At 41.5% G+C, this 69,853-nt stretch overlaps 2 protein-coding genes across 2 annotated transcripts; one reads left to right on the top strand and one right to left on the bottom strand.

The window, feature by feature from the left end:
* Positions 1-27,102: 27,102 nt before the first annotated feature.
* On the top strand, positions 27,103-28,206 carry LOC130140104 (uncharacterized). Its single transcript, XM_056318635.1, has 2 exons — positions 27,103-27,801; positions 27,889-28,206. The coding sequence occupies exons 1-2, from the start codon at positions 27,103-27,105 to the stop codon at positions 28,204-28,206; spliced, it is 1,017 nt and encodes a 338-aa protein (XP_056174610.1).
* Positions 28,207-61,289: 33,083 nt separating this feature from the next.
* On the bottom strand, positions 61,290-66,407 carry LOC115683576 (protein NRT1/ PTR FAMILY 5.2-like). Its single transcript, XM_030608110.2, has 4 exons — positions 66,153-66,407; positions 64,028-64,245; positions 62,619-63,184; positions 61,290-62,341 (listed from the first exon to the last, which is right to left on the bottom strand). The coding sequence occupies exons 1-4, from the start codon at positions 66,268-66,270 to the stop codon at positions 61,450-61,452; spliced, it is 1,794 nt and encodes a 597-aa protein (XP_030463970.1). The 5' UTR covers positions 66,271-66,407; the 3' UTR covers positions 61,290-61,449.
* Between the last annotated feature and the right edge of the window lie 3,446 nt (positions 66,408-69,853).

The raw sequence follows: 69,853 nt of genomic DNA, 5'->3' as shown, positions 1-69,853 counted from the left end.
CCGGAGCAGCAAGGGCGACGGCGGCTTGGGGGGGGGGGGAAAGCTGGGATGGCGGCGGCGATGGTGCGGCCGGCGGCGGTGCGGCGGTTGGGCGAACGGCGGTGCAAGGTAGACGGCCGGCGACGGTCGAGCGCCGATGAGCGGCGGTCAGCAGGAGCAGTGGCGCAGGGACGAAGGAAGAAGAGGAAGAGAAAGAAAGGAAAAGAAAAAGGAGGAGGGAGAGAGAGAAGACGTGAGCGTGAAGGGGGGGAGGGGACGTGCATGGGGAAGAGGCGCGGCAGAGGAGAGAGAGAGAGAGAGAGCCAAAAGTCAAACATAATAATCGCGATCCAACGGTCCGATTTCAAACCCAAAAACGATCTAACGGCTCTCAAAATTCCTAATTAATAATATAGGAAAAATGGCCAAAATAAAATAAGCCAAAACACACTACGAGGGAGGTTTACTAGTCCAAATCTGCACTCGGTCAAAAATTCACTTTTCGCATATTCCGGGTAATACCAAAGCTGGTCACAATAATATCGATACCGTCCAATTAAATTCGTCCTGGAACTCCGAGAAATTCGACACCAAAGTTTGGGCTCTAAATAACGGCCAAATTCGATCGAGTGCGATTCTAGCGAAATCTCTGATTTAAAAAGAATAACCCAGGAGTGATCAGTTCCGGGCGAGATTTTATTATAAGCGCACTAACGAAATACCCGTTTAGAAATCCCAAAATGGGTCGAAATTCGGAATGTCACACTTAAACTGGTATCTCATGAAAAAGATAAATAACCTCAAAACCTAGAAGGAAGTTAGCGAAGCATTCCTAAAGCAGTACAGGTTCATAATAGATATCGTTCCTACCCATGAGTATCTCGAACGTGCTCAAATGAAAAAGATGGAGTCGTTCAAAGACTACACTATCAGATAGAGGAATTTAATTGCTCAGGTTGTCCCAAAACCTGTAGACAGTGAGTTGAAGAGGATGTTCATCAAAACCCTCCCGTATGAGTACCGTAATCAAATGGTAGCCATTCCGAATGATAGCTTCAATCAACTTATCCCTATAGGCTAGCAGATCGAGACGGGTGGTTCGTAGAGCCATCTTCCTCAACCAAAAGATTTAGTGCAAGAAAGGAGAAGGAACCGGCAGTTGAAGTGAATGTGACTTATACCTAGCCGGACCGCGAGAATGCTAAGCTTGCCCCAACAATTCAAATGGTAAAGGTGTAACAACCAAATGCAAGGCGCCAAACTTCCCAGAGGAAAAACAACAAGAGGCAGTTCACTCCCCTCCACGGGTCGTTATCTCAAGTGCTGGTGGTCCTCCGGAAGAAAGGTTTGCTTACCACTGAGCCAAAGCAACCCAACCCCAAGCAGTTTTATAACTACGATCCGTCCAAGAAATGTGATTATCGTATGGGTGAAGTCGGGCATTCAACTGACGACTGTATTAGCCTCAAACATTAGTCCAAAATTTGTTTGACACAAATGCCTTCTCTTTTCAACCCACTAAGCCGAACGTTAAGAGCAACCCGCTCCCTTATCATACGGGCAATGTCAATGCCATATTCAGTTTTGATGCTGGCCCAATTAAGAATGTAAAGGTGCACACTGCTAACATTTATAATGAGTTAGTGAAAGCCGGTTATTATCCAAGCAATGAGGTCCTTCCCCTGGTCGTCATGAAGGAAAGAATTTCTAGAATGGTAGAAATCGGGATGATTGTTTATGCTAACCGCATCAGCATCATCTCTACGATTTTCAAAGTGGTCATTGATTGGGAAGAGGAGTTTGCTGCACTAAACACCAGAGAAGACAAGGTCGACCTTCTACTTGAGGACATGCCTCCGCTCGAGGATGTGTCCGATGATGAAGGGATCATAGTAGAGACACCTACAACTGGTAATGGGATAGTGATCGAGATACCTCAATCATATGAGTATAGTGACAATAGAGCGGTCCTTTGGTCCTACAGTCTCGATGTCGATTTGGTTACAAGGCCTGGGCGTACCTATGCCCAAGCTAATGCTCAGCCTGTAAAACCTGTCACCGATGAAGAAGCTAAGGAGTTTATGGTCGTGATCAAGGCTAGCGAATACAACGTAGTTGAACAATTGTGCAAGATGCCCGCGCAAATCTCGCTGCTTGAACTACTCTAGACATCTATCAAGCATCAGAAGGCCTTAATGAAGGTGTTAAGTGAAGTCCACGTGCCTGAGACGATCGATCATGATAAATTGAAGGAATTTGTGGGTTCTATACTCCTCAAGGACCTCATAGCCTTTTTGGATGAAGAGATCCCTCTGGAAAGGGGAGGCCATACCAAGGCACTCTACATTTCTGTCAAATACAAGGCCTCATATGTAGCCTGGGTACTCATTGACAACGGATTAACTTTGAACATCTGTCCTCTAGCAACTTTACACACCCTCAAGATAGATCCTTCTAGGATAAATTCTGTTAAGACCTCCATGCGAGCCTTTGACGGAACGAAGAAAGAAGTGATAGGAGAAATCCACCTTGACATACAGATAGAATCAATAATGTTCAACATCCTATTTCAAGTTATGGACATTCCCACTGCATTCAATTTTCAGTTGGATTGTCCATGGATTCATAATGGTGGAGCTGTGCCATCGAGTCTACATCAGAAGGTGAAGTTCATTGTGTAGAGAAAGTTAGTCACGGTCCACGGTGAAGAAGAGCACCCAATTTACCACACAACGGCTATTCTCTATGTTGAGCCGGATTGCAAAATAGAATCGAGCTATCAGTCGTTCGAGCTCGTATCGACCATACATGCATCTCGGGGTTCAGCACCACCTGTTCTTGAGGTGTCAAATGCTGCAATCATGATTGGAAGAGTTATGGTGTCCCATGATTTTAACCCGGGTGAAGGACTTGGCAGGAATGGTTAAGGTATCCGCCGACCAGTGGAGGTCTCTTAAAGGCCCCACGATACTGGGTTGGGGTATCAAGGTTCGAGCGAGCCAAATAATGGGGGACGAGGACTTAGACGTGGACGTGGAAGTGGACAACATGGCAAAGGACGTAGATGTGGTCGAGGAGACAGGTAGATTAGACAGGGATTAGAGGAAGAGTTGAATGGTGAAGAACGTGGGCGTAAAAGTACACAAAATAATGGAGAGCTTGGGCGTGGTAGGTTGCCTCCACACATCCGCACCACATTCCCTGGCCCTGCAAGAATGATACATGAAGAGAAGGAGATAATCGATACATTGGGACAACCGAGTAGCAAGTTTGACTACTATGTGAAATACTCGGCACCCCGGAGCTTCTATATTGACCCGCGTGCTATTATCCCCGATGGATGGGGAGGTATGGATGATCCAACACCTCCAGTGACAGAAGACCCCGATGATGTGATTGAGGGAATCACTGTCCTGTTCGATGATATGCTTATTGGAGCTATCGTGGAAGAACCATTGAAGGGAATGGGCACTGGCCCGCAAAAGTAACACCTTTACTTTTTCCGCACACTCTCCTGCGTGTGAATTTTTACTGCTTTTTAGGACTTGCCCCGTCTCGGGAGCTGCTTTTTAGGACTTTTCGTTTTTAGGATTTGATTGTCAAAATTTCCATTACAATAAATGTAATTCATTTAGTGATAATCAATGAAATTATAAATTGTTTTCATTTTTTGAGGGCATGTTGAGGTACATCAAACCAATCCGGTGATGATATCCAACCAATAAAAGAAAAATATAATCCAAGGAGAATTCTAAGGCCTGGGCTTCTTCATGCTCCCTCATGTTAAAACCCTTTTGAAAATTATTTTAAAAAAAATCACCCAGAAAAATATATAAACAAAAATTTTCAAAAAAACCCAAAAAAATTGAAAAAAATGCAATGTTTAACCTTGTTTGGCCTTTTGAATCCCTACTTTATGTTTCAGGGGCAATCTTGTCACACGTGAGGGTATGGGAACGGACCCATCTGATGAATTATGTGCCGTCGAGCTTGATCCTGATAACACCGACAAACTCGATGACTCCTTGGACCTTCAGCGTGATCTAGAGCATCATGAAAGACCTAAAGTCCTCACGGCAGACTAAACTATCACTATTAACTCGAGTGATTCTGAAGAGCCCAAAGAAGTGAAAATAGGAGCAATCCTTCCCGAAGGTGAAGCGAAACGCCTGGTTCAACTGCTGAAGGATTACCAGGATGTCTTTGCCTGGTCATATGCCGATATGTTGGGTTTAGACCCTTCTATTGTGGAGTACAGTCTGCCTACTAATTCGGGCATACTGCCCAAGAAACAGAGGCTACAGAGAACCAAGCCTGAACTTTCGAAGAAAATAGAGGAGGAGGTCATGAAGCTCTTGAAAGTAGGATTCATCAAAATCACTCGATACCCCAACTGGATGGCCAAAATCGTGCCGGTCATGAAGAAGGATGGCCAAGTTCGGGTTTGCATCGATTATCGCGACTTGAACAAGGCCAGCCCTAAAGAAAACTTCCCATTGCCACACATAGACGTTCTAATAGATAGTACTGCCGGATTTGAGCTATTTTCCTTCGTGGATGGTTTTTCGAGTTTGTTGACACCTAATTTTTAGCTCATTTTTTTTCATATTTTCAAAAATTTCAAAATTAGGACTAGGGGTCTTGGCCAAGCCTAGAAACCTATTTCTAAACCAAAAAATAATTTTTTTAGCTTTTTTCTGCATTTTTCCTTAATTTCTTTTAGTCAAAATAGGTGAGAAAATCAAGAAAAATAGTAAATGGAATCAGAAAATTCCATAAAAATAGTCATTAGTCTTATTTTAAATCCAATTTCATGAATACATCATCAATTTTGAAAAATATCAATCGGGTATATGTTTTTACCAAAATTGGGTAAAATTAAACCCGAATTGAACCAAAAATGCAATTAAATTTTTTCTAGTCATTTTTAAGTCATAGTGCCTTCACAACAAATGATTCTGGGACCTTGAATTGTATAATAGTCGGTCCAATTGCACAATTTAATATAAAAATCATAAATCCCCAACATTCAATTGAAAATTAAGAATTTTGAACCCAAATTGGGAATCGTGCCCAATATGAAATTGTCAAAACATGAGACCATTATTTCTAGGGTTAATCAAATGTGGATAATTCAATTTTGGTATCAATTTTTCCTAATCAGGTCATTAGACATCAAATTGAACAAAATCCTATTAACCTGAATACAAAAATGTGAAAATCTTGAACACAATTATAACAAATAATGGGGAAAATCATATATTTGGGTTCAGAATGTGATGGGGAATTCAATTTTGGGGTTTAATTTGAAAAAATCGGTTGAAATTGAGTTCAATTTGAGTTTTTAATCAAAATCGGGCCTGCCGGGTTGACCGGGTCAACCCGGCCCGACCCAGTGACCCGTCTTCTTCGCCCGGATCACCTCAGAACGTTCAAAACCCAGAAAATAACTCCCGTGCCCATAACTTTACCAACTTCTCCCGATCAAATTAGCACGTTTTAATCAACTGGACCAGCTGGAAAATATCCAACTGGCACCTGGGAATAATCCTAACCGATTCAAGGTCGGTTCCAACAAACTTTGGGCGGGATTTTTTATCAATGAAAAACTGAAAAAACTTGAACATTGCGAAGGGAAGGTGTTCGACAAAATCGAGAGAGAGAAAGGAGAGAAAAAGAAGCGAAACCAACAAGAAGGATCTAGAGAGAGAGGGTCGAGAGTCCCCTCACGAGTGTTCGGGGCCGCCGTGGACAGCGGAGCACCGGCGAATCGTGATTTGGCCGTGACTCTCCCCTGGTTGTTCCAGTCGACTCGGCTGGTCCTGAAGGCCTGAATCCGAGCCTTTTCCGGCCAATCCAGACCTTTTCCGGCGAGGCCAAGACCACCAGGGTGAAGATCAAGTGTCAAGGAACAACTATTGGGGTGCGGATCAGTTCGGCAATTCCTCCTGGTTATCGAACGAAGCAGGTAAATATTGTTCATAGCCACGGTTTTTCTAGATTTGCAAAATGGTGAACTTGAGTTCAATCTTGCTAATCAGACATTTTCTTCCACGAGTTTGAGTTTTTCAATGCTCAAAACATGTTCTGACCTTATTTTCATTGTTTGTTTGCATTTTGAATGATCGAAAATGCATTAAAACCGAGTCGGCCATGCATTTGACCACCTCGCTGGAGCTCGGAGGTCCTCGCCGGAGTGTCGCCGTGGCCATAAGCCACCCAAGTTAGCCTCCCTTAATCCTTGTTTGATGTTTTGAATCGTTATTTTGATCGATTTAGATGGCTAAGGCGATTAGATTAATCATTTGAGGTCTGAAAATGTTAGCTTATATTAGTGATGATTTAGGTTTTTCCGACTAGATTTTCACCGGCCGGCGAACGTCCGACGGCACAAAGATTAGGCTAGATTGATAATAGGTAATATGGATTTCATCGTGGATCAGTCAGAATGGCCAAAAGGTCGCCGGAGGGTTGTCGGTGACGAGCACAAACCGGCGGCCTCGAAAACATCAAACCCAGACTCATGCACACCACCTGCTCGGAGAAATGCTCCAGTGAAGAAGGCCAGAAACAGTGCCGTTTTAGCACCGTGCCCGCTGGAGAAGACGATCGGCGCCGGCGCCGGTGGTGCCCAGTTCGGCCGAGCCGAACAGGGTTGAACCGGGCCGGTTCGGTTCGTCTCTTGGCGGGAAAATAATAAAAAAATCTAAAAATCTAAAAATTCAAAAAATAATAATAAAAAAATCTAGAAAACAAAAAATAAAAATAAAAAGCAGAAAATTTAAAAATATTTTAAAAATTCGAAATATTCAGAAAAATAGAAAATTCATAAAAAAAAAAATAGAAAAATTCGTAAAAATTCAAAAAATTTCAGAAAATTCATAAAAATTCAAAAAATCCAAAAAATACAAATAAAAAATGTAAAAAAAAATTGGAAAATCAATAAAAAATTTAAAAATTGAAAAATTCATAAAAATTTTCAGAAAATCATAAAAAATTAATTCTCGGTTAATAAAATTTCAGAAAAAAAATTCAAAAATTTTAAAAAATTCACAAAATGGTCCAAAAAACATTGTAACCAACTATAAAAAGTGAGATTTGAATTTTTAGAAGTACCCAAGTGGCATTTTTAAAGAAATCCCAAATTTCAGGGGTTATAACCCCTAAAAAACCCTAAAACCCTAAAAAAATGTAAATCATGAAATGAATAAGCTTCTAAAGCTTCATTAGGGTTTGGATGTTTTGATTGATTTTCGTTTTTAGAGACCACTTAGGATTGATTGATTTGATTGGCTTCGATTGTGCGTTTAATACTTGTTTGGTCTTTCCTACGATTAGAATGGATAGAATAAGCCTCGGAAATTTGCATGATACGTTAGACGTCGTATCGTTCTCAGGTACCGAAAGGGCGTTAGGGATCTCGATTCGGGATCAATAACGTAACCAAGTCCCCGTACTCAGAATCTTTGGTTCGTAGAATCGTGGTATTTCTCCCGTACCTCGATTAGGTTTCTAGTCTACCTACTAATAATGACTAGTGGCGACTCCAAAATCACAAACCTAGAATAAATAGGAAATTACCTTCCACTGTCACGTGAGGTATGGTCTAGAAGAGACCCTTATACGGAAATACCTCCTTAGCGCGCAAATCTCGAAAAGCCCCAAAAAAGAGAAAAGCGGGCGCGATAGGGTTATAATCAGATAAAAATGAAAGATGACGATAAGGAGAAAATGGCATTCATCACTCCTTAGGGGACATTCTACTACAAGGTCATGCCCTTCGACCTCAAAAATGCCGGGGCAACATATCAACAGGCAATGGTGACGCTTTTCCATGACATGATGCATAAGGAGATCGAGGTCTATGTCGATGACATGATCGCCAAGTCTCGATCCAGGAAGAATCACGTCGATACCTTAAAGAAATTATTCGAGAGACTCGGTGAGTTTAAGCTCCGTCTCAACCCAGCGAAGTGAATATTCGGAGCAACCTCGGGCAAATTACTCGGGTTCATAGTGAGCAGTAAGGGCATTGAAGTCGACCCCTTCAAAGTGAAGGCTATATGTGAGTTACAACCCCCATCGATCGTGAAAGAAGTGCGAAGCCACCTGGGTAGATTGAACTATATAGCCCGCTTTATTTCCCAGCTCTCTGAAACTGCCAAGCCATTCTTTAAACTCCTAAATAAGAATGCTCAAGTGGAATGGGACGATGATTATTGAAAAATGTTTAACGAACTGAAGCGGTACCTGATGAAACCATCGGTGCTAGTCCCACCAATGCCGGGGCAGCCCTTAATCCTTTACCTTACAATTCACAGCGAGTCTCTAGGTGCGATGCTAGCCCAAAAAAGGCCTGAAGATGAAAAAGAGCGAACCATTTATTACCTAAGTAAGAAGTTCACCATCTCGGAGTTGAATTATCCTGAAGTCGAGAAGACTTGCGCTGCACCAATATGGGTGCTCCATAGGCTGTGAAAGTATACATTGCATTACCAGACGCTTCTTGTGACTAAGAACGATCCCGTCAAGTATTTACTTGATCAAACAGCTCTGGTAGGGAAGTTAGCCAAGTGGCAGATTTTAATTTTAGAGTTTGATATCCAGACGATGCTACAGAAGTCAATTAAAGGCCGAGTAATTGTTGATATGTTAGCCGAAAATCCTAGAATTCCTGATGATGATAGATATTCTCTAGAAGATCGCATTTTGGTAATAAAGGAAGACATATGGACCATGTTTTTCGATGGAGCCATAAACTTGGCTGGTGCTGGCACTAGGGCAGTTTCAATATCCCCAGATGGGCAACATTATCCAGTAGCAGCAAAGTTGGCGTTCTCCTGTACCAACAACATAGTCGAGTACGAAGCTTACATCCTCGAACTCCAAGCGGTGGTTGAAATGGGGATAATTAAATTGAAGGTATATGGTGATTCTGCTATAATCGTCCTCCAAATGGTGGGAGAATGTAAAATTGAAGATGCTAAGCTTATGCCATACCACGAATACCTTGAAGAAATCATTGAGGAATTCGAGGACATCTCCTTTGAATACTTGTCGAGGTCCCATAATCAGTTCGCCGATGCTCTAGCTACGTTATCATTCATGCTGCAAGTGACTTGTGGATTAGAGGTAGAACCCTTGAAGATCGAAGTCCTGACAAAATCGGCCTACTGTATGGTTATGACCGAAGACCTGACAAAAAGCTGTAGTATTACGATATCATGAGTTATATCCAAAGATAAGAATTTTATGAAGGAAGCACCCCGGCCGATAGGAAATACATAATGAGAATGCCTTCAAAATTCTTTGTTAGTGGTGAAAAGCTATATAAAAGATCCTATAATTTGATCCTGCTGAGGTGTATGGACGCGGCTGAAGCTACCATAATCATGTAAGAAGTACACGAGGGGGTATGTGGTCCACATAAGAATGGCCACATGTGACATCCTGAAAATTGTCCATTTGGGATTTGTGAAATATTTGGTTTTATAAATGTACTCATAGTTAGTTCTCGCCCGGAACTGATCATTCCTGGGACACTATCCTTTGGGGAAAGGCTAATCAGGGATTTAAATTCTTGCGACTAAGAGAAAATTCGATCGTGAATTGATTTTCGACCATAAAATCGCCGAGGTGACATTTTGAGCCACTGTTGGCCGATCCAAGGATAGTTAGGGGTCAGTTCGCCACTGTCATAGTAGTGGATCGCGGGTGATTCCGCCGGACCACGAAATGAATTGACGAATGATCCTGAACCTATACCAAACGATCGTACCCTCGGATCTAGTGATTAATCGTCGCGATTTAAATAACAACCGAAATCGTCACGAACCGAACGAACTTGCACATGACTCGATTTATTATCAGTCACGGGTCGAATATGCGAATTTCCCCAACGAACCGCCAGTTAGTTTGAAAAACGCTCGAGTTGCGTTTAATAAAATTTAAATTATTCGTTTGAGCCCAAATCGGACACCGGAAAAATTAGGAAGTCACAACGGGGCGTTAGGACGACGTTGCAGTTGGAACGTGTAATTTTGGATTGTCCCGAATCCTTCAGAAAAATTCGATTCGATGAGAAATGAAGGAAGTGACCGTTTTGCCCCTAAGGCTTTCTAAAGGGTTAGTTTTATGAGGCAAGGGCGTTTTGGTCATTTTGCTCTAAAATTTGGAAAAGACACTTTTGCCCTTGGACTTTTTGAAGAATTCCAAGATTGCCCTTAGATATTTTGAGCAAGATTCGATCTCAGCCGTTGGTTTTAAGATAAGATCGAATCTGGGCCGTCAATTTTGATTGTTAGAAGGGGGCAAGATTGTAATTTGCCATTTTAATCCAAGCTTCACTATTTAAGTCAAGACCTCTCTCTCTCTCTCCTCATTCTCTCTCTCCTCTCTCACGTTTTTCTCTCCCCCACCGAGAACTCCCTCTCTCTCTTCCTCTCCCTCACGTGAGCTCTCCCTCCCCCTTGGCCGATCACCGCCTCCGCCGTGCCGTGCCGCGCCACCGCCGAGCCACCAGCCCTCAACCGCCGTCTCTCTCTCTCCCTCCCGTGAGTGAGCCGCGGCAAGGAGGTCACCGCCGCCGTTCACCATCGCCGGCACCGTCCACGCCGCCAAGCCGTACCACCGTTCACCGCCGTCCCCGCCGATAGCCGCCGCTTTCCGCTCTAGCCGCGCTAGTCTAGAGCTTGGTAAGTCGCAATCTAACCCTTGCCTAGGACGTCGGGTATTATTGGACTCGTTTAGACGCGGTTTAGGGTAGTTTAGGGGTTGATTATGGTGTTGATCATGGCTGTTGGTGACTGTTGCGTGTTGGATTAGACGTCTCGGAATGAGTTTTGGCGGTTGAAATTCGGTAGAAATCAATTGGGGTTCGAATCCGGGAGGTTTGGTGTGATTCTCGGATTCGCGGTTATTGTACTCGTCCGGTTTGCTATTTTGTGGAGATTTGTGTGGGCTGAATTTGAGGAATTTTTCTTCATGAAAGTTACTCCTAACATCTTGAAGTATGACATAGTTTAATTTGAGAATTTTTGGAAATCATTGGAGGCCATTCGGAAGTCCATCTTTGGACCGAAATTAGTGTGCTGAAAACACTGTTCCTCCGACCTGCGGGTCTGTTCGAATTTTTATAAATTTTTTCAGACCCATTTTCGAAATACTTCCTTCACAAAAATTGTTGGGGACATTTGTGACTATGACATATAAAAATTTCAAGGCTTTCCAAAGTGATTTGGGCACTGGATGAGATGCATTTTTATGGTCAGGTGGCCTGACCGGACGGGTTGATTTTCATCTGATTCCAAGTGACAAAAAGAGGTGTTTACAGTTGGAACTGGGTTTCGAGTTCTTCACGGAAAATGTTTATCAAGATGTTTTACGCAACATATCCAAATTTCAGAAATTTTGGAGTTCGTTTACTATTTATTTGAATGGGATTTCGGTCACTGTGTAAACTGCCCAATTTTACCCCGATTCTTTGAATGTTCGTTTTTATGAGCGGAATGGCGGGGGTGTCGGGGTTGAATAGTTGCTGCCTCGTGACCAGAATTTATGCTTGAATATGTGTTAGATGAGTTGATTTGAGGATGAAATGAGGATGCTTCGAGGCTGGAGTGAGACTGAATAGAGTGTCGGATGTTGTGGGAGGGAATTAGCGAGCTTAGGGCTCGATTTAAGGACAAATGGTGTCGGTTTGGTGTGTGGTAGTATGGCTGGATTGTGATGTTTAACATGCTTGGAAATGTCGAATTTATGCCTATGAACGTGGATGTGTTTGTGGGCCCATGAGTGGCCTTGTGTGTTTATTGAACCGTGATTTGATGGATTGAAATGTGCTTTGTTATGTGCACGCTTGGGCCAGACTGAATTAATTGTTAAATTGGTCATGTCAAATGCTTAGTGAGCATGAATTGTGTGTGAATTGAGTGCACGGGCCACGTGTGATTGGCCAATTGAGTGTGGCAAATGATTGTTGAGCATGTGCATGAATAAGAGAGTGAATGTGGTGTGGCATGTACGATTGTGGGAATTGTGCCGTCCTGAGGCGTGTACTTCAACGCGGGACGATGCCCGGTATTACCGGAAGACTGCCAGCCTGAGGCGTGTACTTCAACGTGGGTTGCGCAGTAGGTGGTAGATGTTGAGCCTGAGGCGTGTACTGTAACACGGGCTAAGGAGTGTTGTGAAAATGAGACGGTTGTTTATGCCGTAGGTGGTAGATGTTGAGCCTGAGGCGTGTACGGTAACGCGGGCAACAGACATGGCCTGAGGCGTGTACTATAACGCGGGCCCTGAAGTGTTGTGATGAGTTGGTCGCAGTGGACCTGAGGCGTGTACTGTAACGCGGGTCACTGGTGAGTGATGTGGAAAGACGTGATGAGAACGGAACGAATGCATGAAATGAGATTTGAACATGCATGTGAGTGGAATAGTGCTATTGTAAGACTAACGTGCAGGTTGCGTATATTGAAAATAAGATAAGTACGATTGTGTGGACGTTGTTTGTGTGTTGCTTGATTCGGTGTCTGGACTTGTCTGGAATACGTGGTAGCCTAGATAAGGTTTAGGTTGTGTACTTATTGAGAAGTGTCTCACGGTTGTATCAACCAAACCATTTCAGATCACCCGCCCGAGCCATGAACCTTTTGCCGCCGCCGCTGCAGCGTATTTGGGATTGTTATGCATACTAATCATGATGTGGTAGAGTTCCCGATCGAGATTGAGGCCGATTTAGAGACGTCGGATGAGCCTGTGCCTGATGAGGATTCGGATGAGGATTCCGAAGAGAGTGAGTCAAAGTGGACGCCATCTAGAGGGCGTAGGGATTAGTTTTGGAACTGAAGAAGAGTCTGGAAGTGTCCCATTTTGGTGTAGCGTTACCCAGGCTACTAATCTTTTGGGATATCGGTGGTTTGCAATTTAGTAGTTTAATGTGTATACTTTGCTTTGTGGTTTGTAAATTGGCGGTTGTGGCATAAGTTTATGTTGTAAATGTATATTGTGCTTAATTCGAGATATAGTATAGAATTTGGTGGTTTGGCAATTTATTCTCCCTAGTACCCCAGGTAAAATACTTGTTGGGGTGTTTGATGTTTTCGCCGCGATTAAACTCTGATGGGTTCGTTTGGGTCGGCGACGTTTCCTGGGATGTCGCACTAATTAGACCGAAGAGGGATGTCGCGTGCTCGATGGGGTTCGGGATATGACAGCATAGTTGAATTGATATCAGAGCGAGGACAGCTCGATCTAGGTCGGTCGAAGCCTGGAGTGATAAGGAGTGGGAACCCTGGGGTAGCCATCTAGGGTAGCCGTAGTTAGCTAGGGAGACCTTAGTGAGCCATAGGTGTGTCTAGCGCTACACGTATTTCGAAACTATTGTGGTTATTGCTTATTGAATTGAGTGTTGTAATGATTGAAGTACAAGTGCGTCCGGACCTGAGGTATGTGCTCGAACCTCATTGATTGTGATTTGGTGTTGTGATGGTAGATTGCCTGCTAAGTGAATTATTGTTGTAAATCACTGCCTAGGTTTAGACTGGTATAGTTGGCCTAGGTTTCTAATTCCTGTATGGAATTATAGCAGGTAGGAGAGTGATATAAATTGGGATAATGAGCAGCGAAGGAAGAGGTGTAGGAAGAGGAACAGGAAAAGATACAGGAAGGGGCGTAAGAAGAGAAGTACGGGGTCGAGGTGGTACTCGAGCTAGAGCTGTAGAGGACCCCAGAGTTGATGTTATAACTGTAGAGGGTCTCGGAGTTAACGCTAGAATTGCAGTAGACCCCAGAGTGGATGGAATTTTAAGGACCCTTGAGGAAGTTGGGACTTTGATGAGCAGGCAGACTCCGGAGCGATATGCCACTATTGCCCAAGCGGTTGAGGCCGCTGTAGCTGTTGCCATTAATGGCAACAATGAAAATCAAGGACAGGGGCAGTTAAATGCGAATCGACTAATGCATTAGCTAGTCAAGCAGTTTCTGAAGTTAAAGCCCCCTAAGTTTGATGGTAGAGATAACCTTGAGGCTGTATCACTTTGGATAGAAGAATTAGAAAAAGCCTTCGAGGTATTGGGATGTACGGATGAGGAGAAAGTAACGTTAGCAGTGTATCAGTTGCAAGGAAATGCAAATGACTGGTGAAAAGCCACCAGAGGAAGAGTGTTCCCGGTTGACACCGCCCAGACTTGAGCGATGTTTGTGGAAACCCTTAATGGTAAGTATTCCTCTGAGAGTGCCCGGGAGCAGAAGTTGGCGGAGTTCATGAGGCTTAGTCAAGGGCAAAGAACAGTGGACCGTGGACCAGTATGGGGCTAAGTTCACTCGGTTATCTAGGTTTGCCTAAAAAATAATGAAGGACTCATTGGATAGAGCCCGGAGGTTCCGTGATAGATTGAAGCCGGACCTCTGTAGTCAGACGATATCACTGAGTCTGAAAGACTATAAGGAGATTTATGAGTGGGCCAAGGCAAATGATTATGAGTTGATAGAAAGGACTGCCACTTCTGTGATCGATGATAGAGAAGAAAGGATAAACCTAGCAGTTCTGGCTATGTATGGCCTAGATGTAATTGCCGACATAAATTGGTTAGTTAATCAAAATGCCGTGATGGATTGTAGTGGCTGGGTGATTCAGTTTAGTCCGGCTGGACACCCTAAACCCGAGTTAATGGGGAGTCGAGGAGGAACCTCGATCTCATTAGTTTTACTAGTAAAAGCAACTAAATGGTTGAATGAGGGTTGTAAAGGTTACCTAGTAAGTGTGGTTGATTTGACGACAGAGGAAGTGCGGTTAGAAGACATAGCAGTGGTGTGCAATTTTTCGATGTCTTTCCTCAGGAATAGCCGGGATTGCCACCAGAAAGAAGAACAAAGTTTGTTATCGAGTTGGCCCTGGGGCTGAGCCAATCTTGAAGCTGCCTTATAGGATGTCGTTGTCAGAATTAGAGGAATTAAAAGTCCAGATTCAGGAACCACTGGACAAGGGTTTCAGTCATCCTAGTGTGTTCCCATGGAGAGTATCGGTCCTGTTTGTAAGGAAGAAGGATGGGACACTGAGGTTGTGTAACGATTCCGGCAGTTGAACCAAGAGACAGTTAAGAATAAGTAACCACTGCTAAGGATTGAGAATTGGTTTGATCAACTGCAAGAAACCCCAGTGTTCTCTAAGATTGATTTACGGATCGGACACCATCAGTTATGGATCGGGGAAGAGAGTATTCCGAGGCTGCTTTTATGACGTGGTACGGGCACTATAAGTTCACAGTGATGCCCTTTGGTCTAACCAATGCCCCTGCTGCCGTTATGGATATAATGGGTAGGGTGTTTAAGGAACTTCGAGACCAGTTCGTCCCCGTTTTCAGTAACGATATACTAGAGTATTCGAAAGAAACCCTGAGGAACATGAAGTACATTTGAGTATTATGCTACGGACCTTAAGAGAACACGCACTCTGCGCCAAGTCGAGTAAGCGTGAGTTTTGGCTTAGCAGGGTAGCGTTCATTGAACTCATAATGTCGGAAAATGAAATTTCTGTGGATCCGTTAAAAGTTGAGGCCGTGACTAAGTGGCTAAGACTGGTATCAGTGATAGAAATTCGAGGTTTCTTAGGCTTGGCCGGTTATTATCGACGTTTGGTAGAAGGATTCTTGTCGATAGCCAGGCCGTTGACGCGACTGTGTATGAAGGAAACTAAGTTTGAGTGGGATGAAAAATGTGAAAGGAGTTGTCAGGAGTTGCAGTATAGGCTGATAATTGCCCCGATCTTGACTATTCCGTCTGGATCAGGAGGATTTGAGGTCTATAGTAACGCGCCATTAAAAAGGATTGGGATGTGTATTAATTTAGCTTGAAACATTAGTTACATATGCGTCGCGCCAGTTGAGGCCGCATGAAATGAAATATCCGACGCATGATTTAGAGTTGGCAGCGCCGATGGATAGAACTTCTTAAGGACTTCGACTGCGATATCCTGTATCATCCTGGGAAAGAGAATCGAGTAGCGGATGCCCTAAGTCGAAAATCGAAGTATAGCGCTCATGATGGTTAAGGAGTAGATCTTGTTGGAAAGGCTAAGAGACTCAGGGTTTGAGTTCGAGGTGAGTCTGATGTCTAATCTAATGACTGCATTGAGAATCGAACCGGAGATCCAAGCAAGGATTAAGACGTTGCAGTCTGCCGACCCTGAGATTCAAACGAGTCTAGAAAGGGATGGCGCAAAAGGGAAAAATGGACTTTCAAGTGTTCGAGGATGAAATTCTGAAGTTTCAAGGATGATTGTGCGTGCCTGATGATATGGTAACATTATCGGTGGAGTGATCTAAAAAGGAATGTGGCCAAGTGTTGACGTGCCAACAAGTGACGGCGCAACGTTGTAAGCCCGGAAGATTATTGCGAACTTTGGGAATCCCAAAATAGAAATGGGAGCATATAAATATGATTTATGTGACGGAACTACCAAGGAACCAGAGAGGACACGATTCTATTTGGGTGATAGTGGATCGATTGTCCAGGTTAACGCATTTCCTGGCAGTGCGAAAGGACTTTTAGTCGGAAAGGTGTACGAAATTATACATGCGACAGATTGTTGGATTGCACGGAGTACTAGTGACGATTACGTCGGACCGTGATCCTAGGTTCACCGCCAATTTTTGGAAAAGTTTGCAGACGGCAGTAGGATCAAAGCTGCAGTTTAGCACAACTTATCATCCGCAAACGGATGGACAGTCTGAGAGGACGATTCAGACTTTAGAGGATATGCTTCGAGCATGTGTGCTTGATTTTTAAGGTAAGTGGGAAGAACAATTGCCCTTAGTAGTATTTGCGTATAATAACAATTTTCAGCAGAGTATTGGGATAGTGTCGTTTGAAGTGCTGTATGGCAGAGCATGTAGAACGCTCATATGTTGGGACGAAGTTAGAGAAAGAAATATGAACCGGACCCAACTCGTGTTAAATTATGAGGAGATAGAAGTCGATGACAAGGTGTCGTAGGTCGAGAAACCAGTAAGGACTGAAGATCGGAAAGAACGGGTTTTAAGGAACAAGACAATCCCGATGGTCAAGGTTATTTGGGAACACCACGGGACAGAAGGCACAACGTGGGAAAGTGAAGAGCAAATGCAACGTCAATACCCCCATTTGTTTGAGTAGTGGTGGGATTTGTAAATTTCGATGACGAAATTTTTGTAAAGGGGGAAAAGTTGTGACATCCTGAAAATTGTCCATTTGGGATTTGTGAAATATTTGGTTTCATAAATGTACTCGTAGTTAGTTCTCGCCCGGAACTGATCATTCCTGGGACACTAACCTTTGGGGAAAGGCTAATCAGAGATTTAAATTCGTGCGACTAAGAGAAAATTCGATCGTGAATTGATTTTCAACCATAAAATCGCCGAGGTGACATTTTGAGCCACTGTTGGCCGATCCAAGGATAGTTAGGGGTTAGTTCGCCATTGTCATAGTGGTGGATCGCGGGTGATTCCGCCGGACCACGAAATGAATTGATGAATGATCCTGAACCTATACCGAACGATCGTATCCCTCGGATCTAGTGATTGATCCTCGCGATTTAAATAACAAACGAAATCGTCACGAACCGAACGAACTTGCACGTGACTCGATTTATTATCAGTCACGGGTCGAATATGCGAATTTCCCCAACGAGCCGCCCGTTAGTTTGAAAAACGCTCGAGTTGCGTTTAATAAAATTTAAATTATTCGTTTGAGCCCAAATCGGACACCGGAAAAATTAGAAAGTCACAACGGGGCGTTAGGACGACGTTGCAGTTGGAACGTGTAATTTTGGATTGTCCCGAATCCTTCAGAAAAATTCGATTTCGATGAGAAATGGAGGAAGTGACCGTTTTGCCCCTAAGGCTTTCTAAAGGTTAGTTTTGTGAGGCAAGGGCGTTTTGGTCATTTTTCCCTAAAATTTGGAAAAGACACTTTTGCCCTTGGACTTTTTGAGGAATTCCAAGATTGCCCTTGGATATTTTGAGCAAGATTCGATCTCAGCCGTTGGTTTTAAGATAAGATTGAATCTGGGCCGTCAATTTGGATTGTTAGAGGGGGGCAAGATTGTAATTTGCCATTTTGATCCAAGCTTCACTAGTCAAGACCTCTCTCTCTCTCCTCATTCTCTCTCTCCTCTCTCACGTTTTTCTCCCCCCAACCGAGAACTCCCTCTCTCTCTTCCTCTCCCTCACGTGAGCTCTCCCTCCCCCTTGGCCGATCACCGCCTCCACCGTGCCGTGCCGCGCCACCGCCGAGCCACCAGCCCTCAACCGCCGTCTCTCTCTCTCCCTCCCGTGAGTGAGCCGCGGCAAGGAGGTCACCGCCGCCGCTCACCATCGCCGGCGCCGTCCACGCCGCCAAGCCGTACCGCCGTTTGTCGCCGTCCCCGCCGATAGCCGCCGCTTTCCGCTCTAGCCGCGCTAGTCTAGAGCTTGGTAAGTCGCAATCTAACCCTTGCCTAGGACGTCGGGTATTATTGGACTCGTTTAGACGCGGTTTAGGGTAGTTTAGGGGTTGATTATGGTGTTGATCATGGCTGCTGGTGACTGTTGCGTGTTGGGTTAGACGTCTCGGAATGAGTTTTAGCGGTTGAAATTCGGTAGAAATCAATTGGGGTTCGAATCCGGGAGGTTTGGTGAGATTCTCGGATTCGCGGTTATTGTACTCGTCCGGTTTGCTATTTTGTGGAGATTTGTGTGGGCTGAATTTGAGGAAGTTTTCTTCATGAAAAATACTCCTAACATCTTGAAGTATGACATAGTTTAATTTGAGAATTTTTGGAAATCATTGGAGGCCATTCGGAAGTCCATCTTTGGACCTAAATTAGTGTGCTGGAAACACTGTTCCTCCGACCTGCGGGTCTGTTCGAATTTTTATAAATTTTTCCAGACCCATTTTCGAAATACTTCCTTCACAAAAATTGTTGGGGACATTTGTGACTATGACATATAAAAATTTCAAGGCTTTCCAAAGTGATTTGGGCACTGGATGAGATGCATTTTTATGGTCAGGTGGCCTGACCGGACGGGTTGATTTTCATCTGATTCCAAGTGACAAAAAGAGGTGTTTACAGTTGGAACTGGGTTTCGAGTTCTCACGGAAAATGTTTATCAAGATGTTTTACGCAACATATCCAAATTTCAGAAATTTTGGAGTTCGTTTACTATTTATTTGAATGGGATTTCGGTCACTGTGTAAACTGCCCAATTTTACCCCGATTCTTTGAATGTTCGTTTTTATGAGCGGAATGGCGGGGGTGTCGGGGTTGAATAGTTGCTGCCTCGTGACCAGAATTTATGCTTGAATATGTGTTAGATGAGTTGATTTGAGGATGAAATGAGGATGCTTCGAGGCTGGAGTGAGACTGAATAGAGTGTCGGATGTTGTGGGAGGGAATTGGCGAGCTTAGGGCTCGATTTAAGGACAAATGGTGTCGGTTTGGTGTGTGGTAGTATGGCTGGATTGTGATGTTTAACATGCTTGGAAATGTCGAATTTATGCCTATGAACGTGGCTGTGTTTGTGGGCCCATGAGTGGCCTTGTGTGTTTATTGAATCGTGATTTGATGGATTGAAATGTGCTTTGTTATGTGCACGCTTGGGCCAGACTGAATTAATTGTTAAATTGGCCATGTCAAATGCTTAGTGAGCATGAATTGTGTATGAATTGATGCGTGCACGGGCCACGTGTGATTGGCCAATTGAGTGTGGTAAATGATTGTTGAGCATGTGCATGAATAAGAGAGTGAATGTGGTGTGGCATGTACGATTATGGGAATTGTGCCGTCCTGAGGCGTGTACTTCAACGCGGGACGATGCCCGGTATTACCGGAAGACTACTAGCCTAAGGCGTGTATTTCAACGCGGGTTGCGCAGTAGGTGGTAGATGTTGGGCCTGAGGCGTGTACTGTAACGCGAGCAAGAGACATGGCCTGAGGCGTGTACTGTAACATGGGCGACGGAGTGTTGTGAAAACGAGACGGTTGTTTATGCCGTAGGTGGTAGATGTTGAGCCCGAGGCGTGTACGGTAACGCGGGCAAGAGACATGGCCTGAGGCGTGTACTGTAACGCGGGCCCTGAAGTGTTGTGATGAGTTGGTCGTAGCGGACCTGAGGCGTGTACTGTAACGCGGGTCACTGGCGAGTGATGTGGAAAGACGTGATGAGAACGGAACGAATGCATGAAATGAGATTTGAACATTCATGTGAGTGGAATAGTGCTATTGTAAGACTAACGTGCAGGTTGCGTATATTGAAAATAAGGTAAATACGATTGTGTGGACGTTGTTTGTGTGTTGCTTGATTCGGTGTCTGGACTTGTCTGGAATACGTGGTAGCCTAGATAAGGTTTAGGTTGTGTACTTATTGAGAAGTGTCTCATGGTTGTATCAACCAAACCATTTCAGATCACCCGCCCGAGCCATGAACCTTTTGCCGCCGCCGCTGCAGCGTATTTGGGATTGTTATGCATACTAATCATGATGTGGTAGAGTTCCCGATCGAGATTGAGGCCGATTCGGAGACGTCGAATGAGCATGTGCCTGATGAGGATTCAGATGAGGATTCAGAAGAGAGTGAGTCAAAGTGGACGCCATCTAGAGGGCGTAGGGATTAGTTTTGGAGCTGAAGAAGAGTCTGGAAGTATCCCATTTTGGTGTAGCGTTACCCAGGCTACTAATCCGTTGGGATATCGGTGGTTTGCAGTTTAGTAGTTTAATGTGTATACTTTGCTTTGTGGTTTGTAAATTGACGGTTGTGGCATAAGTTTATGTTGTAAATGGATATTGTGCTTAATTCGAGGTATAGTATAGAATTTGGTGGTTTGGCAATTTATTCTCCCTAGTACCCCAAGTAAAATACTTATTGAGGTGTTTGATGTTTTCGCCGCGATTAAACTCTGATGGGTTCGTTTGGGTCGGCGACGTTTCTTGGGATGTCGCACTAATTAGACCGAAGAGGGATGTCGCGTGCTCGATGGGGTTCGGGACGTGACACCACATGTTAGCTAAGAAGATCATGAGGTTAGGCTATTATTGTCTCAGTCTTGAAAGTGACTGCATCCAACATATCCAAAGATGTCATCGCTGTCAGGTTCACGGGGATAAAATAAATGTTCCCCTGATAGAACTATATCAGTTGTCCGAGCCATGGCCCTTTTCAATGTGGGGCATCTACGTGATTGGCCCAATTAATCCCAAGGCATCAAATGGACACCGATTTATCTTGGTTGCGATTGATTATTTCTCCAAGTGGATTGAGGCGGCATCTTATGCGAACATCACTACAAGGAACGTTGTAAGATTCATCAAGCGAGACATAGTCGCTCGTTGTGGTGTCCCCGAGGCTATTGCCACCGACAATGGGACAAATTTGAACAACAAGTTCATAGATCAGTTGGTCAACGAGTTTAAGATCCGACACCTGAATTCATCTCCCTATCGTCCACAGATGAATGGAGCAGATGAAGCCGCTAACAAAAATATCAAGAAGATCTTGGCCAAAATGGCAGAAAACTATCGTGACTGGCATGAAATGTTGCCCTTTGCACTAATGGCGTATCGGACTTCGATCTGAACCTCTGTCGGGGCAACCCCTTTTTCTTTGGTGTATGGCATGGAAGCAGTCCTACCCATCGAAGTAGAGATCCCTTCCCTGCGAGTCCTGTCCCAGGTGGAGTTGTCCGAGGTGGAATAGATGGGACAAATATAAGTAGTTGAACCTAATTAATGAGAAACGATTGAAAGCCATTTGCCATGGTCAAACCTATCGGTAGAGAATAGCTAGGTCCTTCAATCGAAAGGTGCATCCAAGACACTTCGAGGTAAATGATCTAGTCTTGAGGAAAGTACTGCCAGTCTTTCCTGTTCCTAGGGGCAAATTCGCCCCAAACTACATCGGTCCATATGTGGTTAAAAAGGTGCTTCCCGGAGGTGCCCTGATTCTCGCAGAGATGGATGGTCATGAGTTTTCCACTCCTGTTAATTCTGATGCTGTGAAAATGTATTATCCCTCATAGAATCTAATATTTTGCAGCAAAAGTTTTCAAGTGTTTGGTTTTATATTCTGAGTTGCAAACACTTCACTGATAAATAAATGGTTTCAATTAATTTCAAGTGGAGATGTGTGCATGGCTCTTAAATTCGGCATGATTATTTTGTCAGTCTGTATCATCAATTTCAAAAAAGGGGGATCTGCTTGAACAATCTAATAACTCATGTGGAATGAATTAAATGTGTTGGATGAGGTACACCGAGATGATGGAAGGCAAAACATGCCCCATATATAGTCCCATACACCAATCCCCAGTGAGTTGAGTGAAAAAAAATTCTATGTTCGCAAGGTAAAGAGTTATCTCGCAAAAAATACGGCAAACAAAATGACAAGAGGCATTTCATTTCTCTATCTCATACACTATAGGTTGCCCACTGTTTTACCACTTTGAGCGTAAACACTTGGAGAAGCTCTTTGAAAATTACCTCTGTCAAGAACCACCCCACATCGAGGCAAATTGGAGGTAAGTCGGTATCAGGAGGTGATAAAATGGATAGAAATTTCCTTGCTCTCACTTGCATTAATCTTCGAGTATTTCTTTTTCAGATGAATGTCTAAGAAGCTCAAGTGCCTTAGGATGACGAAGAGCATTTCTTTCTCTATCCTATATGTTGAGGAAATCCCTAATTAGTTTTGAAGAAAGACAAAACAATCCTTTTTTAACCACAATTACACTTAAATTATTTGATGCAGGTAAATATTAAGTCATCAGACTTAGTCGATGAAAGAACTTTGTCATCAGACTCATAATTCCTCGTCAGATTCAATAAGTGTTATTTTTGGCAAGTTTATGCAGGACAATCAAATTGATATTTCAAGATATCCTAATTGGCAATCACAGGATCGTTCCTTAAACACGAAAAACTATACTTATGGAAACCTTGATTTGATTGTATGGACGATCAAATCATCCGGAGATAATGGTTCTTCTTCTAACGTCTATGCATCTTCTTTTGGGAAGTTTCTCCAACGGGTTGATTTGGAGATCAATCCTCTAAAGACTATCCAACGGATAGATTGGAAGTAAAGGAGTATAAAAGAAGTGCAAACGTCGTACAAGTAGAATAACTAGAATCAAGAATTCCAAAATTTGAATAGAGCTTCGATCTTACACACTTGTGATTACTGTATTCTACGTTATGATTTTAGAAAGAAAATTACTTGAGTGAAGAGTGTATGTAATAGTGCAGTCTATCATCTGAGAGGCACTGCTCTTGTAATTTCTTAGTGATTCAATAGTGAAATACAGCCAACAGGCTGCCAGCGTGAAGAGTGGACGTAGGCTTGATAAAACCGAACCACTATAAAGATCTGTGTGCAGTATTCTCTTTCCCTAAACTCTCATTTAATGTGACATCCCGAATTTCGGCCCATTTTTGGGATTTGTAAAACGCGTAATTTGTCAGTGTGCTTATAGTAAAATCTCGCCCGCTAACTGATCACTCCCGGTTATCATTTTAAATTAGAGATTTCGCTAGAATCGCACTCGATCAAATTTGGCCGTTATTTAGACCCCAGACTTCGCAGTCGATTTTCGGGAGTGTCGGGACGAAATAAATTGGACGGTGTCGATATGGTCGGGGCCAACGTTGAGATTGTCAGGAATGATGGAAAAAGGGGAGTTTTTGATCAGGTGCAAATTTGGACTAGTAGACCTCCCTCGTTATGATTTGGTCTAATTAATTTGGCCTTTGTCCCTTTTTATGTGCGAGGCTTATTTTGGACCGGTAGACCACTTTCGGTTTTTAATTTGGGCCATCGGATCTCGATTAATATTTGAATGAAGTTTAATTTCTTTTATTTCTCTCTCTCTCCCCTCTCTCTCTCTCTCTCTCTCTCTCCTCTGCCACGCCCGTCCCCTCCGGTCACGTTTCCCCTCTCTGCAGACGTCCCCTCAACACCCACCCCACCTACTCTCTCTCTCTCTTCTTTTCTTTTCTTTCTTTCTTTTTCCTTTCTTCCTCTGTTCTTCTTCTTCTTCCTCCTTCTTCGCCCGCGACTGGTTCTACTCCGTTCTGCCCAGTCGCCGTCCGCCTCCGCCCGACGCTACTCCGCCAGTCGCCGCCGCCGCCAAGCCCGACCACCGTCGCGTTGACCACCAGCCGCCGCCCGACCGTTCCCTTTCTCTCCTCACGCGCGCGCGTGCAGCAAGCCGTCGCCGCCGCCCTCCGCCTCGGCTCGGGCGTGCCGCGCGTCGCCGGCCAGCTCGACCGTCAGGCGCGCCGGCCGTGGGCCGCCGTTCCCTCTCTCACCGGCAACCTTCCACCCACACCATCACTCCTCTCTCTTTCTCTTGTTTGGCCGTGGGGAGCACCTCACCGGAGGAGCCGCCGCCGCCGCCGCCGGAGCCGTCGCTGGGAACCACCATCCCACGCCTCACCAGCCTCACCAGTCCGTCCTCTCTCTCTCTCCCGACCGCCGCGACCAGCCACCCCTCCGCCTAGACTCGCACCGTTCGCCGGAACCGCCGCTGCCGTTACTGTTCCAGCGAGGCGTCGCCGCTGTCCAGCCACCATTGCCGCGTGTTCGGCACGGTTTGAAGCTTAGGACACCCGGTGAGTTTGACCCTAAGCCCTAATTAGGACAATTTGCATTTCTAGACGGGTTTTAGGGGTTAATTAGGTTAATTTAGGGGTTAAACGGTGGAGGCTGTTAGGGGCTGTTATCGTGGCTGTTTTGGTGGTGAGTCGTGATGCTTTAATTGAGATTTAGAGTCCCGTATTGTGCTGTGAGTCGGCTGAGCTTGGGTGCTTCGATTCGGATCGAATTTGTGGATTTGGCGGGAGAAACTCGTGATCCAAACGGTGGCTGTTAGGGACTGATTTTGTGGCACATTTGGTGACCGAGAGTGATGATTTAATCGAGGTTTAGTGGTCTATAGAGTGCTGTGATGTGGCGAAGCATAGATGCCTTGATTTGGGCGAAATTGTGGACTTGGCGGATGAAATCTGTGGATCGTATGGTGGCTGATTTTGTGGCTATTTTACGGGCTTAGTGTGACAATTTAATTGAGGATTAGTGGCCCGTAATGTGCTATGCGATGGCTGGAAGTATTGGATTGAATCGGCCCGAGTTCGGTTAAGTTCGGGTTCAATTGTGGATTATAGTGCGCGCCTAGTTTGGTCCTCATGGTGGCTGATTTGGGTGATATTTTGGGGAGTCAAATGGAGTGTTTTGAGGACATTTGTTGGCCTAGGACGATCTGTTTGGTGGCTGTCCATACCGGGTTTGAATTGGTCTATGAGCGATCAATTTGGAGGTTAATTGTGCAATTACCGGAATGATCGCATTGATCAATTGATCGGCTAAATGAGCCTGGTTGTGATTGATTTTAGGATGCCATGTTGCTTGTTTAGCGGGACTAAGAATGGAATAGCTTGGCGGGCCTCGAATGTGAGGGTTCTTGTTATCCCGGTTGTGTGGATCGTGCATGGATTGTGTGTCAAGTTGATGTCATGGCTGATTTGAATTGATTGTCTGATTGGGCATGTTGATTTATGAAATTGAATATGCGTGGTGCAAGTGCGCATGATTGCATCGTGATTTGAGTAAGTGGTGCGGTGCAAGTGAATGCCCATATGTGAACGTTATAGCCATGAGTTTGCATCACGAGCATTGGCACGGCATGTGCATTTACAAGTGTGCTCGAGTGACATGTGCATTGTGATCACCTAAAATGCCCTGATGCGTTTAACGCGGGGTTCAGATGAAAATTGGTGCTTGTGAATGTGTGATCACAATAAACCCTGATGCGTTTTACGCGGGGTAGTGAACCCGTCCTGAGGCGTTTAACGCGGGACGATGCCCGGATTGCCGGAAGACGGCCAACCTGATGCGTTTACGCGGGTTCGGTCCGTATATGGAGATCGGTGTTGCGCCTGATGCGTTTACGCGGGCTAGAGACACTGGGCCTGATGCGTTTACGCGGGCCAGGAAGTGCTGGATAGTGATAGACCCGATGCGTTTTACGCGGCTCGGACCCGATGCGTTTAACGCGGTCGGAGGAGAAATTGATAAATGGCAAGTATGCTAGAGTGCAAGCATGCGAAAATGCATTGATGAGGCGTGAGCACGCGTATGAGCACGAGCATAAGCATGACATGCGTTGTGACCAAATGATGTGTACATGTGCTGCGACTGGGTCCTATGTTTTATGTTTGAATTGTAAGTGCCTAACCTGCAGGGCAAGGTGAGTGTTGGGTTTGGGCCCGAGGGCCTAAGTCAATTATGATTTGCTTGGGGTGTTGATTTAGTACTCGTCAGGAGGTGCACTTTAGCCTAATTTAGGTTTAGGGAATTACTCGCTGAGATTTATTCTCACTGTTGTTGAAACCCAATTTTTCAGACCCCCAGCCCTGAGGATGGCAGGCGTATTGAAACGTTTTGGGAGGAGCCCCGGCTAGATATAGTGGTTGATCGCCGAGCCACGTACCCCGCTTTTGATTTTTGAGTGTGGGCTGTTTATGAATATTGTATATGTTTCCCGATATCAAAACAAGTGTATATTTATCCGTGCTGGTTATTGTATGGCTATCCTGGATTATGTGTATTTTATTGTACGGGTGGTTTTAATTACTTCCGCATGTGCTTTATATCTCTGTGTTGGGTGTTGGGTCGGCGACGCGTCCTGGGACGTCGCACACGAATCGACCTTTACAAGGGATGTGGCGCGCCGAGGAGTGCGGGGCGTGACATCCCCGTTTGATTTGGTATCAGAGCAAGGTCAGCTCGGTCCAATTAGGTCGAAGCTTGGAGTGATAAGGAGCGGTGACCTTGGGTAGCCAGTAGGGTGACCTCGTGTGCTTTGTGTACCTCCTGACTGCTTGTGTTTGATTGAGTGCTTGTTTTAGTTGATCGTAAAGTGCAGGTGCGGCAGGACCCGAGGTAAGTACGCGAATCTCCTTGGTTGAGATGTTGTGCTGTTTGTGTAAGACCGCATGCTGGTTGCTTGATTGCTGCTGTATATACCTGCCTAGGACCTTAGACCGGTTTAGCTTGGTTTAGGTCTCTAATTCCTGAATGGAATTATAGCAGGAAGGTGAGCGTGCGAGTTGGAAAGATGAGTAGCCAAGGAAGAGGCCGTGGTAGAGGCCGAGGCCGTGGTAGAGGCAGAGGCCGAGGTCGTGAACAGGACCCTGTAGAACCGCAAGTAAGGGCTGCCGAGGATCCGAGGGTAGATGGAATTTTAAGAGCTCTCGAGGAAGCTGGAATTCTGGGAGGTAGACTAGCCCAAGAGAGAGATGCCACTATAGCTGCTGCTGTTGAGGCCGCCATGGCTGCTGCCAACGGGGCAAATGGGAATGATGGAAATAATGGGAATCAGGGGAATCAGGAGGATCCAATTCCAGCGCCAGTGAATGTGGGCAGGCCGATGTCCAAGTTAGTAGAGCAGTTCCTGAAATTAAAGCCGCCGAAGTTCAATGGGAAAGGTGACCCTGAGGCCGCACCCCGTTGGGTTGAGGGGTTGGAGAAGGCTTTCGAAGTGCTAGGGTGTACCGAGGCCGAAAAGGTGACATTGGCGGTATATCAACTGCAGGACAACGCCGATGATTGGTGGAAGGCCACCAAAGGAAAGGTATTTCCCGAAGGGACCGCCCCGACTTGGACCGTATTTTCTGAGACTTTCCTGGGAAAATTCTTTTCTGAGAGCGCCAGGGAAAGGAAATTGGCAGAATTCATGAGGCTCCGCCAGGGATTGATGACCGTAGATCAGTACGAGGCAGAATTTGCGAGACTGTCGAGGTTCGCGCCAAGGATGGTGGAACACCCTGAGGATAAGGCGCGAAGGTTTCGGGATGGGCTGAAAGCCGACATTCGCGGCCAGCTGATACCTGTGAATTTAAAGACTTATGAGGACTTATATGAGAGAGCTCAGGCTATTGAGCGAGAGCAAGTAGATAGAGCGGCCGCATCTGGATCGCGGTTCGCCCCGGCTAAGGACAACCGCCGTTTTGGGAAGAAACCAATGGCGGGAAACAGGAGGTTCGTCCCACCGATCGTGAAGAACATTGGAAAGCCGAATCCCAAGCAGAATGTGCTTGGGGCTTGCTTCAAATGCGGGAGTATGAACCATCAAATCGAGTTGTCCCCAGCAGCCGCCCGCAGACCCCGATGCAACATCAACCCCGAATTGGGAATCAGCCGGGAATCTACCGCCGGCTAATGTGAACAGCCGCCGGCACAAGGACGGGTGTACGCCATGGCGCGAAGAGAAGTTGAGAATGCGCCGGCGTGGTCACAGTACGATTTCTCTTTGCGTCATGTCGCGTATGCATTATTTGATCCGGAGCATCGCATTCGCTTATATCCGCTCGCTTGTTGAGTTGGTGGATTAAACCCCGTTTTGCTAGAAGTGCGGTTGTGTGTGACTACGCCGTTAATGGATAAGATATGCATATCGTTAGGATGTCCGGATTGTGAGATAGTGATTGGTGGCGTAGAAAGCAGGATAGACCTAGCGGTTTTGCCAATGTATGATTTTGATTTAATTGTGGGCATGGACCGGTTAGTTAAGCGTAATGCCGTAATGGACTCGCAAGAGTAAGGTGATTCGGTTTAGCCTACTGGACACCCTAGATTCGAGTTCGTAGGAGTCGAGGAGGAACCTCGATCCCTTGGGTTTCTTCTGTTGAGGCAACTAAATTGTTGGATGAGGGCTGCCAAGGTTATTTAGCGAGCGTAGTTGATTCGACGGCAGGAGAAGTGCGGCTAGAGGATATAGCAGTGGTGTGCAACTTTCCCGATGTCTTTCCTCAGGAATTGCCGGGATTGCCACCAGAAAGAGAAGTGGAATTCGTTATCGAGTTGGCATCCGGGACTGGGCCAATCTCGAAGCCGCCGTATAGGATGTCGTTGTCGGAATTGAAAGAACTTAAGGTTCAGATGCAAGAATTGCTAGACAAAGGTTTTATCCGACCAAGTGCGTCTCCATGGGGAGCGCCAGTCCTATTCGTCAGGAAGAAGGATGGATCGTTGAGGCTATGTATCGACTACCGTCAGCTGAATCAAGTGACGATTAAGAATAAGTATCCCCTCCCAAGGATAGACGACCTGTTCGACCAGTTGCAGGGAGCCTCGGTATTTTCTAAGATCGACCTAAGGACAGGGTATCATCAGTTAAGGATCCAAAAGGAGGATATCCCAAAGACGGCATTCAGGACGAGGTACGGACACTATGAATTCACGGTGATGCCGTTTGGACTGACGAATGCCCCTGCTGCATTCATGGACTTAATGAACCGGGTATTCAAAAAGTTCTTGGACCAGTTCGTCATTGTCTTCATCGATGATATTCTAGTGTATTCAAAGAGCTCCGAGGAACATGAGGTACATCTGGAAAGAGTTTTACGGACGCTAAGAGAGCACGCATTGTATGCTAAGTTTAGCAAGTGCGAATTTTGGCTGAATCGAGTTGCATTTCTTGGGCATATAATTTCCGGAGAAGGAATCTCCGTGGATCCGGCAAAGATTGAAGCAGTAATGGATTGGCCGAGACCGACGACAGTTACTGAGGTTCGGAGTTTCTTAGGACTGGCGGGATATTATCGGCGATTTGTGGAAGGATTCTCAGCGATAGCCACTCCGCTGACGAAGCTGCTTAAGAAGGAAACGAGGTTTGAATGGACGGAAAAGTGCGAAAAGAGTTTTCAGGAACTGAAGCAGAGATTGACGACGGCGCCAGTGTTGACGATTCCTTCAGGATCGGGCGGGTATGAGATCTATAGCGATGCTTCGCTCAAAGGATTGGGATGTGTGCTAATGCAAAATGGAAGGGTGGTTGCTTATGCATCGAGACAGTTAAGGCCTCATGAGATGAACTACCCGACCCACGACTTGAACCGGCAAGCAATTATTTTCGCACTCAAGATCCGGGAGGCACTACTTATGCGGGAGAAAGGTTTCAGATCTACACGGACCATCAGAGCCTCAAGTATTTGTTTTCGCAGAAAGAATTGAACATGAGACAGAGACGTTGGATGGAATTATTGAAGGACTATGATTGTGACATATTGTATCATCCCGGGAAGGCCAACCGGGTAGCGGATGCCTTAAGCAGGAAATCGAGCATCGCGCATTTGCTGGTCAAAGAGTGGATTTTATTGGAAGGAGCGCGGGACTCAGAATTTAAATTCGAGGTAGGACACCTCTCCAGTCTGATGGCGACGTTACGGATTGAACCAGAAGTGCAAGGCAAGATTAAGGTGTTGCAGTCTACGGACCCTGAGATTCAGAAGATCCTAGAGATGGATGGCACTAAGAGGAAACCGGACTTCCAAGTGTCCGAGGACGGAATTCTTAAGTTTCGAGGACGGTTATGCGTGCCCGATGATTTGAGACTTAAGGAAGAGATTCTATCGGAAGCTCATAGGAGCAGTTATAGTATTCACCCGGGCAGCACAAAAATGTACCAGAATCTCCGACAACACTATTGGTGGAACGGAATGAAAGCGGATGTGGCCAGGCATGTGGTTAAGTGCTTGACGTGCCAACAAGTGAAGGCACAGATTGTAAGCCTGGTGGGATGTTGCGCCGTTGGAAATCCCGTAATGGAAATGGGAGCACATTACAATGGATTTTGTAACGGATCGCCAAGAAGCCGGGACACGACTCTATTTGGGTGATAGTGGACGGTTGACCAAGTCGCCGCATTTCGGCGGTGCGAAAAGACTTCGAGCTAGAAAGGTTGGCGTAATTATATGTGCGTCGATAGTTCGCCTTCATGGAGTACCGGTATCAATCACATCGGACCGTGATCCCCGGTTTACTGCGAATTTTTGGAAAAGTCTACAAGTGGCCATGGGGACTAAGTTGCAATTCAGTACGGCCTATCATCCTCAGACGGACGGCCAGTCTGAAAGGACGATTCAGACATTGGAAGACATGTGCGAGCATGTGTTTTGGATTTTAAGGGCGGTTGGGAGGAACAATGCATTTGGTCGAATCGCCTACAACAATAGCTACCACAGAGTATCGAATGGCACCATTCGAAGCACTATATGGCAGGGCTTGCAGAACACCGTTGTGTTGGGATGAGGTAGGAGAAAGAAGTATAACGGGTCCAGAGTTGGTTCAGCAATCGGTAGAAACGAAGAAAGACTATCCGGGAAAGGTTGAGAACAGCTCAGAGCCGTCAGAAAAGTTACGCGGATCGAAGGCGTAGACCATTGGAGTTTTAAGTTGGCGACCATGTATTTCTTAAGGTCTCGCCGATGAGAGGACTATCTAGGTTTGGCAAGAAAGGGAAACTAAGTCCAAGGTATATAGGCCCGTTCGAGATTTTGGAAAGGATTGGGACGTTGGCCTATCGTCTCGCCTTGCCGCCGAATTTGTCGCAGGTTCATAACGTCTTCCACGTGTCGATGTTGAGGAAATACGAACCGGACCCGACCCACGTGCTAAATCATGAGGTGGTAGACGTGGACGACAGGGTGTCGTACGTGGAAAAGCCAGTGCGAATCGAGGACAGAAAGGAGCAAGTTTTGAGAAACAAGACGATCTCGTTAGTCAAAGTTGTCTGGGAACATCACGGGATGGAAGGCGCCACATGGGAAAGCGAGGAAGTGATGCAACACCAATACCCCCATTTGTTTGGATAACTGGGTTGGATTGTAAATTTCGAGGACGAAATTTTTGTAAGGGGGGAAGAGTTGTGACATCCCGAATTTCGGCCCATTTTTGGGATTTGTAAAACGCGTAATTTGTCAGTGTGCTTATAGTAAAATCTCGCCCGCTAACTGATCACTCCCGGTTATCATTTTAAATTAGAGATTTCGCTAGAATCGCACTCGATCAAATTTGGCCGTTATTTAGACCCCAGACTTCGCAGTCGATTTTCGGGAGTGTCGGGACGAAATAAATTGGACGGTGTCGATATGGTCGGGGCCAACGTTGAGATTGTCAGGAATGATGGAAAAAGGGGAGTTTTTGATCGGTGCAAATTTGGACTAGTAGACCTCCCTCGTTATGATTTGGTCTAATTAATTTGGCCTTTGTCCCTTTTTATGTGCGAGGCTTATTTTGGACCGGTAGACCACTTTCGGTTTTTAATTTGGGCCATCGGATCTCGATTAATATTTGAATGAAGTTTAATTTCTTTTATTTCTCTCTCTCTCCCCCTCTCTCTCTCTCTCTCTCTCTCTCCTCTCCGCCACGCCCGTCCCTCCGGCCACGTTTCCCTCTCTCTCGCAGATGTCCCCTCAACACCCACCCCACCTACTCTCTCTCTCTTTTTTTTTCTTTCTTTCTTTTCCTTTCTTCCTCCTGTTCTTCTTCTTTCCTCCTTCTTCGCCCGCGACCGGTTCTACTCCGTTCGCCTGGGCCGCGTCCGCTCCGCCCGACGCTACTCCGCCGCCGCCGCCAAAGAAGCCCGACCACCGTCGCGTTGACCACCAGCCGCCGCCCGACCGTTCCCTTTCTCTCCTCACGCGCGTGATGGAAGCCGCCGCCGCTTCCTCCGCCTCGGCCTCGGGCGTGCGCGCTGCGCCCAGCCGACTGCAGGCCGTGCGTCGCGCGGCCGTGGGCCGCCGTTCCCTCTCTCGCCCGGCACCCTTTCCACCCACACCCATCACTCCCCTCTCTTTCTCTTGTTTGGCCGTGGGAGCACCTCACCGGAGGAGCCGCGCCGCCGCCGCCGGAGCCGTCGCCGGGAACCACCATCCCACGCCTCACCAGCCTCACCAGTCCGTCCTCTCTCTCTCTCCCGACCGCCGCGACCAGCCACCCCTCCGCCTAGACTCGCACCGTTCGCCGGAACCGCCGCTGCCGTTACTGTTCCAGCGAGGCGTCGCCGCTGTCCAGCCACCATTGCCGCGTGTTCAGCACGGTTTGAAGCTTAGGACACCCGGTGAGTTTGACCCTAAGCCCTAATTAGGACAATTTGCATTTCTAGACGGGTTTTAGGGGTTAATTAGGTTAATTTAGGGGTTAAACGGTGGAAGCTGTTAGGGGCTGTTATCGTGGCTGTTTTGGTGGTGAGTCGTGATGCTTTAATTGAGATTTAGAGTCCCGTATTGTGCTGTGAGTCGGCTGAGCTTGGGTGCTTCGATTCGGATCGAATTTGTGGATTTGGCGGGAGAAACTCGTGATCCAAACGGTGGCTGTTAGGGACTGATTTTGTGGCACATTTGGTGACCGAGAGTGATGATTTAATCGAGGTTTAGTGGTCTATAGAGTGCTGTGATGTGGCGAAGCATAGATGCCTTGATTTGGGCGAAATTGTGGACTTGGCGGATGAAATCTGTGGATCGTATGGTGGCTGATTTTGTGGCTATTTTACGGGCTTAGTGTGACAATTTAATTGAGGATTAGTGGCCCGTAATGTGCTATGCGATGGCTGGAAGTATTGGATTGAATCGGCCCGAGTTCGGTTAAGTTCGGGTTCAATTGTGGATTATAGTGCGCGCCTAGTTTGGTCCTCATGGTGGCTGATTTGGGTGATATTTTGGGGAGTCAAATGGAGTGTTTTGAGGACATTTGTTGGCCTAGGACGATCTGTTTGGTGGCTGTCCATACCGGGTTTGAATTGGTCTATGAGCGATCAATTTGGAGGTTAATTGTGCAATTACCGGGAATGATCGCATTGATCAATTGACTGGCTAAATGAGCCTGGTTGTGATTGATTTTAGGATGCCATGTTGCTTGTTTAGCGGGACTAAGAATGGAATAGCTTGGCGGGCCTCGAATGTGAGGGTTCTTGTTATCCCGGTTGTGTGGATCGTGCATGGATTGTGTGTCAAGTTGATGTCATGGCTGATTTGAATTGATTGTCTGATTGGGCATGTTGATTTATGAAATTGAATATGCGTGGTGCAAGTGCGCATGATTGCATCGTGATTTGAGTAAGTGGTGCGGTGCAAGTGAATGCCCATATGTGAACGTTATAGCCATGAGTTTGCATCACGAGCATTGGCACGGCATGTGCATTTACAAGTGTGCTCGAGTGACATGTGCATTGTGATCACCTAAAATGCCCTGATGCGTTTAACGCGGGGTTCAGATGAAAATTGGTGCTTGTGAATGTGTGATCACAATAAACCCTGATGCGTTTTACGCGGGGTAGTGAACCCGTCCTGAGGCGTTTAACGCGGGACGATGCCCGGATTGCCGGAAGACGGCCAACCTGATGCGTTTACGCGGGTTCGGTCCGTATATGGAGATCGGTGTTGCGCCTGATGCGTTTACGCGGGCTAGAGACACTGGGCCTGATGCGTTTACGCGGGCCAGGAAGTGCTGGATAGTGATAGACCTGATGCGTTTTACGCGGGTCGGACCTGATGCGTTTAACGCGGGTCGGAGGAGAAATTGATAAATGGCAAGTATGCTAGAGTGCAAGCGTGCGAAAATGCATTGATGAGGCGTGAGCACGCGTATGAGCACGAGCATAAGCATGACATGCGTTGTGACCAAATGATGTGTACATGTGCTGCGACTGGGTCCTATGTTTTATGTTTGAATTGTAAGTGCCTAACCTGCAGGGCAAGGTGAGTGTTGGGTTTGGGCCCGAGGGCCTAAGTCAATTATGATTTGCTTGGGGTGTTGATTTAGTACTCGTCAGGAGGTGCACTTTAGCCTAATTTAGGTTTAGGGAATTACTCGCTGAGATTTATTCTCACTGTTGTTGAAACCCAATTTTTCAGACCCCCAGCCCTGAGGATGGCAGGCGTATTGAAACGTTTTGGGAGGAGCCCCGGCTAGATATAGTGGTTGATCGCCGAGCCACGTACCCCGCTTTTGATTTTTGAGTGTGGGCTGTTTATGAATATTGTATATGTTTCCCGATATCAAAACAAGTGTATATTTATCCGTGCTGGTTATTGTATGGCTATCCTGGATTATGTGTATTTTATTGTACGGGTGGTTTTAATTACTTCCGCATGTGCTTTATATCTCTGTGTTGGGTGTTGGGTCGGCGACGCGTCCTGGGACGTCGCACACGAATCGACCTTTACGAGGGATGTGGCGCGCCGAGGAGTGCGGGGCGTGACATTTAATATTGTTGATATTATACTGCATACGTATATGTCAAATAAGAACGTTAAAATATCATCTTAGTCATCAGACGCAATCATCTAATGACAACTTATATACAAGTTTGTCATACACATCTATCTGATATTGATCATACGAGTTGTTGACCTCGACTATATTCATTCCGCACGTTTAAATCATTCAATTTTGTAAAATCACCTATTCACTCCCCTCTAGGTAATAGCACTAGCCATAACAATTGGTATCAGAGCCTAGTGCTCATTTTTTGAAGTGTTATTTTACTTCTAAGCTAACGATTCTTGATAGCTAGTAATGCTGAGTCAAGTCACAATAATAGACCGCCTTATTTCAATGGAACTAAGTACAGTGTCTAGGAAAACAAGATGAAGACATTCATCTTGGGAATAGATCAAGACATATGGAACATCCTTGAACATGGAATCATTCCAAACGTTTCAACCGAAACAAAATCTCCATAAACTTCAAATGGGCAAAATGAGACACCTTCTTTCGAAGAAATTAGAGAGCAAATCAGACCTCAAGCTCTACCTCTCTCGGCCAAGGAAATTTCCAGAAGGATCCATCTGGATGCAAAGATCAGAACGACCATATAAAATGGTCTAGCGAGTGTTGAATATAAACGAATTGCAAATCTCAAAACTGCAAAAGAAATTTGGGATCATCTCAAGCTTGGTCATGAAGGAACAGAGAGAGTCAAGGAGACAAACCTCAACATTCTCCTTGGGCAGTACGAGTCTTTCACTCAGAAACCAAATGAAACAATTTCTGAGATGCAGAGCAGATTCACTGAGATCGTAAATGGGCTTGAATTTCAAAACAATCCCATCTCAGAACCAACGAAAGTGAACAAATTGCTGAGATCTCTTTCAAAAGAGTGGAACAACATCAAAGTTTCTATTCAAGAAACTCAGGGGATCAAACCACTCACGGTGGATGAACTTATAGAAACTCTTCAATCCTATGAAACAGAAAAGTTCTTAGAAACTAAAGAACCCAAAGGTAAAAAGTCTATTGCTTTAAAAACTAATATTGATTCTGATGACACAGATACAGATTCAGAGGAAGACGAAGATGAAGAGTTGGCTCTAATGGTCAAGAAACTAAGAAAGATGGCAAAGAAAGTGAAAATGAATAAGTCAAAGAAGCAATTCAAGAATTCTGAGTCATCAAAGGCCAAGAAGCTAAACTTTCAGAAGAAATCAAGTACTGAAGATGAGGAAAACCAGGACGTGATATGTTTCCACTGCAAAAAGAACGGACACATAAAGCCCAAATGTCCTCTTCTCAAAAAGAACAAAAGAAAGTATGAACGATATAAGAAGGCTTTCAAAGCTGAAACATAGAGTGATTTAGAAGATGATGAAAGCGAACAAGAGTTTGCCAATATTTGTTTGATGGCAAATTCAGACTCAGAATCAAGTTCTGATGAAGAAGACGAAGTAAGTATTTTCAATATTCCTAAAGCAGTTGTAAATTATATTGATGAGTTAGTCTCTGTTAATAAAACTGCCTTTAAAACGATTTATGTATTGAAGAAGGAGATTTTAACTTTAAAAAGTGCAACTCAAAACAAGGAAATTGATGAGTCAATTGCATATGAAAATGATTGTTTAAAAAAGGAAATTTTCTTTTAAAATAGCAAGATATTTCGCAAAAGGATAAGATTGATTTTTTGCAAAAAGAGTTTAATCTTATCAAGGAGAATAAAGATTTTCTTGAAAAGGAAAATGATTTACTGAAAAAGGAAATTTCTGATCTGAAAAATATTTCTAAGGAAAGTTTTGATCGCATCTCTAATGAAAAAGAACTTCTGAAAAATGAAATTTCTAATTTAACCAAGAAATTTTCAATGGGTTCGAAAAATCTTCAACATATTTTATCAATTCAAATTCCTTATTATAATAAATCAAATTTGGGTTGTGAGAAAAATACTGAATTGAAAAATACTTTTCCCAATGTCAAAGAAAGACTAAAGAAAAGACCTTCCAAATTTGTGTATCGAAATCACTTTCAAAAGCAGTTTGTGAAATTCAATAGTCAAACTTCCAATAAGTGTTCAAATTGCGGTGATTCAAATCACTTTAAGAGTGATTGTCCTAAGGTTTGGAGACCTGTTCGGAGAGATATTCTGAGAATGATTGATTCTAACCAAAATGGACCCAAGAAAATATGGGTACCAAAAAAAGTGAGTTACTTATCATTTGTAGGTACCAAAGAAAAGAAAGAATAAGTGGTATCTTGATAGTGGTTGCTCAAGACACATGACCGGAGATCCTCTGAAATTTATCCAGTTAGAAAGAATTAAAGGAGGAAGTGTATCCTTTGGAGGCAACAACAAAGGAAAAATAATTAGCAAAGAAACTGTAAGAATCGAAAATCTCATCATCAAAGAAGTCTCACTAGTTGAAGGTTTGAACTTTAATTTATTTAGCATTAGTCAATTATGTGATATTGGTTACAGAATTACTTTCCAAGAAGACAAATGTTCTGGGATAAGTAAAGACAACAAGAAATCATTTACGGGTCGAAGACATGGAAATATTTACCTACTAGACACAAAGTCTAAGTACTTGCAATGTCTTGTTTCCATAAAAAAAGAATCTGATCAGTGGCACAGAAAGCTTGGACACATAAGTGTCAAGTTAATTTCCAAAATAGCTTCAAAGAAACTCATCAAGGGACTGCTAGAACAAAAATTCAAGAGCACTGAGTTATGTTCAGCTTGCTCTAAAGGTAAACAGGTAAGAAGTTCATTTAATCAATAAACTATGTCAGCACTAACCGAGCTTTGCAGTTACTTCATATAGATATTTTCGGACCCACTCAAACTCTAAGTCTTGGAGGTAAGAAATAATGTTTAGTTATTATAGATGATTATTCAAGATTTACTTGGATATTCTTTTTTTTTTGTGGTAAGGTTACTTGGATATTCTTTTTGGCTCATAAAAGTGAAACATTTGAATATTTCTCAAAATTTGGCAAAAAGGTACAAAATGAAAAAGGTTATACTATTTCAAACATTAAATCAGATCATGGAAAATAATTTGAAAATCAAAATTTTTCTAATTTCTGTGATGAAAATGATATCCAACATACTTATTCCTCACCCTATACTCCCGAACAAAATGGAGTAGTTGAAAGAAAGAATAGAACTTTACAAGAAATGGCTAGAACTCTTCTATTTGAAAACAAAACTCCAGTACATTTTTGGGCTGAAGCTGTGTCAACAGCCTATTATATTTCAAATGGAATCTTTTCATGACAAATTCTTGAAAAGACCCCTTATGAATTGTTCAAAGGTAAAATTCCTAATGTATCGTACTTTCGAATATTTGGTTGTAAATGTTTTATTCTTAAAAATCCTAATGATCGTGTTGGTAAGTTTGATGAAAAGTCAGATGAATGAATCTTTCTTGGATACTCAACAACAAGCAAGGCTTATAGAGGATACAATAAAAACACTCAAACAGTGAAAGAATCATTAAATGTCAAGTTTGAAGATTCAATTTAGACTCAACAAAATGATTCTGACACTGAAAATCCAGCATCTGAAGAATCTGACATAGCATCTGATGAGTTGACGGTAAGTGAAAATGATCAGAATCAAAGATATGATGAAGCTCAGGAATCATCAAACCAACAAGACAATGAAGAATCATCAAATCTCAATGATGGAAACGATGAAAGATTCAACAAAAATTGGAAGCAAAAATCGAGTCATCCCAAAGACCTCATCATTGGAAATTTAGATGAAGGAATCAAAATCAGAGCAAAGGCAAAAGAAGTCATAAATAAGCTAGCTCTCATTTCTGAAGTTGAACCAAAGAATGTTGAAGATGTCTTGAAAGATGAAAGCTGGATTGAAGCCATGTAAGAGGAACTTTTACAATTTAAGATCAATCAAGTATGGGAACTCGTTCCTAGACCCAAAAATCACTTAGTTATTGGAACAAAATGGGTATTTCGAAATAAACAGGATGATGAAGGAAAAGTCGTCGGAAATAAAGCAAGACTTGTGGCCAAAGGATATTCACAAGAGGAAGGAATAGATTACGATGAAACGTATGCTCCGGTGGCCAGGTTAGAAGTAATAAGAATTTTACTAGCTTATGCTTGTTTCTGTAATTTTAAACTGTTTCAGATGGACGTTAAAAGTGCATTCTTGAATGGCTACATCAAAGAGGAAGTATATGTAGAACAACCTCTAGGTTTTGAAGATCCTTACAAGCCTGATCAGGTATATACTCTCAAGAAAGCACTAAACGGTCTCAAACAAGCACCACGTGCTTGGTACGAAAGACTGAGCAGCTTTCTAAAACAAAATGAATTCACAAAAGGTAATGTAGACACTACCTTATTCATCAAAAGAAAAGGTAAAGATATTTTAATTGTTCAAATCTATGCAGATGATATTATTTTTTGTTCTACAAATGAAAAACTATGTAAGAATTTTTCTAAAATGATGCAAAATGAATTCGAAATGAGCATGATGGGTGAATTAACTTTCTTCCTTGGATTACAGGTTAAACAAACCAAAATGGCACCTTTCTTTGTCAAGAAAAGTATGTCAGGGAAATTACGAAAAAGTTTGGTATGATGAATTGCAAAAAGACAGAAACTCCAATGTCATGTTCCATTAAACTAGACAAGGATGAAAAAGGAAAACCAGTAGACAAAAAATTATATAGAAATATAATTGGCTCACTTTTATATTTAACTGCTTTAAGACCAGATATTCTGTTCAGTATTTGTTTGTGTACAAGATTTCAGTAAGAACCAAAAGAATCTCATCTTACTGCAGTCAAACGAATTATCAAATATGTTGGCACCAATCCTACACTAGGGTTGTGATATCCTAAGGGATCAAATTCTACTCTCAATGGATATTCTGATGCTAATTATGCTGATTGCAAGATAGATAGGAAGAGTACTTCCGGAACATGTCAATTGCTAGGACACATGCTTGTTTCATAGTATTCAAAGAAGCAACAAACTATAGCTCTTTCAACGGCAGAAGCAAAATACGTCTCACTTGGGAGTTGCTGTGATCAAATCCTTTGGATGAAACAACAATTGAGAGACTTCAACATCAAAGACTCAGCCGTGGAGATCAAGTGTGACAATACCAACGCCATTAATCTGACCAAGAATCCTATTCTGCATTCAAGAGCTAAGCATATCGATATTAAACATCATTTTATTCGTGATCATATTTTAAAAGGAGATATTTATGTTCAATTCATTGACACTAAACAGCAATTAGCTGACATTTTTACAAAACCTTTAGAAAAGAAAAGTTTTGAGTTTATTAGAGATAAACTAAACATTATTAACCCACTTCATTGAGCTATGCAGTATAAATTCACATTGCATCTGATGACTTATTTGTTCAAACACATATTTGAAGCGTCTGATTTTGGTGCATAACTCAACTTATAAAAGGTATGTATCTCTCATATATTTTTAATGATATGATTGTTTGAAATAAGTTGTCTTAATTGATACCGTTTGGGAATTAAAATCCCAAAATTTTCGGAATATAATTTTCGAAATTTCCCTTAACTGTCAATTGACAGTTTCCAAAAAAGGTTTTGTAAAAATCAATATATTGCACTTCTCAGTTTAAAACCCTTTTCTTCTTCTCTCTCATTCTCACACTCTTCGAACACACGATTTCCTCACTGAAACCCTAAAAATCCCATCTTTCTCTTTCGAAACTCAAAAATCTCTTCAATGGTGCCTAAATCGACCTCTGAATCAAAGAAAGGAATCAAGGGCGCCAGAAGATCAAACCATATCGCAGGAATGTTCACCAGGGCAGAAAAAGATGGAGAACCAGAGAAGATCGATATCTCTGATACGGGCTTTGACAAGGAGTTGTCTGAAGGTAATAAATCTCCAAGAATCCCTGTCCATGAATGTGATCATTTTGTTATAGCAAGACAACTGATAAAAACCATCAAAATATTTCGAAAAAATTGGAGTGACCAGAGTACTGTAAATGCGGTGTGTAAGACATTAGGTTTGCTATTTGAAAGAGAAGTTATGGAAGAATATGAAAGGGGTATGAGGATTGGAAGAACACCGGTTGTTGAAAAGGGTATAATTCTAAAAGAGACAACTAAAGTTAAGGAAACCCCTATGACAGAGTAGAAAGGGATTTCTCAAAAAGGAAAAGAGAAAGTAGAAAAACAGTTGAATGTTGGTGAAGGTGAATCTATTGGTGAGGAGGAACTCCAGATTGTAGAGAAAAGCAAGAACATTGACTCTAGGAATGAGGATAATGATGAGAAACTATACACTGAGTTTGTGCCCATTTCTGAAATTCCCCCTGATGACAAGAAAAGAGACAGTTTGTTCAGAATTAAAACTCATCAGATTGCTTACAACTCTCTTCTAGCCCGAGGAATCATGAATAACAGAGTTGTAGACTTCAATTTCTTTGAAAACTTCAATATCAAGATTCAAAAGTTGATTGAAAATCTTGATTTTTAGAGAATGTGCTCTCTTTCCCACAAGATTTATCCTGAACTCACTGCTTACTTTTATTCCAATCTATCTTTCACTTCTCCTACTGAGATTGAATTTTCTGTTTTTCAACAAGATTACAAGTTAACACCCTTTGATCTCTCTACCATTCTAGGAGTAAAACATACTGAATTTTCTTTTATTCCTACCACTTCTGATTCGGCATACCGATCTCTGTCTGGTAACTCTTCTTTCATTAGAGGTTCCACATTTCATGTATCTCACACTCTTTTTCCTCTCAATTCTATTGTCTTCCACAAAATCATCATCAATTGTCTCAGGCCCAAAGGATATTCTAAAACTGATGTCTCTCGATATGAGGCAAAGCTGATTTGGGCAATTCAAAATACCTTTCCCATTTTTCTGTCCTATTTGATACTTCTTCAAATGTACAAAATTGTCAAGAAGAGTAAAGGTCAACTCCCTTATGGAGCTCTGATCACTGCTATCTTTGAGTACTTAAAAATCTCAATTCCTGCAAAACTCAAAGCCAAACCCTCTTCAAACCATGACTGTTGGAGAACTCATGATGACCAAAATGAGATATAGGTTTGATGGAGAAAGTTGGAAGGATAAAAAGGGTAAGATTATTCCTGTCGAAATGATGAGTGAACAGAACAAGGGCTTTGTTAACATTTTTCACGAATCTGATGAGGAGGAATCAATCGAACCTTTAGTGAGAAAGAGGAAAGTGTTGATGACAGCCTCAAGAATAGACAGACCAGCCAAAAGAAAACTAGTTGTGGCCAGTGAATCTGATGAGATGGAGATATCCAATGAACAATCTGATGGGCAATCTCAAGTTGATGGTAGAAGCCTTGAAGAATCAAGGTTTATGCAATGGCTGCTTCATCAATATGCCAAGCATAAAGCTCATGCAGACAGACATGCTACAACTAAGCTTGAAATTCAAAGACTGCGAGATGAGGAGGAAAACTTGATGCAATCACTTAGTGACATCATCAATAAAATAGTTATGGAAAATTAGCAAGAGACAATGGCCACTGCAGAGAAAGAAGCTGAGGAAGGACCCTCTAGGAGACAGGGGGAGCTTGAGCATGAACATGTCATAGAAGCTAAAATGCAGGAGGAGTTTGAGCAAGATAATGCTCAAAATGATGAGGAAAATAGCTTTAATCTTGCTGACATACAGGAAGAGCAAAATCAGAATGTACAAGAGGCAAACTCTTCAGAAGCAATATCTGTAGATTTCCCTCTTGAAAGAGATGATCATGAAAATGTTCCATCTGAAGCTCAACAGAAAGAAAAAGAGAAGGTCATAGAATATGTTGATATTCGGACCACAAACACTCCTTATGGATACAATATCTCCTCATCTATGTCAGATCATGCAACTATTACAGATCTAAGGTGGAGGCAAACTGCTTTTCAGAATGAAGTCCGGGAACTTCGAAATGAACTTAGAGAAGGAATTCAGGAGCTCAAGGACATGATGGAAGCAAGAATCAACAATCTGAAAGTACAAGTCAGAACTGATGTACAAATTGCAGCAATTCACACTGCAAATATTGAAGGACAAATTCATTAGCTCTCATCACATATTGAGTAACGATTAAACCAACTTTCTAGCTTCAGTCTTGTCCAAGTGCCTTTCCCACCTTCTAGACCATCATCATCTAAACCCTCTGGACCCTCAGCTCCTCTAGCAAATCAGCCAAACTGATCACATTTCTTCCCATCAATTAGTTTCTGAGTTATTTGTTTCAGTGTTCAATATTTGTGACCTTTGGATATTGACTTGTGATTCAACACTGGTTGTTAGACTCTTCTGATGAACTCTTATTGAACTCTTATTATGCTATTACTACTTATCCTTTCTGCTGATGTAAAAAAGGGAGAGAAATATTGTGAATTGTGTGGATGCAAGTGTGCCGTGAGCAAAAAAATCAGTAAAATAAGAACTAATATACTTAAATATCATGCTGGTTTCAGAAATTAACAATGCTTTATATGCTTTGAATGTTATATCTATTATATTATCAATTACATTTGTTATATCATCTAAATAGACTATTTTATTCGTATAAATATTTCTAAAGCATATGGATAGTTTTGTCATCATCAAAAAGGGGGAGAATGTTGAGGAAAATCCATAATTAGTTTTGAAGAAAGACAAAATAATCTTTTTCTAACCACAATTACACTTAAGTTATATGATGTAGGTAAATATTAAGTCATCAGACTTAGTCGATGAAAGGACTTTGTCATCAGACTCATAATTCCTCGTCAGATTCAATAAGTGTTATTTTTGGCAAGTTTATGCAGGACAATCAAATTGATATTTTAAGATATCCTAATTGGTAATCACAAGATCGTTCCTTAAACACGAAGAACTACACTTATAGAAACCTTGATTTGATTGTATGGGTGATCAAATCATTCGGAGATAATGGTTCTTCTTCTAACAACTATGCATATTCTTTTGGGAAGTTTCTCCAACGAGTTGATTTGGAGATCAATCCTCTGAAGACTGTCCAACAGATAGATTGGAAGTAGAGGAGTATAAAAGAAGTGCAAATGTCGTACAAAGAGAATAACCAGAATCGAGAATTCCAAAGTCTGAATAGAGCTTCGATCTTACACACTTGTGATTACTGTATTCCATGTTGTGATTTTAGAAAGAAAATTACTTGAGTGAAGAGTGTATGTGATAGTACAGTCAATCATCTGAGAGGCACTGCTCTTGTAATTTCTTAGGGATTCAATAGTGAAACACAGCTAAAAGGCTGCTAGTGTGGAAAGTGGACGTAGGCTTGATAAAGCCGAACCACTATAAAGATCTGTGTGCAGTATTCTCTTTCCCTAAACTCTCATTTATTATTATTGATATTATACTGCATACATATCTGTCAAATAAGCTCGTTAAAACATCATCTTAATCATCTGACGCAATCATCTAATGACAACTTATATACAAGTTTGTCATATGCATCCATCTGATATTGATCATACGAGTTATTGACCTCGACTATATTTATTCTGCAAGTTTAAATCATTCAATTTGGTAAAATCACCTATTCACCCCTCTAGGTGATGGCACTAGCCATAACACTATATATGCTTACCCTTTGCTAAGCCCAATTGAGCCTGCAAATTCATTTCTTAAACCTAGTTGGTGATCATCGCCCACATTGGGGCAAGGTAAAAGCCATCCCTATCCAAGCAGCATCTCCAGAGCATCGATAGAAGACAGAGACCTCCAAGAGTCCAAATGTCGAGTCATTCGGTCAAAACAAGCCAAAGTGTGGTTGGCTAATGTATGCATTGTAGATAGTGTATGTCAAAAGCCAAAAAAGAAAAAAATAAAAGGATGGGCATGAAAAAGCAGTGTGCCTAGTAAAAGCAAGGCCAATGCCCATAAGTGTCAAAGCAAAAAAAATATATGAAAAAATAAAATAGGGGGCATGAAAAAGCAGTATGCCTGGTAAAAGCAAGGCCGATGCCCAATAGAAAAATAGGTGTGTCAGAATTATCCCCAGTGAAGTAGTATACAAGGGATCGGAGTTGATTGTATATCCACAAAGACAGACCATGATAGCAAAGGAGAAGACCGGTTGCCGAGATGATCACCAACTCTTTCACCCCAACTATACACTTTTTGAGCCTAATGATCCTTTTGTTTCTCAAACCCGTGAACCTAGCCTGCGTTACGTCCCTTACAAAGTCTCTTCATATTAACGCACTTGAACTCGCGTGGGAATTCAAATGCTTATAAGCTTTAACTCGAAGAAGTGTGAGCAAGTCCATTTTTATCTCATTTTACAAGGTTCTTGACTTATAAACTCGAAGACGATTGCGGAGCATTTTCTTTCAATGGCCTCGACTCAAAGAGTCCCCTTTTGCTAAGCCATTGACCAAGCCCATGTTATGGTCCTGACAAAGACCTCTCGGATTAGTAAAGCCGTACTCCTTGCGAGAATACTCAGACCATTGTCCACATGATGAATGTGAGATGGAGTGATTCTAAAAAATTAGCCTCTTTCAATGAGAAAAAGTGAAAGCCCTTTCGAATCGGCAGTCCCTCATTCGACATTTTCAAGACATTCACTTGTGAATCCGGATTGTCTTGTCATGATTCTCCCTAGTGAAGTTTTGTAATGCTGATTTGACAAAATCATCATGCATGAAAACCAGTTGAATCTATAGCGCATGAGTATATGCGTCTTTGATTGCCTATGAATGCATATTACATATTGCCTATAATTGCGTCTAGCAGGAGACGCGCCTTCAAGAGTCAAAGATATCACTAGGTAAGTATATCTTTACCCCTTCTAGGTGCCTATTATTATCCAAGTATCCCCAGCTTGTTCGAGCAATCATTAGGCCCGCATATTTGATCAGTTTGTTGCAGTCTTTAGACGTCTTTGACGATATCTAGACATCTATTGATCAAGCCTTTTCAAGTACCTTTGATGATATCCAGGTATTTTATCAAGGAACCCCTGAGTATCCGGGGTAGTCCCCTTGTTCACCCAATTGTTAAATACCTTCGACGATATCCAAGTATTTATCGATCAAGTCCTTTCAAATATCTCAGATGATAGCCAGATATTTTGTTAGGCACATCTTTCAAACAATTTGGAAAGTTTCTTCTTGAACACCTCTGATGATATCTAGGTGTTTAGCAGTTGACTTTTTCCGAATATCTTTGACGATATCCAGGTATTTCGTTAAAAGTTAGAATGTATTTCAATTTGTTGAACCGCTTCTCGGATACCTCAGACGATAACTAGGTACTTCGTTAAGCCCCCCTCCTAGCAATTCAGAAAAAGCCCCGCATTAGGCACCTATGACGGTATCCAGGTTCCTTATGGATAATTTTCTTGAGTATTTCTGACGATATCCAGGTATTTCAATAAAAGGTAGGATAAATTCCGTTTCACTAGATTATCACTGGATGCCTCAGACGATATACAGGCATTTAGCGAAATTCCGTTTAGAGTATTTCAGATGATATCTAGATATTCGAAGTAGTCTTCCATGCTTTGATCTCTAGATGCCTCAGACGATATCCAGGTGTCTATTGATCACCATCTTCGATTACCTCAAATGATATCTAGGTAATTCGAACTACCCTTCGTGTGTCCTAATTGAGTTGCAGGTCACCGAGTCCCCTAGCAGTTTATCCGGCAATATCTTTGGGACAAAGCCCAAATGATTGTCAAATAATACAGAATCAAAGTCATGCCTCGAACTACTCTACCGCTCCAATTAGGTGAGTAACTCTAGGTATGTTTTCCATCTTATGACGGCATGCATCGTAACATATTGCATTTTAAAATGGGATTCATACTCCCACCAAAAATAACATTCATTACATATGCATGGTCAAAATTTAGGCTTCATTTAGTCTTTGAATGCAACCTCTTTGAGGTCACCTTCAAAGAGGGGCAACTGTTGACACCTAAATTTTGGCGATTAATTTAGGTACATATTGCATAGGAAAATTACGAGTCGATCCTGACACTTAGCAAAAATAATAATTAAACTGCATTTAGTTTTAAGAGCATTTATCATATAGTTTAATTACATTAATTACATATTTTTCGAACCGGCGGCGAATGGATTTAAATGAATGGTTCTGAACTTAATGGAATTGGACTAAACCCGCATGGATTAAAAATTTTGGCCTAGCCCATTCATTTTTGCGCGAGGGGTCCTACACTTGGAAACAATTTTCATAAGTTCACGATCTAGGGATATGCGATCAAGAGCGAAATTAAATCGTGCAAAAGGTTATATTCTTGATTGTGTGCATATTATATGTTTGCATATATTTGGTGCATAATTCTCGGTCAAGAAGCGAAAAACAAAGAGACTAGAAAGAAAGAGATTCTTTTCGAAGTCTTGAAAGGTGTAATCTTGTTGGTTTAGGCGTGGAATCTTGGCTGAAATACAGACAATATTCTGATTTGGTGGGGGAAGAAGACAAAACAAATATAAAAGGAGATGTGTGCGAGAGGGGAGAGGAGGAAAGAAATTGCATATCTAGATCGTGCAATATGTGATTGGAAAGTGGAAAAAATTTGTATATTTTCTTTCCATGGTGGGCTCCATTTCTTTGCATATAAAAGGGATGATAGCACAATGCGCAAAGGAGAGCTCTAATAATTCCCAGAAGACAATTTCCGAGAGCACGAGATACATGTGAGGAAATAGCGAGACTAAAGAGCAAGAGTGAGAAAGCGTCACCTCATTGCCGCGCTACCTCGTGCCCGTGCTGCCTCACCATCGCACCCGCTCCGCCTGCTTATGGCCAAACCTGTTGCTGTGAGTTGTGTTGAGGAAAATGCATAATTAGTTTTAAAGAATGACAAAACAATCTTTTACTGACCACAATTACACTTAAGTTATTTGATGCAGGTAAGTGCTGAGTCATCAGACTTAGTCGATGAAAAGAGTTTGTTTTCAGACTCAAAATTACTCGTTATATTCAATAAGTGTTATTTTTGGCAAGTTTATGCAGGACAATCAAATTGATATTTCAAGATATTCTAATTGGCAATCACAAGATCATTCCTTAAACACGAAAAACTACACTTATGGAAACCTAGATTTGATTGTATGGGCGATCAAATCATCCGAAGATAATGGTTCTTCTTCTAACAGCTATGCATTTTCTTTTTGGGAAGTTTCTCCAACAGGTTGATTTGGAGATCAATCCTCTGAAGATTGTCCAATGGATAGATTGGAAGTAGAGGAGTATAAAAGAAGTGCAAACGTCGTACAAGAAGAATAACCAGAATCGAGAATTCCAAAGTCTGAATAGAGCTTCGATCTTATACACTTGTGATTACTATATTCTACGTTGTGACTTTAGAAAGAAAATTACTTGAGTGAAGAGTGTACGTGATAGTACAGTCTATCATTTGAGAAGCACTGCTCTTGTAATCTCTTGGTGATTCAATAGTGAAATACAGCCAATAGGCTGCCAGCGTGGAGAGTGGACGTAGGTTTAATAAAGCCGAACTACTATAAAGATCTGTGTGTAGTATTCTTTATCCCTAAACTTTCATTTATTAATACTGACATTATACTACATACATGTCTATCAAATAAATTCGTTAAAACATCATCTTAGTCATCTGACGTAATCATTTGACGACAACTTATATACAAGTTTGTCATACACATCCATCTACATTGTTCATACGAGTTGTTGACCTTGACTATTTTCATTCCGCACGTTTAAATCATTCAATTTGATAAAATCACCTATTCACCTCCTCTAGGTAAAAGCACTAGCCGTAACAATTGGTATCAAAGCCTAGTGCTCATTTTTTTCTTTGAAGCGTTATTTTACTTATGAGCTAACGATTCTTGATGGCTAGTAATGCTGAGTCAGGTCACAACAGCAGACCGCCTTATTTCAATGGAACTGAGTACAGTGTATGGGAAAACAAGATGAAGACATTCATCTTGGGAATAGATCAAGATATATGGGACATCGTTGAACATGGAATCATTCTAAACGTTTCAACCGAAACAAAATCCCCATAAACTTCAAAAGAACAAAATGAGACACCTTCTGCCGAAGGAATTAGAGAGCAAATCATACCTCAAGCTCTAGCTCTCTTGGCCAAGGAAATTTCCAAAAGGATCCATCTTGATGCAAAGATCAGAACGGCCATATACAATGGTCTAGCAAGTGTTGAATATAAACGAATCGCAAATCTCAAAACTGCAAAAGAAATTTGGGATCGTTTCAAGCTTGTTCATGAAGGAACAGAGAGAGTCAAGGAGACAAATCTCAACATTCTCCTTGGGCAGTACGAGTCCTTCACTCAGAAACCAAATGAAACAATTTCCGAGATGCAGAGCAGATTTACTGAGATAGTAAATGGGCTTGAGTTCCAAAATAATCCAATCTCAGAACCTATGAAGGTGAGCAAGTTGCTGAGAGCTCTTTCAAAAGAGTGGAACAACATCAAAGTTTCTATTCGAGAAACTCAGGGGATCAGACTACTCACGGTGGACGAACTTATCGGAACTCTTCAATCCTATGAAACCGAGAAGTTCTTAGAAACTGAAAAATCCAAAGGTAAAAAGTCCATTGCTTTAAAAACTAACATTGATTATGATGACACAAATACATATTCAGATTCAGATGAAGATGAAGATGAAGATGAAGATGAAGGTGAAGATGAAGAGTTGGCTCTAATGGTCAAGAAACTGAGAAAGATGGCAAAGAAAGTGAAGATGAATAAGTCAAAGAAGCAATTCAAGAATTCTGAGTCATATATGATCAAGAAGCTAAACTTTCATAAGAAATCAAGTGCCGAAGATGAAGAAAACAAGGATCTGATATGTTTCTACTGCAAAAAGAACGGACACATAAAGCCCAAAAAGAACAAAGGAAAGTATGAACAATATAAAAAGGCTTTCAAAGCTGAAACATGGAATGTTTCAGAGGATGATGAAAGCGAACAAGAGTTTGCCAATATCTGTTTGATGGCAAATTCAGACTCAGAATCAAGTTATGATGAAAAAGACGAAGTAAGTAATTCAAAAATTCCTGAAGCGGTTACTAATTATATTGATGAGTTAGTCTCTGTTAACAAAACTGCTTTAAAAAAGATTTCTGTATTGAAAAAGGAGATTTTGTCTTTAAAAAGTGCGACTCAAAACAAGGAAATTGATGAGTCAATTGCATATGAAAATGAATGTTTAAAAAAGGAAAACAATCTTTTAAAACAGCAAGATATCTTACAAAAGGATGCAAAAAATTAATCTTATCAAGGAGAATAAAGATTTTCTTGAAAAGGAAAATGATTTACTGAAAGAGGAAATTTCTGATCTGAAAAATATTTCTAAGGAAAGTTTTGATCGCATCTCTAATGAAAAAGAACTTCTGAAAAATGAAATTTCTAATATAACCAAGAAATTCTCAATGGATTCGAAAAATCTTCAACATATCTTGTCAATTCAAGTTCCCTATTATAATAAATCAGGTTTGGATTTTGAGAAAATACTGAATTGAAAAATGCTTTTCCCAATGTCAAAGAAAGACTAAAGAAAAGACCTCCCAAATTTGTGTATCAAAATTACTTTCAAAAGCAGTTTATGAAATTCAATGGTCAAACTTCCTATAAGTGCTCAAATTGTGGTGATTCAAATCATTTTAAGAGTGACTGTCCTAAGGTTTAGAGACATGTTCAGAGAGACATTCTGAGAATGATTGATCCTAACCAAAATGGACCCAAGAAAATATGGGTACCAAAAAAAAGTGAGTTACTTATCTTTTGCAGGCATAAAAGAAAAGAAAGAACAAGTGGTATCTTGACAGTGGTTGCTCAAGACACATGACCGGAGATCCTCTAAAATTTATCCAGTTAGAAAGAATTAAAGGAGGAAGTGTATCCTTTGGAGGCAACAACAAATCAAAATAATTGGCAAAGGAACTGTCAGAATTGAAAATCTCATCATCAACGAAGTCTCACTAGTTGAAGGTTTGAACTTCAATTTAATTAGCATTAGTCAATTATGTGATATTGATTACATAATCACTTTCTAAGAAAACAAATGTTCTGGGATAAGTAAAGACAACAAGCAATCATTTACAAGTCGGACTTGCAATGTCTCGTTTCCATAAAAGAAGAATCTGATCAGTGGTACAGGAAGCTCGGAAACATAAGTGTCAAGTTGATTTCCAAAATAGCTTCAAAGAAACTCATCAAAGGACTGCCAGAACGAAAATTCAAGAGCACTGAGTTATGTTCAGCTTGCTCCAAAGGTAAATAGGTAAGAAGTTTATTTAAATCAATAAACTATATCAACACTAACCGAGCTTTACAGTTGCTTCATATGAATATTTTTTTGACCTACTCAAACTCTAAGTCTTGGAGGCAAGAAATAATGTTTAGTTATTATAGACGATTATTTAAGATTTACCTACGTATTCTTTTTGGCTCATAACAGTGAAACATTTGAATATTTCTCAAAATTTGCCAAAAAGGTACAAAATGAAAAAGGCTATACTATTTCGAGCATTAAATCAGATCATGGAAAATAATTTGAAAATCAAAATTTTTCTAATTTCTGTGATGAAAATGGTATTCAACATACTTTTTCCTCACTTTATACTCCTGAACAAAATGGAGTAGTTAAAAGAAAGAATAGAACTTTCCAAGAAATGGCTAGAACTCTTCTATTTGAAAACAAAACTCCAGCACATTTTTAGGCTGAAGCTGTTTCAACAGCTTGCTATATCTCAAATAGAATCTTTCCAAGATAAATTCTTGAAAAGACCTCTTATGAACTGTTCAAAGATAAAATTTCTAATATTTCTTAGTTTTGGATATTTAGATGCAAATGTTTTATTCTCAAAAATCCTAATGATCATGTTGGAAAGTTTGATGAAAAGTCAGATGAAGGAATTTTTCTTGAATATTCAACTACCAGCAAAGCTTACAGAGTATACAACAAAAATACTCATATAGTGGAAGAATCATTGAATGTCAAGTTTGAAGATTCAATTCAGAATCAACAAGATGACTCTGACACTAAAAATCCAGTATCTAAAGACTCTGACAAAGCATCTCATGAATTGACGGTAAATGAAAATGATCAGAATCAAAGATCTGATGAAGCTCAGGAATCATCAAACCAACAACACAATGAAGAATCATCAAATTTCAATGATGAAAACGATGGGAGATTCAACAAAAACTAGAAGCAAAAATCCAGTCATCCCAAAGACCTCATCATTGGAAATTTAGATGAAGGAATCAAAACCACAACAAAGGCAAAAGAAGTCATAAATACGCTAACTCTCATTTTTTAAGTCGAACCAAAAATGTCGAAGATGCCTTGAAAGATGAAAGCTGGATTGAAGCCATGCAAGAGGAACTTTTACAATTTAAGATCAATCAAGTATGGGAACTCGTTCCTAGCCCCAAAAATCACTCAGTTATTGGAACAAAATGGGTATTTTGAAATAAACTGGATGATCAAGGAAAAGTCGTCAGAAATAAAGCAAGACTTGTGGCCAAAGGATATTCACAAGAGGAAGGAATAGATTACGATGAAACGTATGTTCCGGTGGCCAGGTTAGAAGCAATTAGAATTTTACTAGCATATGCTTGTTTCTGTGATTTTAAATTGTTTCAGATGGACGTCAAAAGCGCATTCTTGAATGGCTACATCAAAGAGGAAGTATATGTAGAACAACCTCCATGTTTTGAAAATCCTCAGAAGCCTGATCAGGTATATACCCTCAAGAAAGCACTATACGGTCTCAAACAAGCACCACGTGCTTGGTACGAAAGACTGAGCAGCTTTCTAGAATAAAATGAATTCACAAAAGGTAATGTAGACACTACCCTATTCATAAAGAAAAGGTAAAGATATTTTAATTGTTCAAATCTATGTAGATGGTATTATTTTTGGTTCTACAGATGAAAAATTGTGTAAGAATTTCTCTAAAATGATGCAAAGTGAATTTGAAATGAGCATGATGAGTGACTTAACTTTCTTCCTTGGATTACAGGTTAAACAAACCAAAAATGACACCTTCCTTTATCAAGAGAAGTATGACAGGGAAATTGCGAAAAAGTTTGGTTTGGTAAATTGCAAAAAGACAGAAACTCCAATGTCATATTTCATTAAACTAGACAATGATGAAAAAGGAAAACCAGTAGATAAAAAAATATATAGAAGTATGATTGGCTCACTTTTATATTTAACTGCTTTAAGACCAGATATTCTGTTCAGTGTTTGTTTGTGTGCAAGATTTCAGTAAGAACCAAAGGAATCTCATTTTACTGCAGTCAAACGAATTATAAAATATGTTGGCACCAATCCTACACTAGATTTATGGTATCCAAAGGGATCAAATTTTACTCTCATTGGATATTCTGATGCTGATTATGCTGATTACAAGATAGACAGGTAGAGTACTTCCAGAACATGTCAATTGCTAGGACACATACTTATTTCATGGTATTCAAAGAAGCAACAAACTGTAGCTCTTTCTACAGTAGAAGCAGAATACGTCTCACTTGGAAGTTGCTGTGCTCAAATCCTTTAGATAAAACAACAATTGAGAGACTTCAACATCAAAGACTCAACTGTGGAGATCAAATGTGACAATACCAGCACCATTAATCTGACCAAGAATCCTATTCTACATTCAAGAGCTAAGCATATCGATATTAAATATCATTTTATTTGTGATCATGTTTTAAAAGGAGATATCAATGTTCAATTTATAGACACTAAATAGCAATTAGCTGACATTTTTACAAAATCTCTAGAAAAGAAAATTTTTAAGCTTATTAGAGACAAATTGGGTGGCGTTGCTGGAGCGCACACTTTTCGTCTCGTAAAAGGTTGAGTGTTCGAATCCCGGGTGCCACAGGGTGACTTAACAGGTGCACGTGTGTGGTGGCTAGCACGTGTCGCCCCCAGGGTTTACCTCCCGGCTGTCGGCCGTGCGGGGGTTCCCTGGGTCACCAAAAAAAAAAAAAAACTAAACATTATTAATTCACTTTATTGAGCTGTGCAGTATAAACTCACATTGCATCTGATGACTTATTTGATCAAGCATATATTTGAAGCGTCTAGTTTTGGCACGCAACCCACCTTATAAAAGGTATGTATCTCTCATGTATTTTGAATGATATGATTGTTTGAAATAAGTTGTCTTAAATGATACTATTTGGAAATTAAAATCCTAAAATTTTCGGAATATAATTTTCGAAATTTCCATTAACTGTCAATTGACAGTTTCCAAAAAGGGTTTTGTAAGAACTGATTTATTGCACTTCTCGGTTTAAAACCTTTTTCTTCTTTTGTCTCATTATCACTCTCTTCGAACACACGATTTCCTCACTAAAACCCTAAAAATCCCATCTTTCTCTTCTGAAACCCAAAAATCTCTTCAATAGCGCCTAAATAGACCTCTGAATCGAAGAAAGGAATCAAGGGCTCCAGAAGATCAAATCGTATCGCGGGAATGTTCACCAGGGCATAATAAGATGGAGAACCAGAGAAGATCGATATCTCTGACACGGGTTCTGACAAGGAGTCGTCTGAAGGTAATAAATCTCCAAGAATCCCTATCCATGAACGTGATCGTTTTGTTAGAGCAAGACAACTGATAAAAACCATCAAAATACTTCGAGAAAATCAGAGTAACCAAATCACTATAAATGCGGTATGTAAGACATTAGATTTTCTGTCTGAACGAGAAGTTGTGGATGAATATGAAAGGGGTATGAGGATTTGAAGAACACCTATTGCTGAAAAAGGTATAGTACTTAAAAAGACATCAATATTGAGGAAACCCCTATGACAGAGAAGAAAGGGATTTCTAGAAAAGGCAAAGAGAAAATAGGGGAACAGTCGAATGTTGGTGGAAATGAATCTGTTGGTGGGGAGGAACTCCAGATTGTAGAAAAAAGCAAAAACATTGACTCTAGAAAGGAGGATAATGATGAGAAATTATTCACTAAGTTTGTGCCTATTTATGGAATTTCCCCTGATGACAAGAAAAGAGACAGTTTGTTCAGAAACAAAGCACATCAGATTGCTTACAACTCTCTCTTAGCCAGAGAAATCATGAATAACATAGTAGTAGACTACAATTTCTTTGAAAACTTCAATATCAAGATTCAGAAGCTGATTGAAAATCTTGATTTTCAGAGAATGTGCTCTCTTTCCCACAAGGTTTACCCCGAACTCACTGCTTACTTTTATTCCAATCTATCTTTCAATTCTCCTGCTGAGATTGAATTCTCTGTTTTTCAACAAGATTATAAGTTAACAGCCTCTGATCTCTTTGCCATTCTAGGAGTAAAACATATTCAATTTTCTTTTGTTCCTACCACTTTTGATTCGGCATACCGATCTTTGTCTAGTAACTCATCTTTTGTCAGAGGTTCCACATCTCATGTATCTCATATTCTTTTTCCTCTCAACTCCATTGTCTTGCACAAAATCATCATAAACTATCTCAGACCCAAAGGATCTTCTAAAACTAATGTCTCTCGATATGAGGCAAAGCTGATTTGGGCAATTTAAAACACATTTCCTATTTCCTTGTCCCATTTGATACTTCTTCAAATGTACAAAACTGTCAAGAAGAGTAAAGGTCAACTCTCTTATGGAGCTCTGATCACTGCTACCTTTGAGTACTTAAAAATCTCCATTTCTGCAAAACTCAAAGGCAAATTTCTTCAAACCATGACTGTTGGGGAACTTATGATGACCAAAATGGGATATATGTTTGATGGAGAAAGTTGGAAGGATAAGAAGGGTAAGATTATTCCAGTCGAGCTGATAAGTGAACAGAACAAGAGTTTTATTAATATACTTCATGAATCTGATGAAGAGGAATCAATCAAACCTCTAGTGAGAAAGAGGAAAGTGTAGGTGACAACCTCAAGATCAGACAGACCAGCCAAAAGAGACAAAGTGTGGCCAGTGATTCTGATGAAATGAAGATATCAGATGAAAAATCTGATGAGCAATCTCAAGCTGATGACAGAAGCCTTGAGGAAACAAGGTTTATGCAATGGCCACCTAATCAAGAAGCCAAGCAAAAAGCTCATGCAGCCAGGCATGTTGCAACTCAACTTGAAATTTAAAGGCTGCGAGATGAGGATGAAAGCTTGATGCAATCACTTAGTGATCTCATCAACAAAATTGTAATCGAAAATCAGCAAGAGCAAATGGCCACTGCAGAGAAAGAAACTGATGATATGTAGTTCTACGGAGAAGGACCCTCTAGGAGACAGGGGAAGATTGAGCATGAACCTGTTATAGAGGCTGAAATGCAGGAGGAGTATGAGCAAGATAATGCTCAAAATGTTGAAGAAAATAGCTTTGATCTGGCTGACATTCAGGAGGAGCAAAATCGGAATGCACAAGAGGCAGACCCTTCAGAAGCAACATCTGCAGATTTCCCTCTTGAAGGAGATGAACATGAAAATGTTCCATCTGAAGCTCAACAGAAAGGAAAAGAGAAGGTCATAGAATCTATTGACATTCATACCACAAACACTCCCTCCGGATACAATATCTCCTCATCTGTCAGATCATGCAGCTATTACAGATCTAAGGTGGAGGCAAGCTGCTATTCAGAATGAAGTTAGGGAACTCCGAAATGAACTTAAAGAAGGAATCCGGGAGCTCAAGGACTTGATGGAAGCAAGAAACAACAATTTGAAGGTACAAGTCAGAACTGATGTACAAATTAAAGCAATTCACACTGCAAATATTGAAGGACGGATTCATCAGCTCTCATCACATATTGAGCAACGATTGAACCAACTTTCTAGTTTCAGTCTTATCCAAGTGCCTTTTCCACTTGCACCTTTTGGACCTTCTTCATCGGAACCCTCTAGACCCTCAGCTCCTCCAGCAAATCAACCAAACTGATCACATATCTTCCCATCAATTAGTTTCTGAGCTATTTGTTTTAGCGTTCAATATTTATTTTTGTAATGTTGGTGTGAACTTTGGATATTGACTTGTGATTCAACACTAGTTGTAAGACTCTTCTGTTGAACTCTTATTGAATTTTTATTGATTATGCTATTGCTACTTATCCTTTCTGCTGATGTCAAAAAGGGGAAGAAGTATTATAAAGATTGTGAATGCAAGTGTGGCGAAGAGCAGTAAAATGAGAACTGATATATCTAAATATCATGCTGGTTTCAGAAATTAACAATGCTTTATATGCTTTGATTGTTATATCTGTTATATCATCTGAAAAGACTATTTTATTCACAAAAATATTTTTGTTCACATAAATATTTCTAAAGCATATGGATAGTTTTGTCATCATCAAAAAGGGGGAGAATGTTGAGGAAAATCCATAATCTTTTACTGACCACAATTACACTTAAGTTATTTGATGCAGGTAAGTACTGAGTCATCAAACTTAGTCGATGAAACGACTTTGTTATCAGACTCAAAACTACTCGTCAGATTCAATAAATGTTATTTTGGCAAGTTTATGCAGGACAATCAAATTGATATTTCAATATATTCTAATTGGCAATCACAAGATCGTTCCTTAAACACGAAGAACTACACTTATGGAAACCTTGATTTGATTGTATGGGCGATCAAATCATCCGGAGATAATGGTTTTTCTTCTAACGGCTATACATTTTCTTTTTGGGAAGTTTCTCCAACGGGTTGATTTGGAGATCAATCCTCTGAAGACTGTCCAACGGATAGATTTAAAGTAGAGGAGTATAAAAGGAGTGCAAACGTCGTACATGAAGAATAACCAAAATCAAGAATTCCAAAGTCTGAATAGAGCTTCGATCTTACACACTTGTGATTACTGTATTCCACGTTGTGACTTTACAAAGAAAATTACTTGAGTGAAGAGTGTACGTGATAGTACAGTCTATCATCTGAGAAGCACTGCTCTTGCAATCTCTTGGAGATTCAATAGTGAAACACAGCCAACAAGCTACCAGCGTTGAGAGTGGACGTAGGCTTAATAAAGCCGAATCACTATAAAGATCTATGTGCAGTATTCTTTATCCCTAAACTTTCATTTATTATTACTGATATTATACTACATACATATCTGTCAAATAAGTTCGTTAAAACATCATCTTAGTCATCAAACGCAATCATCCGACGACAACTTATATACAAGTTTGTCATACACATCCATCTGACATTGTTCATACGAGTTATTGACCTCGACTATTTTCATTCTGCATGTTTAAATCATTCAATTTGATAAAATCACATATTCACCCCCCTCCTAGGTAAAAGCACTAGCCGTAACAAGTTGTTTGCTGCCGCTGTTGCTCCGGCACCGATCTCCGCCTACCGCCGCTGTTGCCTCCGCGCTGATGAGCCCAATACTGCCGCCGCGTGCTGCTGCTTCCAGTCGCTGCATCGCCCGGCTCCGATACCGCCAAGCTCCCTAATGTTGACGTCGCAGCTGCTGTGACCGAGACCATCGAATCGAGCACTCTCCACCGTGGACACCCCACATCCAAAGCTCCTCAGCCGAGTTCCAGTCAAGTCCAGTAGATTCCCTACCATTGAATTTACAGTGCGCTCGGCAATTCTGTACCGAGTCCAATGAATCTTTGCTGCCATCATCGTGCTTCTGTGACGTTCAATTTGCTAGCACTTGGTCTTGCTTTCTTTCTCAGTGGGTCCAACGAAGTCAACAGAATTCGTTGGATCCAACTTGAATTATCTGCAGGTTTCTTTGGTCTTGCTGGGAAGTCCGATAAATCTCCTTGCCGGTTATTGTGATTCCCTTTGATGACGAAGCCATGAAGTAGCAGCTCAGCGACTAACTCCGCCGAGATCTCGGTGAGCATCTCTCACCGTGAGCGTCCACATTGCTGGCCAGCCTTGGCCGCGAACCACCATCGAGACGAGCCGCTCGTGATCCATCGCCAATCCACCCTGTCCTGATCCATGAGTCCAATCCCGAGACATTCAAACTTGGAAAGCAAATATTCGAATTAGGTAAAAAAGCTCATATAATTTGACTTTCGAGTATATTGTTTCCTTATTTGAAATGTTACAATTTTATGTGAATCTTTAAATGATATTATCGTATCCATTAAGTTCCCGAATAGCTTTTAAATTAGGAATTATTTCCTAATTGCACAACGTGCATATGATCGACAGTCCGATTTCATGCCCAAAATATGACTCGCGATCGCACGGAAAATCGTCAATCCGATCTCCCGCTCGAGATATAATTCACGATTGTGCAGAAGATTGACCAATCCGATCCTCATGCCGGAGATATGATTTGTCAATCTATTGTTTTTAAATTTAAATGGATATGGATAATATTTCTTGTGATTGGGTGTCGTGTTCATTGCTATTTTTTTTTTATCTTTTGTTTGAATTGAATTGATTGTCTTTCCACAAAAAAAAATACAAAAAGATTACGTGAGATTTGAGTAGATAATATAATGCATGTTTAGGATAAATTTTGATTATTTTATTACAATAGATTAGATTCTTTTCTTAGATTTTATTATTACATGTTTAAATTAGGTTAGTTATTTATTCCGAATTTAAATAAAAAAATATAAAAAAATACCACGTGCATGTCATATAGATTAATTGCATCATGCTCACATGTCATCTTGCCATGTCATTCATACCTTGACATGTGTCATTGCTCGCATGTCATTAGAAATCGTATTTCTAGGTTCATTTGCATGCCATATTAGAATTTGGACATTTACATAAATCGTACGTTGCATGTCATACTAGACGTAGAATGCATTACATAAAGTTTAGTTTTTGTTAAATAAGAGAAAACCCTAAAAAATTTGAGTAAAATTGCGTGTTAATTAGAAATCATATTATGGTTAAAGTGATTTTCTAACTAATATTGCAGATGCTTTTATTGCTCTAAGGTAAGTATTTTCTATCCATCCTTGCAATTTAGTTATTGCTTTGCATTATTGAGTATTATATTATTGGTTGCGCACCTGCATGATCACCTCGCATGTTAGTGGATAGGTTTAAAATCAATCCAAGCTACCTACAAATATTTTTTTAAAAATAAAAGAAAAAAGGTACCGAAAGGACATTAGAGTAATCTAGTGTAACCAAGTCCCCGAGTCCATAATCTCTCGTTCATAGGAGTAAAGTAATTCTCTCGATACTTTACTTAGGTTTTTAATCGACCCACCAAAATATATATTAGTGGCGACTCCCAATTGAAACGATTTGCATGTTAAGAACTTAAACCTTAAGTTGCGAATTGGTAAGGGCTTGGGAAAACCCAAGTTAGGCTTAGACTTAATAATTCATTAACCGAACCCCTAGGTGGTGCACCCGAGGGTAGGTCGCAACATGTACGCAATCCACAGAATCAATTTTGCCCTCTTTCTTTATGTTCACTTCCACATATGCACGTACAAATTCCACGAAGATTATTTCCGATTATTCATTATGGTCAATAATTTAAAGACCAATTTTTCAACTTGGCACACATAATTAAAATTTCGGCTATATATTCTTTAGTGGGTTTGGCCTAATTTTATTAAGTTCAGAGTGATCCATTTAAGTCCATCCGTCGCCGATCCAATGCAAATGCAATTATATGGACCTAAATACTAATTCAAATGCTCCTAATCTATATGCAATTTAACTAATTTTTTTTCTAGGGACCGGGTTCGATCCCTAATTTTTTATGCAATAAACGACTAACTGAGTCTCCAAAATTTAGGTGTCAGTAATTGGTCAGTCCACAATCAGTTCTTGTTTTTTGTGAATATCTTATGGAAGGAATCTCACGACCAACACAGTCCCAATGGCAACCTTCATTGTTTGGTCGAGCGAAAGATTTCATGGATTAAGGTGGGCATTATTGGTTGTGGACCTCACACGAAACAAAGTGGAAATTCAAGTCGAGACATCTTAACGGGGTAAACAGTTTAACATCTTGAAGATGTCGAGCTTCTGCTGAATCAACCCGATACGATGATGTCATTGTCTTTGCAGCTGAGTTTTGCATTTTAATATCTATCATATGCAATTTAGTTTGTTGTTCTATCATAATAGTTGAGTGAAAATGGATCGATCATCTCTCTTTAACTGACATATATAACGATTGAAATATCTTGTACAATGAATTGCCGGAGTTTTGACCATCTGATACTAAAAGCAATTGCGAACCTGGAGTGGTCATTCGAATGTCGCCTTTGAACTCGACGGCGCGCAAACGAGAAAGAAGTATAAACATCATCATCATCTGTGTATAAATGTTAAGCTACGCTACGATGCGACGGCAAGAGCCGTACAAGTGCTGGATATTCTACACCAGGTAGACCTTAGGCTATAAGCATTGTTTCACTATCATCTATTCGTTGCAAACCCGAGCGGTGACATTTTACCTATCACAGAGCTGTGTCACTGGCACTTCCTGGTTATGTACCTTCTCCAGCCCTTTTAATTCTTCCTTGAGCACCACCATCGAATCCGAGACCTCAGCGCGATACACATAGAGTTTCGCCACGAACAGGAAGAACGCAAAATTCAGAATATTGAGCACCACGAAGAAGGCATAGTAATAGTCGAGGTGCGACGCATTCAGGTTGTTTAGTATCCACCCACGGTGGCCGTGCCTTTTGGTGATGTGCGACACCGTGGAGAGGAGGAAGCTGCTGAGGAAGTTCCCGATTCCCAAGGTGGTCATTGAATAAGACGTGCCCAGGCTCTTCATGCTCTCCGGCGCTTGGTCGTAGAAGAACTCGATCTTTGCTACTTCCAGGAATGCGTCGGCTGTTCCCATGAGCACGAATTGAGGAAGCAGGATGAAGATCGTCAGTGGTATTTGTCCTCCCGATTCAACCAAATTGTGTTCCGTAGCCACTCGGAGCCTCCATCTCTCGGTGAAGGACGCCACGGTCATGATCACGATGTGGAGGACGAGGCCAATTCCCATCCTGTGAAGAAGACTGATGCCTCTCGGGTTCTTGGTCCATCTTTGCATGATCTTGACGAAGAAGCGGTCGTACAACACAACAGAGACGAGCATCGAGATGGTCACGAATCCAGATAGACTCGCCGGGGGGATCTTGAAGCTGCCGATGCTCCTATCTAAGGTAGTTCCTTGCTTGACAAAGAGGGTATTGATTTGAGCCACCATGCAGCTCGGGACGAAAGTCGCAATCAGGATCGGGATCATCCGCAGCATTTGTTTCGTCTCCTCAACTTGGGTGACCGAGCATAGTTTCCACGGAGAAGTCGTCCCGGTTTGGACGCATGCTTTGTTCAAGAATCTGCATGGAGAGTGAGCCACACAGCGAATCAAAAGGCTAACTCCAGATATGAATCATCCTTGTTTTACTTCGTGAAGACACTTCTATGAGTGCACAACTATGAAACTGAGGAATCTACATATGAATTTATGGACGAACTTGATTTGAACACACATGAGATGTGACAGTATTTGATGATAGCTATGGCTTTTGGAAAACTAATATTTCAATGGACAGCTGAGGGATAAGTCTTTCAGATGGGAACACGGAAGAGATAGAATTTGATGCAAATTCTTACCTCAAGGTTGGTGTTGAGTCGATCCTGAATTTCCCCTTCTTGGCATACTCTTGTGGGTCAAGCTCATGAAGCTCCTTCGGATCACTCGGGACCCGCACGCTCCACTTCCTTCCGGCGGCCACGATGACCCGGGCCATCCTTGTGAACGGGCTGCCAGCAGGCACCCGGTGCCGGTAGTAACGGGTCCCCGCGAGGAAGATCGCAATCGAGATTGCGAGCCCGAGGGTGGGGAGCCCGTACCCGAGAGCCCAGCCCACGTTGTCCTGAATATACACCAGGACGGTGTTGGCAAAGAGGGTCCCAAAGAAGATGCTGAACATCCACCAGTTGAAGAAGGACAGCTTGTGGCCCTTCTCCTTTGGGTCGAAGTCGTCAAACTGGTCCGCGCCAATCGTCGAGATGTTGGGCTTGGTCCCGCCGGTCCCAACCGCCAGCGTGTACAGTGCGCCGTAGAAGATGGCGAGGTGCAATGTGGAGGCCTTCTCACAATCACCGACGTTCGCTGCCGAGCACGGAGGCGGTTTGAGGCCGGGAAGCGAGACCGCCAGGGTCAGCACCAACATGCCCTGCATGAAGTAAGCTAGACATGCTTAATTATCTCGTCCATGACGAAAAAGACTATTCAATATGTTGTATAAGACGCTTTCTCTACATTACAATGTACCAAATGCTCAACGACCAATTTTATATAGTCTATAATAATGATAATACATGGCTTATTCCCTATTAAACTTAAACTATAGACTTTATTATCTCTAGCCAGTCATATTTTGTAGCATTAGTCAGTCACTAATTTTGTAATTAAGTTTAAACATTCCCTAATTTTCGAGTTCGCACGTGATCTTCACATCCTAAAATAGACAGAACAGTATTCCCACACGTATTCCCTTGGAAGTATACGATGGAATAGTAGGTTGGTTCTTACTAGGATAAGCAAGGACCACCGAGGAACATGGCGACAACCTCCGAGTCGATAGAGTTCATATCATCAAAACGGCGGTCCAATTTGTCCTTAACGTGGATTACTTTTTATTAATTTATTTAGCACCGAATAACTTCTTGTGCCAGAAATTTTTTTGAAGCATTTTGAGTCGTTCACGGAAAATTATTCCCTCATTTTATTTTTCAACCTTGGACTTTTGGGATAACGTGGATTAATAACCAGTGAGTGGCTAGAAAATTAAAATATTCTTGGCCGGCAAATACAACCAAGAATCGTTCTCGATTTCCATATGAAGCACGAGGAATTGGATCTTATGTACAACCCAAACTGCTACAACTATAGTATATAGCATGTGGGAATCCGATAACGACTCTATAAGGGAACGCTAAAAAGGTTGTGGCCGAGTCTGACGATGACTACTATAAGTTTCCACACACGCTCTGACGGCAATGCGGATGGCACGTACCGTGAGATAGATGGCGGACGCGACGATGAAGGTCCAGTAGCGGCCGAGGTGGGCGTCGGCGACATACGCGCCGAGGATGGGCGTGATCCAGACGGTGCCGACCCAGTTGGTGACATTGTTGGCCGACGTGACCGTGCCTTGGTGGAGCTTCTTGGTCAGATAGAGCACAAGGTTGGACGAGATTCCATAGTACGCCATCCGCTCGAAGACTTCATACACTGCACCCAATTTAGTCAACAAGTCAACGCAAAGACCAACGAAACAAAAAAAAAACAAAATACAATAAAACAAGCCAAATTGAATAATTGCGGCTAGGCTCTATCTGATCTGCATTACTACCACCATTCAAATTCTCAGGGATAATATACATAGGATTTTCGATTTTTCGCTAAAAACAGAAGGTTTTTTTAGACGGGTTCGAACGATAGCAATACGAAAAATGATTATAAAAAACATGACACGAGACGGGGTTGCGTGATTCAGTAGACTTAATTGAAATCGACTTACCTAATATGTTCAAGTACAATACATGACCATAGAATCATGGAAAATGAAGGAAGGAAAGTGCAAGGTACACATGGGGCTTGCGTGATTCAACGGACAAAATGGCCAAAAGAAGATTGTAACCATGTACTGTTTATTTCCAATTGAAGATGCATTATTATCAGAGGAATCTTAGAAGAAATGGGTCAAACAGATGCTTCGCTCTATGATTTGGACTTAGTGTTGAGCAGCTAGCTTATTCACTGTTTAGGATTAGACCAAAGCCGACAATTAGGGACAGCAAAGATGTGACAAAATGTCAATTTGTGGTTTGATTATTCTATGGGGAGAAGATGTTACTGGCTTTCTTCAGCATCTTCTGGTTACATCTCGACTGGTTATAATCTCTGTAGGGTAGAATTTCTCACGGGGAAGTCAAAATTTAGGTTCGAATTTTTGTACTTTCTTGAGATAATTATGGTCCAAAGCAAATGGAAGCTTCTCATATTGCTTGACTTTTAGGGCAGTGGATATATGAACTAGCCAATCAATGGGGGTATTCTTCTGATTACCACTATCGTTAATTGGACAAAGTACCATATTCTAGATTCACATCATGGTTTTAATGGGCATCTAAGGAAGACTTTGTGAATGCCAAGGTACTTTCAGTAGGTTGCAAAATTGAATATGGAAGATTTGCTAGCCCAACTAACTATTTATGGGGCAGATCTTGTTTACTTTTTGGAGAATAATAATGGCCACTGGTACCCTATCGGGAAAATGGAGTTGTGTCTTTATTGTGTATTTTTGCAGCTCAACCTACTTCTTCTGCAAGTCTTAAAGCCATGAAGAAGAGAATTTTGCATATATGGTTGCTTTCACTCAATCTTGACACCCACTTTGGAAGGAGCAATACTTAGCATGATCCCGATTATCTGGATCGAAGTCAGATCGAATTTTCGCGGGTCCACATCGAGGCCTGCGAAAGAATGCGAACGGTCCACACCCAATACGTATATTTCGACTGTGATTGAATATGTTCATCGTATTAGCAATGATGCGTTTATATGTTTTTCCTTTTTTCTGCACAAACATTCAATCTCTATGCACAGTTCTCTTCCATGAAACTAAGGTTAAATTGAAATATTGACAACCCAAATCAAGCGTTCAACATCATGCTAGGAGAGCACACCAGTAAAGGATGGAAAGAGAGACAAATGGACAAGCACGAGGCACAACCTCCAAAGCAACAAGTTGAAGAAACGACTTATTACTTCAGCAATTTATTATTTCATGTCTGCGGTTCACATTTCAATGATAATAATGGGAGGTTGTCGGTTAGGGTTATCTTTCCAGCTATGCTCAACACCCAACACGAGTCATTCACGCATTTGCAAGGCTCACACCTAAATCATCAAGAAAGTCCAGGAAAGAAACTCAAAAAGGAAAAAGCAGCTCCAAAGTATGTGGAAGAGCATGATGCATACCATTCAAGTCCAACCAATCAGCACAACCCACAAAAAGCACATCAAACAAGCACAAGAAAACAACAACTCTCTTCACCCCATGAAGAAGACTGACTTCCCCATCACTCACATGTAATGCGCAGAGAGAGAGAGAGAGGGAGAGAGAGAGAGAGTACCAACGACGAAGGAGCAGGCGGTCCATCCGCCGCGCTTCGACCGACGGACAGGATTCCCCCGGAGATCGACGGTTCCATCTTGGGTGTAATCATCAGCTCCTTCTTCCACTAGTGACATTCTCTACAAGTATATAAGATATGAGCTTGTGTTTCTCTGGGTGTTGCACAGTACAAGCTCTTACGGTGCTACAAGCTATCTTCTACGAAGAGCTTTGCAACCCCCAAGTCCACCCTTTTATAGTCAGTCCTCCACAAATTCGACTCTCTCTCTCTCTCTGGCTTCAGCTGAGTTTGACTTTCCCATCTCTCACCTCGGACGGCTTGCAATTATCATAGGTACCCCGATCGGGAAATGACACAAACACCCTCCCCCATGTCGACGTTCTACTTTTGTCTTCTTCTTGCTAGTTGGCCTTTTATTTTTCTTTTCCTCTGTTCTTTAAGAGATCTCACCTCGTACGTAAGTTTAATTACATGATTATGGCCATTTTTATTATGGACGGGTTTGGCGGATCTATAGTCTATACTAGTCACTAGCGTATACATGTAGGTGTGTGAGCATTAGGAAAAGGAATTGCCCAAAATTTTCTTATTTTTTCGTTTGCCTTTATAAATATAGGTCACATTAAGAAGAAGAAGGTGGAGGAAGATAGGAATCATATCCGAGACCTCTCGATATTGTTAAGAAAAGATCATCTTATGTCTAAATTTCCAACATAGTTGTTAGCGCAGTCAATAAGGAAAATCCATGGAGTAGTCATATGATGCTTCTCGAAGGTAATTTAGAATTGAGCATAACCTATCAATCTCATGCCGGATGAGCAATGAGTTGTGATGTTATTTGTAAGTAAAATTTATCATACAAGTCCTCATGCATACTCATGATGATCGTTTCACCTTATGTAAGATGCGACAAATCATTTCAAAATTGTATATATACTTCAACCTCTCCTTTCTGGACTTTGCCCAAGCCGAACACATTGCTGGCTCGTTCATCAATTGGATAATGATTTTATAGGGGTATGTAGTTAAGTTATCTGGACTTGGCCTGCCAAGGCAGGATTTCATGACCTAACTTTTTGGCAAGCCCAATCGCAACCCCTTCAAACCGAAGAGGTATTTTATCATTGGTCGCACGACTGATGTGGCATTACTAACCAAACACATTTTTGGAGTGATATGTCCCAAATTATTTTTAAGTTTGAATTTGAAAAGTTCACCTTTTGTTGGCCGACTTCTCACGTGTCATCTCTATGAAGATTGCTTGTCATATATGAAATGCATTCTCCCTCCACACTTGCCCATTATTTCTTTCTCTAATAGTTTTCAGCTGTGTGCTTTGACAAAAATTTCACGGAAGCATAGTAACAGTGAACAACCTACCACTGTTGTTCTCCTCTCTCTCTCTCTCTCTCTAACTATATATATGATATATATAATTAGTCAACTGAGACCGGTATGCTATCCCACATACATAGCCCTTCTCTCAACCTTTCAAAGGGATTGTCTATTACTCTTTAGAGAACTATTAATTTATACCATAAGGCTTTCAAGCCTAAAAAATTTTCTAATTCACTAGACCTACAAAGTGGTAAGTAAAGAACACACCCACGGGCGAGCTCAACAGCATTAGTGTCGAGCTCGTTGCCTATGGCAGAGCTTTGCTTGGTGCATCGAGCTCCCTCTCCCTGAGCTTCTAAATTTGGATTTGGAGGCTTGGCGCCGACTTCATGGTGGTTGAGCCTAGAAGCAGGCATGATGTCGACCTCTATTGCAGTCGACGAGCTCAGTTGTGGCACAAGCTCCTCCATCGCTAAGCCAGGCAGAGAAGATGATGATGACCAAGCACGAGCTTTCTCGCAATTTATGAACTAAGTTGTAGACGATGAGGGTAATAGAGAGAGATGACAATGATGACGAGCAGAGACACAGTTCGGTATGGGGTGGTGGTTCATCGATGACGATGAAGATGAAGGATGGTGGTGGCCCATTTGTTGATAAAACAAATTGCGACATGCCTTGTCCCATATCAAAAAGATGTGAGTATGTGGCGGTTATCTTTTATTTGTTCAATTGATAAAAAGATATGAGTGTGTGTCTATTCAATTGACTTTTTTTTTCAATGGTTATTTTCTTTATTTATTTTTAATTTCGAATTTATAGTTACAAAATGAATAATTGTGTCCTTTTGAAACAATATTTTTGTTTACAAAAGGGTTTCGCTGTTTATTATCAACGTTTTTGGTTTAATAACTAACTCTCTCATTTTTTCGTCTCTTCTCAAAAAAAAAAAAAATACAGCCATTGTTTTCAATTGTTTCCCTTTTGAAAGTTCTTGGAGAAATAGCATAATTACTATCTGGTATTCTCAATTAAGACTTTGTTGTATCCTGAAGGATTTTGGCAAGTAACCATTAACAACCAAGCGGTGCAAACAATTCCTTAAAAACAGTGCATTCGCGCCTCAAAGTCTGATTCCATTTTTCCCAATTGATTTTTTTCCAACAATTTTAAGGAATTATTTTGGCAACAATAGAGTCGGAGTCAATCAAAGTCACGATTCTAAAGACACGACTGAACCTAGGAGAAACACTAGAGCAAGGAAATTGAAAGATTTAGGTCCATATTTTATTACTCATGTTTTCCTTGTTGAAGGAGATAGAGATAATAACGTGGTAAATAAATATTCTTTAGTATTAATTATGAGAGATGATCCTAAAAGTTTTAGTAATGCTATGTCTTCTAGTGATGCTCATTTTGGGAAAGAAGTTATAAATGATGAAATTGACTCAATTATGTCCAATAATACTCGGGTATTAGTAGATTTACCAAAAGGATGTAACCAATTGGGTGCAAATGGATTTTCAGGAGAAAAGATAATTCCAATGGTTCTATCCAAGCCTTTAAGGCTAGATTAGTGGCCAAGTGGTATAGACAATATAAAGGAATAGATTATTTCGATATATATGCTCCTGTAGCATGCATAACATCTATTCGAATTCTTTTTGCATTAGCATCCATTTTATTCTCTTTGCATTCATCAAATGGATGTCAAAATTGCATTTTTAAATGGAGATTTAAATGAGAAAATTTACATGGAACATCCTGATGGTTTTGTTCTTCTTGGAAATGAGAGGGAAGTATGTAAGCTAGTTAAATCAAACACCAAAGTAGTGGCATAAAAAATTTGATTCAGTTATATTGTCTAATAGTTTCAAACATCATAGTGCTAATAAGTGTATTTATTCTGAATTCACTAAAGACTATGGTGTTTTAGTTTGCTTATACGTTGATGATATGCTTATTTTTAGAATCAATATGACCGAAGTCATTGAGACTAATAAGTATCTAACTTCCATATTTAAAATGAAAGATTTAGGTGATGTAGATACTATATTGGGTATTAAAATTAAAAAAACATAGTGAGGGTTATTTTTTGAGCCAAAGTCATTACATTGAAAAAATATTAAACATTTTGGTTTCAAAGAAGTGAGCACTCCATTTGACTCAAGTATTAAGTTAAATTATAATATCGATAGAGCAGTAGAACAACTTGAATTTGCGAGTGATATAGGATCTTTAATGTATGCACTGCATTGTACTATTAATTCAAGTATAGAACATTGAAAGTTGTTACTAGAATTTTTGGTTATCTTAAGAGAACTTAAAATTTGAGATTGTTCTATAAAGATTATCCGATG

The sequence above is a fragment of the Syzygium oleosum genome, unplaced genomic scaffold (genome assembly GCF_021117445.2).
Source record: "Syzygium oleosum isolate NSW1041296 unplaced genomic scaffold, Sole_v2.1 Sole_v2.01, whole genome shotgun sequence".
In the NCBI taxonomy this organism is placed as follows: domain Eukaryota; kingdom Viridiplantae; phylum Streptophyta; class Magnoliopsida; order Myrtales; family Myrtaceae; genus Syzygium; species Syzygium oleosum.
This window is presented reverse-complemented; position numbering and strand designations above follow the sequence as displayed.

Bases quoted from the DNA above. Each gene is read 5' to 3' on its own strand.
- LOC130140104 (XM_056318635.1), top strand. From the start codon at position 27,103: ATGAGTAGCCAAGGAAGAGGCCGTGGTAGAGGCCGAGGCCGTGGTAGA. The intron at 27,802-27,888 runs GTGGAACACCCT...GTGAATTTAAAG, and splicing joins CGAGGTTCGCGCCAAGGATG to ACTTATGAGGACTTATATGA.
- LOC115683576 (XM_030608110.2), bottom strand. From the start codon at position 66,270: ATGTCACTAGTGGAAGAAGGAGCTGATGATTACACCCAAGATGGAACC. The intron at 64,246-66,152 runs GTACTCTCTCTC...AATTGGGTGCAG, and splicing joins CGCCTGCTCCTTCGTCGTTG to TGTATGAAGTCTTCGAGCGG. The intron at 62,342-62,618 runs GTAAGAATTTGC...CTCTCCATGCAG, and splicing joins GACTCAACACCAACCTTGAG to ATTCTTGAACAAAGCATGCG.